This window comes from Oncorhynchus tshawytscha, linkage group LG01 (assembly GCF_018296145.1).
Source record: "Oncorhynchus tshawytscha isolate Ot180627B linkage group LG01, Otsh_v2.0, whole genome shotgun sequence".
Lineage (NCBI taxonomy): Eukaryota > Metazoa > Chordata > Actinopteri > Salmoniformes > Salmonidae > Oncorhynchus > Oncorhynchus tshawytscha.
Genome location: NC_056429.1, coordinates 65612499 through 65673446, shown reverse-complemented (window position 1 = coordinate 65673446; position 60948 = coordinate 65612499). Strand labels below are relative to the sequence as shown.

General features: G+C 43.3%; 1 pseudogene; it reads right to left on the bottom strand.

The window, feature by feature from the left end:
- Positions 1-246: 246 nt before the first annotated feature.
- LOC112260904 lies at positions 247-55234 on the bottom strand (annotated as a pseudogene).
- Between the last annotated feature and the right edge of the window lie 5714 nt (positions 55235-60948).

Sequence of the window (60948 nt, the reverse complement as noted above, 5' to 3'; positions counted from 1 at the left end):
TTTGCTGACGTACTAATTAAGTGACTGTTAGTGACTGGCAACAAGAGAAAAACTTCTGATGCACAACCAAATTTTGAAATTACACTCTCAATATACTTTTTTTTGTCTTCAGAAATGTATCCACGAGCCTATAAAAGGGGGGCCTTGGGCCGCCAGTATCCCATCCCAATTCTAGACCAGTAAACTCAAATGTGTGTGCGTGTTTGTCCAAATTTGGTATGCCTTTGTACTAAGTCGGGGGGGGTCTCTCAATTTTATAGATGGTGGTACACTGTAGGCCAAATAGTTAATGATTACAAATGTGTTTTTATTACTTATCAAGCAAATGAGCAAATACATATCACAATCTAATCTACATCCAGCAGAACAAAACAATTTGCATTTCAAATGCTATCTCTAAACCCATCAAACCACTGGAAGCTAACAGAATCACTCATGTGTTCTTTTTATTGGTGGGGTTAAGAAACCGATCTGGGTCATTTCAACCCTCCTCTCTCTCATCTTATCTATGAATTTGAATGACTCTGATAGGATCTAATAGTGAACATGTGATGCATGCTATTGGAAACTCATGTTTGGGGATCATTCCAACACTGAAGATTCAACACTCATCTATGAGAACTCCTGACTTTCTGCTTGATATTGACCTAACAGGGTTGGTTTAACATTTCAGCGATATGAAGCTGGAATACTTAATTGTGAACCTGACCTATCCGTTTAAGATATTACAACAAATAAGTTACTGCAAACAACAAACACTGTTTTCTTCCCTCTGACATCATTGCACACGCGACAGAACAGCAGAATATGCACTGCAATTTGTTGTTGTTGCAGTACACCTCCACTTCGTCAACAACATAAAACCATAACAATAGCGGTGGGGCGGACAGTGGCGCTGTTTCCCCTACTGTAGATTCCATCTTTAACTTCTATAGGAAGCAAAATGTTAGTTTGTCTTATGCTTCTCCCTGCTACGAAATGATTACATAAAACATATACTGCATACTGGGATTAATGGTGTTCGGTTGCTACAGCATCCGTGGTTGTTACAACACATACCCTTCTCTATTGTTTCAAAGGGAGTTGAAGAGCTCAATGTGCACTACATTTGACCTCAGTCAAGGTGCTTTATTCTACACATTAAGCTGACAGATGACTTCAATTGGCTTGTCAAGGTAATGTGCTTGAAGGTGAATGTGAAACAGTATGTTCATTGTGTTCATGCGCAGAGGGATCTAGTAGTGCAGTAGACATGTCATTTTGACATGTACAGTCATTCTGTGGTAGGTCTGTAGAAGGTCAGAACATACATTGTACAACAATCCCCAAAGAAAGAGTGGCTTTCATTGAATAGGATAGACTCAACACACATGAAAGGACTGCAAAGCGTATTTTACACCAATCCTTACGGTTCCTGTAACATCCGTTTGTTTTCCTTCTTCCAAAGGTCTTTGAAATTAGTGGAGAACTCATGCCACACCGAGAACAGCGTGTTGGGAGACACTTCCTTCTCACCTGACTTAGCCTTGACTGAAAAGAACAAGCTAAACTACAAGAAACTGAGGATAGATAGAACAAAAACATGAAAACAAACCTAAAATACCAAAATTACAACAATAGATTACAGAAAGACTAAGTCATTGTGAAACCTGTATGCTTATAATAATTATGCGAAATGTGGAAGTTAATCTTAAGACCATTTCATGCATTAAACTTGATATGGAAGTATACTAAATAGAGGCGACTGGCCATTTCGTAATAAAACACAGCAAATATTAGAATGTATTAGCTGCCACAATGGCATTCTTTCCTAAGTCGATAACATAAATATTTTCCCTCCACAGATACAATTCTAGGCGTACAGGTTATAAACCCTTAAAAGGAAATGAATCTTGATGTGCTCAAGTCTCAAGAGGGACAAACACATAAAGAAAGGGAGAAAAAGAGAGAGAGACAGAAAGGAGAGAAAGATAAATAGAGGAAGAGAGAGCACATGTGAAAGTGACAAATGCCCTGGCGTTGCGCTTGATCAATGCTCTGGACAGGTTGGGGACCCTTTGTTTGGAGTTTGGAGGGAACACTTTCCTGCCTAGTGTTAACAGAAGCCCGGAGCCAACGCTGTCTACTCTGGCTTTGCTTAGGTAAACAACACAGACACTGGAGGCCTTCAGTCTATCATAGGACCCGCAGTCAAGGCCATCTAGAGGTAGAGGTTCCATGTAGCCTCGGGATCTAAACATCGACACAGGACCTGTACGTACTGGCATGCAGTAGTAGAGAATAGAAGTGAGTGAACTCAGCTCGCTGTATTGAAAATTGTTCTGACACAACATTATCCTTTGAGCCAATGTTATCATACTGCAGCTCGAACATCTTTAAAAAGAAAATCATATCAGGTTTATTCTTACATCTCATGAGTGTTCTCTAGTTGTGTTTCTTGTGCCTCCAGATCAGTTTTTGCTATAAAAAGAAAATATAGTCAGAATATAGGCATACTGTAGATAACAAGCCACTCAACAGGACAACATCAGGAAGTGAAGTAGTAGGCTATGTAAAAGCAAGGAGAGCAGTAATGGATCATTATAGAAACATGTGGCACTCCAACCCATGAGCTAGTTACTAGTTAAGTCATTATGGACAACATAAAGCTACATTGTGGTGATGATAACAATGTGGTTACACGTAAGGCATAGAACAAGGTTTTATTATCAGTACTGAATAGATTAAACCCTTTTTAATAAAGGCAGAATTATTGGTTTTGCATATACAGACAGTTTACACAGGATTTCACACATCAACATTAATAACACTTGCTGTCATTTTCAGGGTTAGTTCATGTAATTGAGTGTTGAAATGATTGTGGTCGCACCACTGATAGATGAACACCATGGTTTTCTGGGCAAGGATTCTTTGTGTACATTTAGTATTATTGAGTTCAGTGAATTATTATGAAATGTCCTCAAACTCGTCAACAGAATAACTTGATATGAGAGAGCAGCATCACGTTGTGCAAAGCCTCAAACAGGCAGAGGAATTCCAGAGGATATCCTTAGCCTTAGGAGGGATTTTTTCATAATTCTCTCTCCTTCCAGATAACTTCATAGAGATATCGAGGAAGTCTGTGCTACTGTAGCCAAGGTGGTCCGGTGAACCAATTTTGTTTGAGACCTGACTTGCATTAGCTCCCAGAGATAATGCCTATAGACCAAGGTTTTAGGTTAGCAGGCTAACACAGTGTTGTAGTGTGCAATGAGCAGAGGAACATTTTAAAGCTAAGGTGAAGTGTAAGAGAGTTGGTTCAGTGAACCACAATGGCGCTTGGGCTAACAACCAAGTATTTTGGTGTGCAGTCGACCCGGGTTCAAACCCAGCCTATCGCATGTGCGTGTCTCTCCAGTTATATTGGTTTTGTTTTCACACACAATTCTAAGAAATGTCTTAGTAGCTTTCAAGAGCATATTCCAAATCCATAGCAGCCTAAAAGCGTTTATTGGTCTGAAATTACCCATAACCTCTTCATAGCTTTCCAAGACATCCACTAAAGCAGACGATCAGGAATCTCTCCTGGCATGGATCTCTGGCCTGCCTTTATTCAGGGAATATCAAATCGCTGTGTGTAATTGAAGCCAGAGCCACATCTAAGGAACCCTGACATGTCCAATGGGACGATCACTTTTGTCCACGGCTCCCCATACTAAATCATCCTATAACTGATCCCCATTTTTACATCTGCTTTCTGTTGCTCATCAATAACCGATCAGAAATCAGAACAGGATGGATGTCATCAGATCAATGCAACAGTCACCAAAGGAGTATGGAATCCATGATGCAGTGAATCAATATAGTGACCCATTTGAGTTTTACAGTGCTAGTCTAGAGGTTTCAAAATACATTTAGGACAACAATGAATAGATCTTATCTGACATGATGTTACGTGTAGATTAGGCCTACTCCTGGAGACAACTCTACTAGCCAAGGCAGTAGTCAGTCCCCTGAAGAGAGCATGCAGCCAGTATAACTAATCGTTATTTACATCAGAAACAGATTATCACATGGCCAATGTTCTGTTCAGAGGAATAGAGGCTCCATCAAAGGCATCGCACGCATGAGAATCTGTGAAACGAGTGGGGAAAATCGAGCTAGACCAAACAGTGCTGTTCCTACGAGTCCGCTTCCACTGTTATTCTGTGGTTAGTTTCATGGTCAGAAAATAAACAAGAGTGGTCGAAACTGTGGAGCCAGAAACTGTTTAACCCCGGGGTCTGAAATTATAGAAATAACACAAATAAGACATTGCTGTTGTTGCTTTTTTTCTGCAGTGGAGGCACCCAGTGAATTTCTTCTGGAGCCTTCCAAGTCACATGTCAGTGTTATATCGAACATTCCTCTCTCTGTGGACAACCTCGTCATTTGCCTCAAGGGAGAACCCAATATTTCTTTCAGAGGGACACTTTCATCCAGGCTTCCTTTAAACTTGGACTCAAGGACAGAGAGCGACATAGTGGAAGAACATGTGTTACAAATGACCAACTCTCATTTGAATACAAAAGCACTTGAGAAAGGGTCAGTGAGCTCAGTCTTACAACAAGAATGGAAACAGTTAGCTAGAAATAACCTGACGCAAAGCCTATGTAAAACTGCCTAGAAAGACATCCCACATGTTTTAATAGACATGACAACCAAACCTTACACTTAAGAGTTGTGAAACATTCATCAATAAAGATTTTAATCTTGGCTTTACACAATACTTTATTATGATGAGAATAGTTCCATTATTTTAGAGTTTTGGAGGCTTTACTTCAGAGTTAAGTTAGTTAAAGGGTCTGATGTGCAGGGGCGAAAGGCACTCTTTCACGGGAGGTTGTTGAATGGGTCTTCGTGGGAAGGTGATAACAAACACACTGTGGTCAAATGAAAACAAACATGGCCGATCGCAGAGGGAAGGTGGATTCATCATCAACCCTCGTTCCACTGCTAATTCATCATCTCTGTTTTAACTGCTCTCAGGGTAAACAGCTCCCTCCAAGTGTTTATTTGATGTCCTGATAGGATAGAGGGAGGAATGGAGATGAACAGAGAGTAAACAAGTGACGGCGAGAGAGGGGCTTCTTCAGTAGGTAGATAGAGAGAGACAGATAGTGCTGAGGAAGGAGGATAAAAAAAGAGGTGAAACTGGGGTAGAGGTCAAGGACCGGATAGGGAATAGTAAGAGCAGAGGGAGTGAAAGAGGTGAAGAATGAACAGGAGGAGGAAAACAAAGATAAACCAGGTTGCCATTATGGTTACACTATCAACCTTGAAAAGTTAAAGGAGAGCCGCACACTCTAGGAGCTCAGATGCAATAATTTAATAACCTAATATCCAACGTTTCGACAGACAAGCTGTCTTCATCGGGGTATAAGAGAGGGGTACAACAATTAAGATTAATACTGCCATTGAGAAAATTCAAAGCAAACCGAGACATTATCTTTTTCAAGGACAGTCTCACAAAAAGAAGCATTCTTGTGTTCTAACTACTCGCTATTCAAAGTGCTCTGAACAAATTAAGGGAATCGTTCACAAACATTGGCACATTCTAATCGGGACCCTTCCTTGGTCATATTTCTCACGGGACAGAAATCTCAGAGATCAATTGATAAACTCTGATCCCTGCCCAACGTCTATTTACACTCCTACTGGATGGAAACTACGAGTGTAATGGATGTGCTCAATGCAATGGCACTTATAAATGTAGATCCTTCAAACACTGCCAAACAGGGAAACAGATCCCAATTAAAGGTGTTATCACGTGCTCCACTAAGGTAGTTATTTATCTAATAACTTGTCCTTGTGATAAAAAATGATGTGGGTAAAACAAAGCATAAATTAAAAGTATTAATCTCGAAGCATCGTAGCATCATTAGGTGCAAAAAATCAACTTATCCAGTTGCGGCCTACTCGATTTTGTACCTAAGTTATATCAGCATCGAACATGTCACCCTCCCTAGGAGAGGGGGTGACCTCAACAATTTATTGTTAAAATGAGAGGCTGCCTGGATCTTTAATTTGAAGACCCTTGCTCACTTCGGCCTCAATGCAGACTTTGATCTGAAATCATTCTTGTGATTATTGTGATATTGCAGTTTGTAAATGTCTGTTGGCCTCTGTAGCCAAATTGTATCTATGATCGTATGCTATCCGTTCATGGTATGTTTTTTTTTTTTTATCTATCAGAGAATTAACCAATGATATCAGGCCACCTCAGGCCATGATTACAGACACCTGTGTGTGTCCTTTGACACTATATACTGTAAACTAGTCACCCTGCGGTGTTTGTCATTATACCCTGATGAAGACAGCTTGTCTGTTGAAACGTTGGATATTAGGTTATTAAATGATTGTATCTGAGCTCCTAGAGTGTGTGGCTCTCCTTTCATTTGTCAAGTGTTCTACTCCGCTAGCTAGCACCTCGCCTAAATAGGTGTTTGTATCTTTCGCCTCCAGATAACACTATCTATCTGAATTTAAGTGCTGTCCTACCTAGTAGCCTACTTAATCATTGCTGTTTGAACTGTCTGATCGCTCATTATTTGTGTCAGTTTCTGTGGACTTAGTTTCAGGCCTATTTGAGTAATCGTCTTGTGTTTTCTGTGTTTTCTTCAACTCTACCAGGCAATCAGCAATTAGTGGCGGGAGCTGCATCTTTCACCTCTGCTGGGTAATACGCGATTAGTGTTAGTGCTTCAGTCTCAAGTGTTTATTCAGTGGCAGCTGGCGGTCTTGTCAAGCGGTGGTGTTGTCGCTGAAACGAAGACTTTCTGCCAAGCGGTTTGAAAGATGAGGAAGGCTCCACATCGCTCTCTCACTTGAGTATCTCACCTAGTTATCTTCTGATGATCCAATTTGGCTCTTTTGCAGCTTTGTCAAGTATGTGTGTGTTTCCTATCCCTGTTCTCTTCTCTCCCTGTAGGTTTTACAGAGGCTCCCCACCCCTTGGCTACATCCCCTTCTAATTTAGTATACCCTGCCCACTCACAAGGCAGGCAATATGCTTGACCTAACCTTTACTAGAAGCTGTTCGCCTACCACCTCCTGCCCCTTGCTCATCCCTCTGCAGAATACTTTGTCGACCAATTTGAAAAAAAGGTTGACGACATCTGTTCCTCGTTCACTTAGCCTACTTACTCCACTGGTCCCACTCTAACAGAACTACCCTACACTTTGACCTCTTTCTCCCCTCTCTCGCCAGATAAAATCCTGTGACTAGTGATGTCTGGCAGCCCGAACACCTACCGACTTATCCACATCCCCTCTTCCCTTCTCTAGACCATCTCTGAAGACCTACCATTCCTTACTTCCCTCATCAACTCATCACTTGCTGCATCCTCTGACTTCAAGATGGCCAGAGTCACTCCCATCCTCAAGAAACCAACACTTGACCCCTCCAAAGTAAAAAACTACAAAACGGTATCCCTTCTATGTTTTAGTTCCAAAACACTTGAGCATGCTGTCTATGACCTACTCTCTCGTTATCACTCTCAGAACGATCTTCTTAACCCTAACCAGTCAGGCTTCAAGGTGGCTCACTCAAATGAGACCGCTATCCTCTTATCACAGAGGCTCTCCACACTGCCAAATCTGACTTTCTCTCTTCTGTTTTCATTCTCCGAGAACTATCTGCTGACTTCAACACTGTGAATCATTAGATCCTCCTCTCCACCCTCTCAGGGCTGGGCAGCTCAGGCTCGGCACATTCCTACCAGCAGGCGTGGAGAGGGGCTGTGTCTGCTCCAACTGCTTCTCACTACTGGTGTCCTTCAGTCCTCGATTATTTACACCAAGTCACTCGGCTCCGTCATATCCTCACATGGTCTCCCCTATCATTGCTATGTGGATGACACTGAACTACCCCCCCCTTCTGACACCCAGCTGGCGACGCACATCTCTGATTGCCTGGCAGACGTCTCAGCTTGGATGTCGGCCCACCACCCCAAGCTTAACCTCGACAAGATGTAGCTGCTCTTTTTCCCGGGGAAGGCCTGCCAGCTCCAAGACCTCTCAATCATGGCTGACAACTCCATGGTGTCCCCTTCCCAGAGAGCAAAGAACCTTGGCGTGACCCTGGATAACACGTCATTCTCTGCAAACATCAAAGCATTGACATCCGTGGAGTATGACCTTTCCTCACACAAGAAGCGCCACAGGTACTAATCCATGCACTTGTCATCTCCCGTCTAGACTACTGCAACTCTGTTGGCTGGGCTCCCTGCTTGTGCCATCAAACCCCTGCAACTTATCCAGTACGCCACAGCACGCCTGGTGTTCAACCTTCCCAAGTTGTTCTATGCTACCTTGCTCCTCTGCACACTACACTGGCTTCCAGTCGAAGCTCACATAATCTTCAATACCTTGGTGCTTGCCTACGGAGCAACAAGGGGAACTGCCCTTCCCTACCTTTAGGCTATGTTCAAACCCTACACCCCAACGCGAGCACTCCGTTCTGCCACCTTTGGTCTTTTGGACCTCCCACCCCTATGGGATGGCAGCTCCTGCTCAGCCCAGTCAAAGCTCTTTTCTTTCCTGGCCCCCAATGGTGGAACAAGCTTCCCCCAAATGTCCGAACAGCAAAGCCCCTGCCCATCTTCTAAAAATATTTGAATCCCTAGCTCTTTAAAGAGTTTCTTAAATACCCCCCACACAAAAAATACTAACATTCACTTGTCTTTTCCTACTAGCACTGACTTTGCAGATAACTACTTTGTTGAGGGAAAATGTACTTTCTAGGATTGGGATACATTGTTGTCTAATGATGAATTCACTAATGTAAGTCACTCTCGATAAGAGCGTCTGCTAAATGACTAAAATGTAGGTCTGCTCTTGAAATAACTTTCAGACAAAGGTCAAAGGCTCAACTACCAAGTGCTGCTGCAACCTATCATAACAGATGGAAAAAGTTGAAACAATAGCCTTGAGTTATTCAATACAGTCTGGGATAAGCAGAGGTCCCCATGGAAACTGCATTGAGTGATGGTCTGTACACATCTTCCTTCCAAACACTGTACATTAACCAGGAGAGCAACTGAGACATCAGTCTTGGCTGGACAGATGCAGTGCAGTCTAACCAAGGGTTAGCATGATGATCAATGGCCCATCTCTACGTTCTATTCTATATACAGTGCCAAGATGGCTTCCTCATTTCAGTTATTCTGACACTGAACATAATCCAGGGAGATATCTGAGCCATTAGTCATTGGCCTTCGTCTTTGGGGCAGCTATAGTTTAGCTAACCAAGGATAAGGGGGATCAATGACCCATCTTGAAGCTTGACTCTCAGTTGAAAAAACAAAATGGCTTTCCTTGTCATTGATCAATGGTCCATTTGCCTCACCCACAACCCCAAATGGCCTCAGTGATTGAGTCATTTGTAAAGTAACCACAGCTGGGACACCTTCCCTCAGAAATTCCTCTATCTTCTCCGTTGCAAGTGCTCTCCAGAAGAGACCTGGTTGACCATCTCTGTCTCGGCCGAGCATACTGGAGTGGAGGAGGAAGAAAGAAAAACATGTTTTGATGAGTTTTTCTGTCCAAAAAAGAATGAGCTTGTAAATCATAAGACCATTTTTGACATTGCAGTATTACATTCTACCTGTTTATGTAATTAGAGCTAACTACCAAACATAATGGAACGGGCTAAGCTAACCAGTCATGATGCATTCCCATTCCCCCTAATACTTTTCTCCAAACAATGAGTGATGCCCTTGGAACCTGCAGACCCCTTAAGCATCCCTTGGAGCACTCCAGAGTCATGGTCCATCAGCGCCCATGATGAATCCAAAAAAGTGCATGTTAGAGTTCCCGAAGCTAATTGTTCGACCACATGGCCCCCTCTGTGGAGGTAGTTAGCTAGCTGTTGTCCTGAGGGCCATCCCAGCCCACTGCTATGGGACGCCTACTCAACCTAACCCCCAGGCAACTGTCATTGAAGCCCACATCTGTTACAGCACTCAGCTGGTCCCTGTATAGTGAACCCTATACAGTTTGTGATGAAGCATTTATGTGCGCCATCATGGTACTCTGCCATGTAGGTTAGTGTATTTTGTCATGAATCTTGTTCTGGAGGCAGCTCTGCAGAGTGGTCACTGGCTGGTACAGGCGTAAAGTCATACAATTTGATTTTAAACCTAACTTTAACCCTAACCACACTGCTAAACCTAATGATTAACCTTAAATGAAGCTATTTTTTGGCAGCTTGCTATCTAAGGAGAAATCACACATTTTTGCCTCCAGGACAAGATTCATGACAATACATGTCAACCTGCCTCTGCTATTGGGAATGAGCAAGCAAGTCAGTATCCCAATGGACCTGGTCAACTCGATCTTCACGCACTACAAATAATGAGATGCTTCACAAGATTGATTGCAGTGCAGTAAAAAACATAGTTGGCAAAATACAAGCCTTGATTGGTTTAACGGTAAGATACGTGATAGAGAACAGAGGAGATTTGGGTGGTTATTCTTGATCGACACATACAAAAAGTTGTACTCCGTTAGCATGAATGTTTCCCCACCTGACCCCTATAATGTGTTAATGAGTTAGAACTGAGTAATGAATGTACGTGTTTCCCCATTCAGTCATTCAATCGGTCTCATAGGGAATTTGTCTAACCATGAACTTGGCTTTAAATGTTTAATCTGATTTCCACACTTCATCATGGATTTTTGTTGTTCCCTAATTCCTACTATTTGACTCATGTTACCCTGGGACAAAACTTGAAAGATTTTCAGCCTAACCCTAGTCTGATCGAGGTAATTCCCTGTAAACCTCTAACATGTTTATAAGTGCTACCTGGACTCATATTATATGCGAAGTGACCTAGTATTTGGTTTGAAGTATTATGAAAAGGATACACAGACTTACAAAAAATATTCTATTCTTGTTCAACTAGATGGCAGTCAAACATTATTGCTACCCATACAGTACACTGATGGCTTTTATTATGGGACCTTCAGATCTTATGGTTTGTAATGTGCGTATGCGGGTGCTGCATAAATAATGCAGCCTCTCCAGGCCCTTGACTCACTCTGAGGGACATGAGCTGGAGCACAGGTAGAAGAAGCACCCTAAACCTTCATTTTTTTTGGAGCTCTGTGTTGTGAGGACAGTAAAAGGGCGCCTAGCAGATTCTGGAGGAGCCTGCTCCGGACTCTCCATCTGGTTCTAGTTTGGGGGTTTGTATGACAAACAGATGCTATCTGTTGACCCTGTTTTGTGATCAAAACATCACTATGTCTCGGGAAACTTTGAAGAATTTTCCGTTATAGAGATACAGGAATGCATTTAAAATAAGTAATACTTTCATAAATCCTACACAACGGTATCATAAACATGATGTGACACCTGTCACAATCAACGTTGATTCAGGTTTACTACCTACCGTTCAACATATATAGCTCAAGGATTATAAATAGAGCTACAAATGGACCAGAATATATTTGTGGGAGTCAGTCTCACCATTAAGATCTTTCCATAGCTTTTGCGTAGGTCTCTCTGAAAGTCGTCAAACTTCATTTGAGAGGCCTGGAAGAGGTCCTGGGGTTCAGGGAGAGGGTAGACACAAGTCTCTCTACCGGCATTCTGAGCACGCACACGCACCAGCATACATCTCAGGTAAGATTGGGATGGATGTCGCTGCCATTCTTATCAGTAGTCCAAACATTTCCAGTAAGATAATGTTGCATGGTGGTAATGGCCATCAGCTAGAGTGGAGCCATTGTAATCAAAGCATACGTTCGTCATGTCCATCAGTATTACTAGGGAGCCATTAGGAGCCCAGAACCACGTTGTGTATGTTGATTTTGGCAATATACTTTTGGCTGAGTTCATCTCATCTGGCTAACCTAATTATTTACAATAGGCCTCCTTTGGATCCTGTGGAAGCTAACATACTACAGGTCCAGGCGAACTGGGAAGGAGACATTCATTTCTTTTGCAAATGAGGAAAAGGAAAATAAATAATTTGATAAGAAAAGCCACGCTATCCTCGGGCGAGAGAGAAGATGAAAAAGTGGTTGGATAGATATCTAAGTAAATCAGAAAGGGATTCAAATAAACAGGAACCAAAACATACCTCATCAAAGTTCCTTAGATAGTAAGCAACGATGTATGACAAAATACTCTGACAGTTATCCTGAAAGAAAGAGGGGGAAAAAGGATCCAAATAAATAAACCATAATTTACTTTTTGTCATTAATCTAATCATTTTAGAGCAGAATGTTTCGATTGGTATGTAGAACATATCTAAAGAGGACTTAAAAGTTCATCACCTCAAAGCAATGGATCAAACACGAGTGAAATCTCTGCTGGGGAGAATGTCATAACTTAGAGCTGGTAACGTGTCTTATGTTCTTTATGGGCATCTCTCTAGGATTCCAATACCGTAAAAACTGAGCACTATGTTCTTACATGACAGCACTGGTCATACATTAAAATCTAATAAACAGTCAGTCACTCACTCATTTGGGGGCAAATAATTGCCTAAGCACCATAATAGGGCAGTTACGGTCAGAGCTCAACACACACTCACACTGCTCTTGATGTCCTTGAGTTTTGGCAGGATGTCCAGAGTGAAGCCGTCAGCCTGCCCACGCGATCGGTTCCCTCCGTTCATGAAGTTCCCAAAAGCTAAGATGAGGACTAGCACCTGCAACACACACTGATCACTCTGCAGAGTCTGATAGACAGCTTGGGGAAAGACATGGAGGTAGAGGAAGGGGAGGGAGAGAAGGAAGAGAAGAGAAGGAGAAAGGAAAGGAGAAAGATGTAGAGAAATGAGGGACATTGCCATTTTCCTGACCTTTCCTATCACCAGCAATTGAGCGAGAAACAGAAACAGGACAGACTTGTCACAGAGGAAAGATTTGCTCTTACTGTTCAGGCTTGTCCAATGGCTTTGCGTCGTTCTTGCTTTTGGATGATTTGATGTGCTGCTCAATCTTCTCCATCTCATCTTGCTGGACTCTCTTAAATAAGTAAGGAGTGTGATATTGGGTAAACAGTAAGTGGCACTCAAAATATACCCTGTACTTGAGATATACCATACATGCACACAAACTCTGTTCCTTCACTTTCAGGGGAACTGAATGTAGGCAAATACAGCATTTGTAGATACTTTATAAACACTATAGGGTGAAACCTACAGTATTGTTTCGATTTCCAACATGTTTTCCACTTTCCAGACACAAAACCACCATTTTATACAAAATTAACCAGGCCAGAGATGCCCTCTCATTTCACAAAGAAAAAGACAATAGAGGTTGACAGACCTGGCGCAGGCTGGAAAAACCACAAAACGTCCGACAAAGAGAAATGTAAACTCTGTAGGTCTCTCATGAGTTCCGGTTCGTCTGAGAAGCAGGTTAGGGGAGCCGACGTAGACTCCAGGGTCTGGCCCAGGCATAACTCAGCAGCAGCACATCAAATATGGGCATCAAACACAGAGGAAATTAGTATTCAACACACTCAGCCTTGGGTCCGCGAGGGCAAGCTCTGGTTCTGGTTTACGACATGTTTAAATACATCTAACACAAAACATATCCTTTTTCAACGTGTGGGTGTACCAATGTGAGCAGTAATTTGGGGACAAGAAGATATGATGGTGAGATCTGTAAATTGGTGCATTTGTCTTTGGCTATGACAACATGAAAGACACATGTCACCGCAGTCCCCACATTTCTGGTCAACAGTTTTTTTCTTAACTTCCCATGTATGGCACTAAACTTCAAGTCAATGTTGTTTTCTGATGAATGACTTTCATGAGAACGTAGCCTGAGGTGCTATTATTGTACCACTGAAATACAGTACCAGTCAAAAGTTTGGACACACCTACTCATTCCATAGTTTTTCTTATTTACAAAAAAAACTATTTTCTACATTGTAGAATAATAGTGAAGACATCAAAACTATGAAATAACACATATGGAATCATATAGTAACAAAAAATATATATTTTGGATTTTTCAAAGTAGCTACCATTAGCCTTGAGCGTGCATTAGCCAAGAGCGTGCAAAGCTGTCATCAAGGCAAAGGGTGGCTACTTTGAAGAATCTCAGATATAAAATATATTTTGATTTGTTTAACACTTTTTTTGGTTACTACATGATTCCATATGTGTTATTTCAAAGTTATGATGTATTCACTATTATACTACAATGTAGAAAATAGTAAAATAAAGAAAAACCCTTGAATGAGTAGCTGTGTCCAATCTTTTGACTGGTGCTGTATGTCACTGTCATCAATTCTGTGTTTATCCATACAAAGTGACAGTGTTGTTATAATGTCCCTCAACCTCTGCAGTCACAGCCTATGAGTATATTTCATGAGTGTAACTGTTGTGGTTTGTCATGTTGTTGCTTATCATGTGCAAAGTGATGTGGTGTTGGGAGTTGTTCCCTGAACTTCTAAGAGTCGTGTCAGAAGGTTCCGACTCCTGATATTTGCGGGGACGGGTACCTCACAGTGACCCCTTCCTGCCTGTGGGTTTGTGTTGTGAGAGCAGAAGTGGTTTTATTGTACGAGCCCACAGACAGGGTGACTCCATTTCTTCCTGTGAAGTGAGGAATGAACTCCTCCATGGCTCTGTGTTTGTGTGTGTGTTCTAGAACTGTGAGGGTGTAACCATTAGAACCCATCATTCCTAAGTCAGGGTGGCTACGCTGCCAACTGTGGTTAGGGTTTAGAGACTGGGAGACAGGATGGAGTCTCACAATACAAAATAGAAACAATTTGGCTCCACAACTCAATAACATAGCCTCAGGCAGGAGAGAGAAGGGCGTGGGGAGCGGGGTGCGAGAGATGAGGATGGGTTAAGCAGCTAAAAGACTCTTTTTGATCCTCCGTTGTGACACATTTCCTAAAAAATACACCATGTCTCAAGTCACAGTAATTTGAACATGATCAATATTATTAATGTGGCTCTAGCAGTCAAAGGACGGGCCTCTTGTGTTGTCCAGCCAAAAGTTTCTCAGGAATGTCATAGCGTCTTAGAACTGTATCACGGTTGAAATGTAAAAAACATGCCCCTTTTCATGCTCTTCTCTTTATTGACATAACAATGCATCGGGCTCTGAATGTTCTGCTGAAAGAGACAGGATTAATGTCATGCAGGGCTTTTGATGACAATGCTTGGCTGTAGCTATTGGAACCTTCACAACCAGCAGGGTGTACTAGGGAGTCTTATTCTAAAGCATTTAAATAATAACAAACTTTATACCATTATCCCGTTATCTCATTGTACTTACTAAAAGTGCCCATTATAACATTGGAGAGGGATACATTAAAATCCAAGAGATAATATGTCTCTACTCCCCTTGTATGATGATGCATGTCTTATAAGAGTGGAGCCAACACCTTTCAACCCATAAACTGGGTGGTTCGAGCCCTGAATTCTTATTGGCTGACAGTTGTGATATATCAGACCGAGGTTCTTCCTTTAAACTGTATACCACATGTATGACAAAACGTTTATTTTTATTGCTCTAATTACATTGGTAACCAGTTTATAATAGCATTAATGCACCTCGGGGGTTTGTGGTGTATGGCCAATATACCACGGCTAATGGCCTTATCTGTGTATAAGTACAGCCCCTTGCCGAGGTATATTGGCCATATACCACACACCCTCATGCCTTATTGCTTAAATAGATGTTTACTTGAGAAATAGTACTGTATATCTCCTTCCAGCAGACATACTGTACACTCGGACTGACTCTGTGGCCAAACATCACACATACCAGTAGGGCTTGGGGTTTCCATGTTTGTTTTGGTATTTAATGCACATTTTCTTTAGTTGGCCTTTCAAGTGGACTCGATGGAACATGAACTCCAGATACAGAGTAATGTTCAGAGCAGACGCTATGGAACTGACAACCAGAACAAATTCCTTAAATTGTTAATAACTAAAGATTAAAAGACTGTTATGAAAAGGCCACCTTCCTACATGTTCCAAGGAAGGACCACTTCATTTATGGGAATTGTGGTTCTGTTTTGTAGTCCAAATAAAATAAAATAAATTACTGACTGATTTTCAACTAGTTGCTAGTACTGGGGCTTGACTATTACATATTTCATTATATAATAAAACCATAGCTTCCTGTAACTACAGTCAGGTCTAAAATGATTGGCTTCCTTGATAAAGATGAGAAGAATTTTTAAAATAAAATAAATCATACAAATACTGAGCTATATTTTATGCTCCCAAAAAAGTATTATTATATTGTACTCAGAAAAATATTTTTTGCCAAGAGTGCACAAAGCGGTCATCAAGGCAACAGGTGGTTAATTTGAAGATATTTTTTATTTAACTGGGCAAGTAAGTTAAGAAAAATTCTTACAGCCTACTGTAGGAACAGTGGGTTACCTGCCTTGTTCAGGGGCAGAAAGACAGATTTTTACCTTCTCAGCTCAGGGATTCAATCTAGAAACCTTTTGGTTACTGGCCTAATGCTCTAACCACTAGGCTACCTGCCGCCCCATGAGATTAAGAAGTAAATATTTATTTTCTCAATGAAAGATACATGTCAAAGTGATTGGCACCCTTAAAGATCCCTCAAAATAAAAACAAACAAAATACAATCTGCATTAACATTCAACTTTTTTTAATGAATCAATTACATTAATTCAAATTTGATTGGTTGTGTACAAATAGTTTGTAGATGTTGTCGCAGGTGCAGCGAAAGGCTTATGTTTCTGTCTCCAACAGGGCAGTAATACCGAACAAAACAAAACAATACACATCACTTCCAAAAATACAAAGAAAGAAATTAAGAAATATCAGATCAGGCAATGTCAGAGTCTGAAATATATGTATATATACAGTACCAGTCAAAAGTTTGGACACACCCACTAATTCCAGTGTTTTTCTATGTTTTTACTATTTTATACATTGTAGAATAATAGTGAAGACATCAAAATTATGAAATAGCAAATAACAAAAATTATAAACAAATCAAAATATATTTTATATTTAAGATTCTTCAAATTAACCACCCGTTGCCTTGATGACCTCTTTGCACACTCTTGGCATTCTCTCAACCAGCTTCATGAGGTAGTCACCTGGAATGCATTTCAATTGACAGGTGTGCCTTGATAAACATGTATTTGTGGAATTTCTTTCCATCTTAATGCGTTTGAGACAATCAGTTGTGTTGTGACAAGGTAAGGATGGTATACAGAAGATAGCCCTATTTGGTAAAAGACCATAAAGTCCATATTATGGGAAGAACAGCTCCAATAAGCAAAGAGAAACGACAGTCCATTATTACTTTAAGACATGAAAGGGAAAGGGAAAGGGGGATACCTAGTCAATTGTACAACTGAATGCTTTCATGTCAATGTGATTCATGTCAATTCAATGTGTCTTCCGCATTTAACCTAACCCCTCTGAATCAGAGAGGTGCGGGGAGCTGCCATAATCAACATCCACCTCTTCGGCGCCCGGGGAACAGTGGGTTAACTGCCTTGCTCAGGGGCAGAACGACAGATTTTTACGTTGTCAGCTCTGGGATTCAAAGGTCATTCAATCCGGAAATATCAGGAACTTTGAAAGTTTCTTCAATTGCAGTCACAAAAATCATCAAGCACTATGATGAAACTGGCTCTCATGAGGACCGGCACAGGAAAGGAAGACCCAGAGTTACCTCTGCAGCAGAGGATAAGTTCATTAGAGGTACCAGTTTCAGAAGTTGTGGCCCAAATAAATTCTTCACAGAGTTCAAGTAACAGACACATCTCAACATCATCTGTTCAGAGGAGACTACGTGAATCAGGCCTTCATGGTCAAATTGCTGCACAGAAAACACAACTACAATGACCCAACACACCTCCAGGCTGTGTAAGGAATATTTGACCAAGAAGGAGAGTGATGGAGTGCTGTATCAGATGACCTGGCCTCCACAATCACCTGAACTCAACCCAATTGAGATGGTTTGGAATGAGTTGGACTACAGGGGGAAGGAAAAGCAGCCAGTAAGTGCTCAGCATATTTGGTAACTCCTTCAGGACTTTTGGAAAAGCATTCCAGGTTAAGCTGGTTGAGAGAATGTCAAGAGTGTTCATTTAAAAAAAAGTGAAAATATGTCAATCATAATTTGAATATGTTGGTAACCCGTTGTATAAAAGTGATAATGCCCTTGAAGCTATCTCGGGCCTAATTAAATCAAGGATTGGAGGGGATGTTTGGCTAGCTAGCTAGTTTATGTCTTAAGGTTACTCTGCAGCACAGAGAGTCGTAGCTAACTATAGTTAAAGCTATCGTAGCTTTCTTGAACGATTTTCAAACCACTTGATGAACTTAGGACTGCCAGAGCATCTAGCTAGCTGACATTATGAGCTGGTACAGCGTTAGCTTACTAGCTACGATTAGTCACTGTAGCTATGTCAATTGTCAGACAATGAAGAGAACGTCCACGGATATCTCTTCTTTCTTTAAGAAGAAAAGTAGTACAGTGGAGACGCAGCCGACAGGGGACCAGCAGCAGAGGAGAGGATGTTAGAGAGGATGCAGTCGGAGATGATGATAACGTCATTGAGCAAGCCAATGAACAGACAGAGGCAGTGAGAGAGTGTGACAGAACAGAGGCAGAACATGACAGCGACGAACAGGCACAGGCAGCATCAGTGACAGAGCACAGTGAAGAACAACAGACAGCAGCATGGCACGAACGTGCGGAACAGGGAGCAGCAGTCACAGAGGTTGACAACCAAGCGAGGCAGGACTCAATGAATAGCTAGAGCTATTCAACCCGTTCCTGGACTAGCAGGTGAAGTTAGAACGGTGTGACAGTGACCCTGATAATGAAATGGATAGCTAGAGAGTAACATTATCTGGATAAATGTATGGTTATAGTGTGTCTACATTGATTTATGAGTCATGACACAATCACATAAAGCCTTCTGATTCATGTTTATTGGTAGTTGAGTTTGAATAGTCTGAATAGAATTGTCTATAGGCTGATATTGCAAATGTAATGGGTAATTACTATGGGAGAGGGGATAGCTACTCATGTTATTATTATTATTACTTGTATTATTTTAAAATCAGAATAACTGATTTTGCCTCTTGTTTCATCCTAGATATATCCCAGTCAAGAGCAGAGGCGTCCCGCCTTCAGGGGGATAGAAGACGGGGCTTTGTGAAAGAGTGGTACAGTACGCATAAATGGCTGGAATACTCTCAGTCTCAGAGTAAAGACTCTGCCTACTGATATGCCTGCCGGCACTTCATTCTTCCCTCCTCAGGTGATTCAGTGTTTACACCTGAAGAGGGATTAAAATAATTGGAAAAAAGCAATTTACAAAGATGGGGGATTTGTAAGCCATGCAAAATCAGAATCACATAATAATGCTATGTTAGCATGGGCAGAATATGAAAAGTCAACTGCAAGCAAATGCTCTCTCTCAGCCTCCTTAAATACAGAATATAATACATTTGTGAGGGAAAATAGAGAGTACATTAAAACTGTTGGAGAAACCCTGCTCCTCACAGCTACACAAAACGTTGCACAGAGAGCACATGAAGAAACGGAAGGTCAGAATAAAGGACATTTCCTCTCAATTATGGAACTGCTAGCCAAGCATGATCACACATTCTAAAGAAAATAACAAGTCAAAGAAATGCAACATACCTTGGGCATAGTACACGAAACAAAATAGTTGATTGCCTGGCTGAAATGATCCACACCTCAATCATTTGTGAAGTTGCACAAAGTGAGGCTTTCAGCGTTATGGTCGACGAGACCAAAGACATTAGCAAGAAGGAACAGATGTCCTTTGTAATTCGATACTATTACAATGGGTCAATATTTCAAAGTTTCCTCACCTTTGAAGCAGCAGCGCGCCTGGATGCTGCAGCACAGAACATTGTACAAATACTGCAGAAGCCTTGACTACAGAAACCACCTAGTAGGGCAAGCATATGATGGTGCATTTGTCATGAGTGGAAAGAACACAGGTGTGCAAGCACACATGAAATCAGAGGCCCAATTAGCTTTTTATGTTCACTGCAATGCACATTGCTTAAATGTAGTATTAGTTGACAGTGTGAAATGCATCCCTGGAGCCTATTGTTTCTTTTCTCTTTTGCAGAAACTCTATGTCGTTGTGTCATGGTCATATGTCAACCAAAGGTGGCTAGAGGTACAAAGGGAGATGTTTCAGCGAGCCCAGAGAGAGTTACAAAGGCTGATGGAGACACGGTGGGCATGTAGGTACAATGCTTGCAAGACAGTGAGGGACAGACTGCCAGCCATCATACATCTACTGAAAGAAATATCTGAAGAGAGAATTGGTGACAGAGCTGTAGAGGCAAGAGGTCTATTAGCCCAAATAGATCTACAGTTTGTTGGCCTCCTTGTAACATTCACCAATGTTTTTGGTGATGTAAAACATCTGTCAGATATTTGACAGTCCCCCACAACTCAGTATGGGCACGACTGATACTGTGACCCTTGCCGAGCAATGCAACATCGGTGTTGCACCTACAGGCCCTCCAGGGCGTCATGTCACACCAAGCTCTAGGCTTGTAGGGTACTACATTTCTACTCCAGTATTTCAAAGACAGGTCATCACAGAAAAGGAGTCATTTTGGGTAGGTTAATTCTTTCCAATTGTTGATGTGCTTCTCTCTGAGGTGAAGAGAAGATTTTCTGAACAAAATTGTGTCAAAATGCAAGGGATACAAGCATGTAACGTAGTGTTTCTATTTGCCTCACAATACAACTGCAGCACTGAGGATCTAGAATATGAGCTCGCTCAGCTTCAGCGAAATCTTGATAGGAAGCAATCTAGTGGCTTGGAAACACCAACCAGTTTAATAGAGCTCACAGTCTTCCTTGAGCCATATAGGGAGGTGTTCCACGAGATGTTTAAACCTTTCAGTATTGCACTTGTATTACCTGTGAGCACTGCAGCATGCGAGTGCAGTTTTTCTGTGCTAAAGTCAAGACTGTCTTGAGAAATACAGTGAGTGACAAGAGATTGAGCAATTCGGGGGTGTTAAGTGTAGAGTCAAGAAGGGCTAGGGCCATAAATGTTGATGATTTTAATGTATGTGTTTGCCAAAAGACACATCAAAAGGCAGGATAAAGCTGTAAAAAGAAAATAATTGAAATGAATGTAGCCTAATAAAGCAGGGATATGAATAGGTTGTGCATTGGCTATAGTAAAATGTACAATGATAATGCTTTGTTTTGTTTTTCATTTTTGGACATATATAATATCATATTTTAGTTTACAAAAAGACACAGCAACAGCCGAATAAAGCTGTTTTGAAAAGAATTGGAGGCCTCTGTGTGGTGTTTTTAAACTTGACTAGGCTTGTTCGCAGTAAATGTTTTGCTCCTTTACAATCAATGTACTCCTTCAAATTAAAGCTGTATATTTGTCTTTTTAAGGAAAAGGACAACTAGCCTATTTGAAGAACAATGAATCGCCTAACACATGCATATACAGATACATAACACATTAAAACAAGATTGTTGTGGAACTCAAAATGTTAACTGTACCAGTATTAGTCTATGCACATCAGATAATTAGTAACATGCACCTGTACTGCCTCCACCTTATAGATGGTAGTAGGGTGAACAGGATGCGGCTCGGGTGGCTGAGGTCCTTAATGATCTTCTTGGCCTTCCTGTGATGCCGGGTGCTGTAGATGTCCTGGAGGGCAGGCAGTGTGCTCCCGGTGATGCATTGGGCTGACTGCACCACCCTCTGGAGAGCCTTGCAGTTGCGAATGGTGCAATTGCCTTACCAGGCAGTGAAACAGCCCGACAGGATGCTCTCAATGGTGCATCTATAGAAGTTCATGAGGGTCTTAAAGGCCAAGCCAAATTTCTTCAGCCTCCTGAGGTTGAAGAGGCACTGTTGCCCCTTTTTTTACCACACTGTCTGTGTGGGTGGACCATTTCAGGTTGTCAGTGATGTGCACGCCGAGGAACTTGAAGCTTTTCACCCTGTTCACTGAGGTCCTGTTGATGTGAATGGGGGCTTGCTCTCTCTGTTTTCTCCGGAAATCCACGATCAGCTCCTTCTTTTTTTTGACGTTGAGGTAGAGGTTAATTTCCTGGCACCACTCCGCCAGGGCACCCTCCTACTCCCTGTAGGCTTTCTCAACGTTGTTGGTTATCAGGCCTACCACTGATGTGTCGTCTGCAAACTTGGTGATTGAGTTGGAGATGTTCGTGGCCACACAGTCATGGGTTAACTGATGGGGGCTGAAGATGGTCCCTTGAGAGGCCCCCGTGTTGAGGATCAGCATTGCGGAGGTGTGTTGCCTACCTTTACCACCTGGGGTCGGCCCTTCAGGAAGTCCATGATCCAGTTGCACAGGGTGGGGTTGAGCTGAGCTGTAGTCGATGAACAGCATTCTTACATAGGGATAGGGCAGTGTGCAGTGCAATTGCGATTGCGTCATCCGTGGATCCGTTAGGGCAGTATGCAAATTGTAATTGGTCTAGGGTGTTGGGTAAGGTGGAGGTGATATCATCCTTAACTATTCTCTCAAAGCACTTCATGATGACAGAAGTGAGTGCTACAGAGTGATAGTAATTTAGTTCAGTTACCTTAGCTTTCTTGGGTACAGGAACAATGTTGGACATCTTGAAGCAAGTGGAGACAGACTGGGATAGGGAGAGATTGAGTATGTCAATAAACACTCCAGCCAGCTGGTCTGCACATGCTCTAAGGACGCAGCTTGGGAATCCATCTGGCTGGCAGCCTTGCGAGGGTTAACAAGCTTAAATGTCTTACTCACGTTGGCAATCTTAAGGAACTGCATTGTGGCCTTCCACGGATTCCTGTTTCATGAGGTGACATGCATTTAAAATCCCTTTGTCATCCATCACCATGGGAAAAGGCAAAGCACAAAGAGAGACACATGGTTGTTGAACTTCATAAATCAGGCAATGGGTATAAAAAACAACTATGAAATGACTATATACCACTTACCACTATTATTGCAACAACTAAGAAGTTTAAAACCACTGGAACAGTGGTTAATTTGCCTGGTACTGGTCACATGCATATATTGTCCCAACACACAGTGAGGAAGATGTTAGGGAGGAAAATAAAAATTTAACGGCCAAAGTTGGAGAATTACATAACCTGGTGGCATATTCGGTTCACCAAATCTACAAATAGACGCCACCCCCATGCCAATAGGCTTTAAGGGAAGGGTTGCCAGGAAGAAAGCCTTTATTGAGTAATACCAACAAATGTATATGTCTGGAATTTGCTAAATGGCACTTGGATTGGAAGCGTTGCTATGGCCAGGTGAGATGAACATATAGCATATAGCTCTTGTATGGCGTCGAAAGACAGATACCTACAGTGCCTTCAGAAAGTTCACACCCATTGACTTTTTCCACATTTAGTTGTCTTACAAAATTGGGCTAAAATTGATTTAATAATTTTTTGTCAACGATCGACACAAAATACTCTGTAATGTCAAAGCGGAGGAAAAGGTTGAGCATTTGTAAAAAATACATGAAAATAAAACACTATATATCTTGATTAGATAAGTATTCAACCCCTGAATGAACACGTTAGAATCACATTTGGCAGTGATTACAGCTGTGAGTCTTTCTTGGCAAATCTCTAAGAGCATTCCACACCTGGATTGTGCAACATTTGCCCATTATTCTTTTCAAATTCTTCAAGCTCTGTCAAATTGGTTGTTTTCAGCCATTCAGGAACATTCAATGTCTTCTTGGTAAGCAAATTCAGTGTGGATTTAGCCTTGTGTTTTAGGTTATTGTCCTGCTTACAGGTGAATTAATCTCCCAATGTCTGGTCGAAAGCCGACTGAAACAGGTTTTCCTCTAGGATTTTGCCTGTGCTTAGCTCCATTCCATTTATATTTTATCCTGAAAACCTCCCCATTCTTTAACGATTACAAGTATACCCATAACATGATGCCGCCACCACTTTGCTTGAAAATATGGAGAGCGGTACTCAGTAATAGTCCTCAATTAATCATGAATAATGATGAGTGACAAAGTTACAGAGGAACAAATATCATCCCCCAAGACATGCGAACCTCTCAACACTACAATAAAAGGTGAGGTTAGCATTTTTGGGGGGGTATGATATTTGTGTGTCTGTAATTTTCTCACTCATCATTATTCACTATTCATTCAATACTATCAGTAATCATTGTAGCATCCACATTAATGTAGAAGTGTGTAGAAACATATGGTGTCAAAAATGGTGTCAATAATTTCAGACCCCACTTTATATGGCATTAAACTTAAAATAATGAATCATGAGCAAACATTTTAACAATGATTGTTTAATACCTAACCGCTTATTAGAAATATAAAGTTCAGTCCAAAAGCTACAAATCTAGTTGATATTTGGCATGGATCCTCAGATCCTCAAAAGATTCTATAGTTGCATCATCGAGAGCACATGGTTGCATCCCTGCCTGGTATGGCAACTGCTCGGCCTCCGACCGCAAGGCACTACAGAGGGTAGTGCGAACGGCCCAATACATCCCTGGGGCCAGGCTTCCTGCAATCCAGGACCTCTATACCAGGCGGTGTCAGAGGAAGGCACCCCCTGTATATCGTCTTGCTATTGTTGTTTTACTGCTGCTCTTTAATTACTTGTCACTTTAATTTCTTATTCTTATCCATATTTTTTTAAACTGCATTGTTGGTTAGGGGGCTCATATGTAAGCATTTCACTGTAAGGTCTACACCTGTTGTATCCGGCGCATGTAACTAATAAAATTTGATTTCATATTATTGTGCATCCATGTAATTGATGCATCTTACCTGACTTGTGGTAATGTAGACATGTTTCCTTGTCCATTGATCGATCTTTCATATTCCACATGTCATAAACACTGCCAAAAACTATTTTCACTCAGTGAAAGTTCTTGTCATTAAACACTTACAACAAAAAAAGCATAGTATATAATCATGAATACATTACAAACAACTTACCTTGCTATACAGCGATTGCAAGGTCTCAAGGTCCACTACAGTGTTGTCCATGTTCAGAATGGCTGTAAAGTAAGGGAAAGAATATATCACGTTTAAAGATAAGCTATACCAAGTTCCTATTGGACAAATTATTTTGGTCCCATCTCACGAAGAACTCTTAACCAGTCATGACAAGTAAAACAACTTAATGTATTTCAACCTTGGCAGATCTGCCATAAACTCATACCTTTAGCCCCCTGAGTTATCATTCATGCTGGACTGAAAGATAACTCATGTCAAGATATCTGAACTGATAACAGTCCCATTTCCCTACTAAATACTGATATTAAAATGTGTGGAGAAATTGATCCTGGATTTTCTCCATGACGAATATGAGAAACAGACGTTGGCCTGTTGCTGTAAACACAGTGACTTCAACACATGAATAATCTACAGTACAAAAACAAATACCCATATCTGAAGTACATTCGGTTTAAGGTTGTTTGTACCAGGGCCGTTCTTGCTGACCATCTGATGAGCTGGTGACACCAGTGATAATAAAACGTTATTTAAAAAATATATATTTTGAAAAGCCACAATTATATAAAGAATGGTCAATCTTTTTTGTTATCTAATGTTTTTTCCTCAATGATTCTGGTGTTTTTTATTCTCCAAATCTATTTGCTAAAACTGAATACAAAACCTCAGGACAGGTGTAAGAGTATGCATGCCTTCATTCCCATCCATTCAAACCGTTGACGTCTGTTACTGACTCCAGTCACTGTTGATGAACAGGATCAGCATGGGCCTCGCTGCTTGGCCTAGCTTCATTTGTTGCATTGAGCCGATTTCATATTTTGCGCACACAAATTGCCAAAACATGTTGTGTAGGTAAGCCTGGGGTAAGCTCTGCACATTTGGGCGTGTCTACATCGTTTGGTAATCGCATATTGCGGGTTCAATGAACATGAGAATAGACAACATCCCTTTGATGCATTTGATTTATCAAGATAGAATTTAGTTTTGATTAGACACTTTCTTTACGTTTTGATCTGCATTTTCAATCATTTTGATTGTTGATATGGACCTTTCGTTAGAACATTATTTATTATATATGTGCTCGTAATAATATTTAACATAATAATATTATTGTGTGTGTGTGTGTGTATGTTTGTGCAGTGAATTGGAAGAATTGTAAATCCATTGTGAAAGGCTACGGAGTTTGCGTTGCAAACTATTCAGAGGGAATGTTGACATATATTGTTCTTTTAGTGCCACCTATTGGTTGTAACTGTCCATGCTACATCGGTCTATGACAGCTGAGGTGAACTGAGTTGTCATTTTTTCGGATGATATGAAATATGCGGCCATCGAAGGCTATCGTTTGTTTATCTTGGCTACGTTGTTATCTACCGCACGTCACTGTCTCACACACTGCAGTACAGACTACTTTCTCACACCGCAGGTACTATTGGTTCTGAGTCTCAAAGTTTTCAGCAATCCCCTGTAACACTGGAAGTCGTAAACTAAAATATAAATATGAGTTCTGTCAAGGTACACCTGTAAGTACAATACTTTGAAAGTTTAAAGACGAACAGACCCTGTGAGTCCATCTTGTTTAATCTGAGGTGTTGAGTTATGCACTGGAATTGAGCACAGTGAGACCATGTACGCATAGCGGCTTTTCACACTGTTTTGATCTACAGTGGGGAGATCAAGTATTTGATACACTGCCGATATTGCAGGTTTCCCTACTTACAAAGCATGTAAAGGTCTGTCATTTTTATCACTTCAACTGTGAGAGACATAATCTAAAACAAAAATCCAGAAAATCACATTGTATGATTTTTAAGTAATTAATTTGCATTTTATTGCATGACATAAGTATTTGATACATCAGAAAAGCAGAACTTAATATTTGGTACAGAAACCTTTGTTTGCAATTACAGAGATCATACGTTTCCTGTAGTTCTTGACCAGGTTTGCACACACTGCAGCAGAGATTTTGGCACCAGTATAGACTAGCGAGCCTTCAGTGATGACAGTTACAATGCAGTAATTATTTAAATTAGGTAAGAGAATAAGATGTGTTGGATTTGTCCCTAATGTAAGGATTTGCATTTAGGCCAAAACATTTATTCATTTTGTGAAGAATTAGTTTAGTGCCTTGTTGCATACATATGCATGTTTTGGAAAATATTTTGAAAAACTCCCTGGTTTTTGTAGTTGATTCTGTGCTTGAAATTCAATACTTGACTGAAGTATCTTACAGATGTTGTATGTATGGGTACAGAGCAAGGGGTAGTCATGTCAACCCCTATTATTTCCAACAGAGTGAGTCTATATAACTTAAACAAAGGGGGTGAATACTTACGAAATTACTATTTAATGTAAAAAAACATATTAATTTGTAAAAATGTGTTGAGTTTTCTTTTTACTTTGACATTGCGTAGTATTTTGTGTAGATCCATGACAAAAAAAATACAATTGAATTTATTTCAAACCCACTTTGTAACGCAACAAAAGATGATAGGCTATTATAAAAAATATATATATATAGGTTCATTATCTTTTCTACATAGTTTCTATTTGATTTTGGTCGTTTAAGTTTACACTGAAAGCATTTTTTCATCCTCTAAATTTATTTCAACACATTCTCCCATTGAGATAAGCCTATAGAGAGGACTTATACGATAGACAGACCGTCCCCAGTGTAGATCCTGTAAGCAGTGTTTAGACACACGGATGAGGGATGAATGGCGAGGCAATCAGAGGACTATAACAGGAGGAGAATCCATTCTCATTAAAGTCTGGAGTAGTTCCGCTTTAACAAGGTCTTTTAGACTAAGGAGCAGAGTGATAATAGATTAGAGAAAGAAAGAGCGAGAGCAGGATTAAGGAGAATATAGTAAACTAAATGAAAGATGGAAACACAGAGACAAAGATAATCATACATAATTTATACTTCAAAGTCTAGTGATAACCCAATAATGAGGCCTCTCATTTGAGGGTAACACATCAAAATTAAAGTTTTATGCTTGAATATTAGCTTTTATTTTTATTCATTTTAAGATGATGATTATTTTTAATTAAGTTTAGTTTCAGTTTGTTTTCAGATCTGATTTACTAGTTGTTATTTTAATTAAATTTGTATTTATTTTTCTATTTTGTTTTAGATTTCTATTTCGTTTCAGTTTTAGGTGTTAGGGACAGAATGTAGCCTGTGCGTGGGAGGCTTGGAGCCATTTATGATGTGTAGTTTTTGCGATGTACCTTCTTGCCACTGTGGGGCAGCAATGCATAAGGTGATGGGTCAGGTCATAGGTTAGGTTTAAAGGCCCAGTGCTGTCAAAAATGTGATTTTTCTGTGTTTTTTCTATATTTACACACTTAAAAGAGCGTTCCCGTGTAGCGCAGCGGTCTAAGGCATTGCATCTCAGTGCAAGAGTTGTCATCACAGTCCCTGGTTCAAATCCAGGCTGTATCACATCCGGCTGTGATTTGGAGTCCCATAGGGCGGTGCACAATTGGCCCAGCATCGTCTGGGTTTGGCCAGGGTAGGCCGTCAATGAACATAAGAATTTGTTCTTAACTGACCTGCCTAGTTAAATAAAACATGTAGAAGCTGGAATTTCAACCTGTTTTGGTGGAATGGAGTTTTGGCCTGCCAGGAAACATCACCGGGCGAGACCAATAATAAAAAGATAGTTCCAAACATCTCTGCAAATAACAGATAGTTTTCTGTTTTCCACACCCCACTCAGACCACTCCCAGACAGTCTTAGCAAAATTCTAGCTTCAGAAATTGCACTTTGCTAAGAAGCAATTAAAAAAAATTTTTTTTACCATTTTATTTGAAAACAATGACAGTAATGTACTTAATTGCCACCCAGATGCACAAAGTATACAGTAGTAGTGGGTCAATTTCCTCAACAACTTTGAACTTCAAGGCTAAACTTCTCAGCTGTTTTGGTCTGTAGCTACCAAGTTGTAGCAGCATGAAATGCACCAGTGCACATGCGTAGATACTCTGTGTGACTGTGTGAGTGCTAATTCAGAGAGGAAGAGGCAAAGCGAGAGGATTTACCTCACCCAAAAATCTGTCTACGTGAGATAAGCAGACCAAGTGGGGATTGAATGGGTTTTTTTCACTTTCATTTCGTTCTGCCTGTAGCTTTAGAATCGGTTCCTGTTTAGATGTATTTGGTCACGTTCGCATGGGTCAACCAAAAACTCCCTAAACATTTTTTGACAAATAGTGCCTCCCCCTGTGCCGCAGCCGGCTGCGAGCTGGAGACCCTCGAGGCTGCGCACAATTGGCCCAGCATCGTCCGGGTTAGGGGACGACGCTGGGCGGGGCGGACTAGGGACTCCTGTGGCGGGATGGGCGCATGCACGCTGACTCCTGTCGACAGTTGTACAGTGTTTCATCTGTCACATTGGTGCAGCTGGCTTCTGGGTAAAGCGAGAAGTGTGTCAAGAAGCAGTGCGGCTTGGTAGGGTATGTTTTCGGTAGTTGCAGCGAAGAGACAAGACTGTAATTACCAATTGGATATCACTAAATTGGGGGTAAAAAGTACCACAAAACAAATGGTGAAGTCGATGACCATTACTGGTCATCACCTTTCAAAGTGTGTTGCATTATGGGGATAAATATTGGCTGACTTGCACCTACAGTTGAAGTCGGAAATTTACATACACTTAGTTTGGGGTCATTCAAATGAGTTTTTCAATCACTCCACAAATTTCTTGTAAACAAACTAGTTTTGGCAAGTCGGTTAGGACATCTACATTGTGCATGACACAAGTCATTTTTACAACAATTGTTTACAGACAGATTATTTCACTTATAATTCACAGTATCACAATTCCAGTGGGTCAGAAGTTTACCTACACTAAGTTGACTGTGCCTTTAAACAGCTTGGAAAATTCCAGAAAATTATGTTATGGCTTTAGAATCTTCTGATAGGCTAATTGACATCATTTGAGTCAATTGGAGGTGTACCTGTGGATGTATTTCAAGGCCTACCTTCAAACTCAGTGCCTCTTTGCTTGACATCATGGGAAAATCAAAAGAAATCAGCCAAGACCTCAGAATCAAAATTGTAGACCTCCACAAGTCTGGTTCATCCTTGGGAGAAATTTCCAACCGCCTGAAGGTAGCACGTTCATCTGTACAAACAATAGTAAGCAAGTACAAACACCATGGGACCACGCAGCCGTCATCCCACTCAGGAAGGAGATGCATTCTGTCTCCTAGAGATGAATGTACTTTTGGGTGAAAAGACTTGTCCTGAAGCCACTCCTGCGTTGTCTTGGCTGTGCGCTTAGGGTCATTGTTCTGTTGGAAGGTGAACCTTCGCCCCATTCTGAGGTCCTGAGCACTCTGGAGCAGGTTTTTCCTCAAGGATCTCTCTGTACTTTGCTCCGTTCATCTTTCCCTCAATCTTGACTAGTCTCCCAGTCCCTGCTGCTGAAAAATATCCCCACAGCATGATGCTGCCACCACCATGCTTCACCGTAGGGATGGTAGGGCCAGGTTTCCTCCAGACATGACGCTTGGTATTCAGGCCAAAGAGTTCAATCTTGGTTTCATTAGACAAGAGAATCTTGTTTCTCAAGGTCTGAGAGTCCTTTATGTGCCTTTTTTCAAACTCCAAGCGGGCTGTCATGTGAATTTTACTGAGGAGTGGCTTCAACTTGGCCACTGTACCATAAAGGCCTAATTGGTGGCGTGCTGCAGAGATGATTGTCCTTCTCGAATGTTCTCCCATCTTCACAGAGGAACTCTGGAGCTCTGTCAGAGTGACCATCGGGTTCTTGGTCACCTCCCTGACCAAGGCCCTTGGTGGTTCCAAACGTCTTCCATTTAAGAATGATGGTGGCTCCTGTGTTCTTGGGGACCTTCAATGCTGCAGAAATGTTTTGGTACCCTTCCCCCGATCTGTGCTTCACAATCCTATCTCGGAGCTCTACGGACAATTCCTTCAACATCATGGCTTGGTTTTTGCTCTGACATGCACTGTCAACTGTGGGAACTTATACAGACAGGTGTGTGCCTTTCCAAATCATGTCCAATGAATTAAATTTAGCACAGGTGGACTCCAAGTTGTAGCAAAGGGTCTGAAAACTTATGTATACTGTATAAGATATTTCTGTACAATTTGCAATTTGCAAAAATGTCTAAAATGGGTTAATTTTTGAGTATTGTCTGTAGATTGAATAAGACTGTAACATAACAAAATGTGGGAAAAGTCAGCAGGTCTGAATACTTTCCTAATGCACTGTATGCATCAAAAGTGTAGAGAGGTTGGGGCCTCCCGAGTGGCGCAGCAGTCTAATGCTTCACAGCAGATCCAGGTTCGATCCCAGGCTGTGTCGCAGCCGGTCGCGACTGGGAGACTCATGAGGGGGCACTCAATTGTCCCAGTGTCGTTCAGGTTAGGCCGGGCGCAATGCCAAAACCTGAGAGGTCAATGCATTGTCAGAGAAACTTGAGTTGAGGAAACTACATGGGCAAAACTGCTTGCAATCATTTCATGATGCTGTGTTGAGTGAAGTGGGTTGAGGTGGAGCATCACCACTCACCATTCTGGATGTCCTTCATGTCCAAGTGGATGCTAGACATGAGGATCCCCACGTTCTGTGATCGCTTGGTGTTCAACAGCTTCACCACCTGAGAGAGAGAGCGAGAATAGAGAGCAGAGAGAGAGAACAGAGAAGGGAAAGAGGATCAAGCTTTAGAATTAGTCCAAAACAGGCCATAACAATCTCTATCCCCTTTATCTTTTCATTTTATTGGAAATGAATTGTTGCCACTTATCCCACAAACATTATGCAAATTATAAACTTGTCTAGTCGAATTAATGTGATTGTCAGTTTTCCCTTCCAGTTCAGTTCTCCACATATATCATATATTCGATGAGGGGGATCTAGAATTTGTAGATCTTAGAGACATCTCGACTTATTTATCACTTGAACCCGTCACACTGACAATGCAGTTCATATGGAGATAAGTAGGAAAGCATTTCCAAATATTGCCCACTAAATATACAGTAGTATACGTTCATTGTGCTCTTTTTTCCTCCTGTGATTAGATGTTCATCAAATTACATTTTCCACAAACCACAACTTGCAGGCTGGGTATCAATGGCAAGACATTTTAGTATTTAAAAGTCAAATGTCACAACAACAATGTGAGAAAAGATTGGCAGATCACAAATATATTAAGTTTAACTGCTTAAGATTGTGGAGTCTCAAAATATTGTTTATCTTGTACAATAATTATCCATCATCACTCTCTTTTACTATTGTCACACCCTGGCCATAGAGAGGCTTTTGTTCTCTATTTTGGTTAGGCCAGGGTGTGACTAGGGTGGGCATTCTAGTTTCTTTTGGGCATTCTAACATCTTTCTATGTTTTCTGTTTCTATGTTTTGGCCGGGTATGGTTCTCAATCAGGGACAGCTGTCTATCGTTGTCTCTGATTGGGAATCATACTTAGGCAGCCTGTTCTTTCACCGTAGTTGTGGGAAGCTGTCTGTGTTAGTGGCCTGTATAGTCCTAGTCAGCGTCACAGTCGTTTTTGTTGTTTCTTGTTTTGTTGGCGACATTTATAACAATTAAAGAAAATGTACGCTTACCACGCTGCAGTCATATCCCTGGTCCAGTAATTTCCCTGATGACGTTCGTGACAACTATATGTCACTATATTGTGCCTAGTAAATCATACATACATTTACAACTGCTGATGAAGTTTTAATATATATTTAAATATATTGTCACGCCCTGACCTTAGAGATTCTTTTTATATCTCTATTTGGTTTGGTCAGGGTGTGATTTGGGGTGGGTATTCAATGTTCTATTATTTGTATTTCTTTTTTATTTCTTTTAATTTCGTGGTATCCAATTGTTAGTAGTTACTATCTTGTCTCATCGCTACAACTCCCGTACGGGCTCAGGAGAGATGAAGGTCGAAAGCCATGCGTCCTCTGAAACACAACCCAACCAAGCCGCACTGCTTCTTAACACAGCGCGCATCCAACCCGACAGCAAGCCGCACCTGGTGACAGCTTGCACCTGGCGACCTGGTTAGCGTGCACTATGCCCGGCCCGCCACAGGAGTCGCTAGTGCGCAATGAGACAAGGATATCCCTACCGGCCAAACCCTCCCTAACCTGGATGACGCTATGCCAATTGTGCATCGCCCCACAGACCTCCCAGTCGCGGCCGGCTGCGAAAGAGACTGGGCGCGAACCCAGAGTCTCTGGTGGCACAGCTAGCACTGTGCAGTGCCCTAGACCACTGCGCCACCCGGGAGGCCCTATTATTTGTATTTCTATGTTTGGCCGGGTAGGGTTCTCAAACAGGGACAGCTGTCTATCGTTGTCTCTGATTGAGAACCATACTTAGGTTGCCCTTTTCCCACCTGTCTTTGTGGGAGGTTGACTTTGTTTATGGCACATAGCCTTTAGCTTCACGGTTTGTTTTGTAGTGTTTATTGTTTTGTTCGGCGTCTTTTCTAATAAAAATAATATGTACGCTCACCACGCTGCATCTTGGTCTCCTCCTTTTGACGGCCGTGACATATACTGTATATTAATAAGCCAACAGCCATGGGCAGTATCATATACAGTACAGATGTTCGATCTTAATTTGACCAGTTCATCATAACATGAAAATAATCCTGCCGCAACAGGACATGTGCATCTGAATTAAAATGTGGATTATAATTCATGGACATTTTTGTAGGGGTTGATTTTTAGTTAGGAGATTTTTAGTTAGCACAAATCAAGTCTGACATTTTAAAGTGGAAATTACAAACTTTAGAAGCCTTTATAACCTAGAATACACTACAAGTGTGCATTTCCTGCTGTTCAGGGCAATTGTCAGTGACAACAGTGATTACATTAAGATAGTACACCTGTATGGTTTACAGTAGATTTTCCCTGTGACAACAGTCAGCCTGAGTATGCAGAGTGACTGCTGGGTAATAAGGTTGTGTGGTGAGTGTAGATAGTAAACCCCAGCCTCAGGCATACCACTTTGATGTGCTCCAGATCACACAACTCAGAGTGGAGATAAAAATATAATAATTGAACATGGAGTCAGTTACATCACTGAACTCCTGCATATATATCTAGCTAAATGGTTTCCAAACACACTGTGGACATGATATAATTTAATTTCAATGCCAAAAGAAACACAGCATGAGCAATTATGGGTGCATAATGGTGGTACTACACTGCAGATAATATTGTCTGATGTGTTCATAGTGAAGATATATCCCATTGTATATAATTTTTTACAGGATCTACAGAATAACTATTCCCCTGGAGAATATAATAACACTTTAATCATAAACTGTTTTATTAATTTACAGTAAATTGACCATTCAAAACATTTTCCTGATGTGAATTGCTGCGGGAGTTTCACCATCGCAGTTCAGGATCCAAAACATCTGCAACCAGAACCCAGCACCTCTCCTCCGGTTCATACCCCTCCCAGTCCACGAGGTACTGAAGGCCCCCCACCCGATGCCTCGAATCCAGGATGGAACGAAAGATGTACGCCGGTGTTACGGTTTTCTAGGTGTGAAGGATAGTCGGACCAAAATGCAGCGTGTAGATTGTGATCCATGTTTAATGAACAACGTGAAACACGAATAAACACAAAACACTACAAAACAAAGAACGTAACGAAAACCGAAACAGCCTATACTTGTGTAAATAAATAAAGAGATAGGAACAATGACACTAAGGACAATCACCCACGACAAACTCAAAGAATATGGCTGCCTAAATATGGTTCCCAATCAGAGACAACGATAAACACCTGCCTCTGATTGAGAACCACTCCAGACAGCCATAGACTTTGCTAGATAACCCCACTAGCTACAATCCCAATACATACACACCAAAACCCCAAGACATAACACACCACAATACAAAAACCCCATGCCACACCCTGGCCTGACCCAATACATGAAGAAAAACACAAAATACTTAGACCAGGGCGTGACAGAACCCTCCCCCCCTAAGGTGCGGACTCCCGAACGCACCTCAAAACAATAGGGAGGGTCCGGGTGGGCGTCTGTCCATGGTGGCAGCTCCGGTGCGGGATGTGGAACCCACTCAGTCAATGTCTTAGTCCCCTCTCCTCGCGTCCCTGGATAGTCCACCCTCGCCGCTGACCATGGCCTAGTAGTCCTCACCCAGAAACTCACTGGACTGAGGAGCAGATCGGGACTGAAGGACAGCTCGGGACTGAGGCAGCTCGGGACTGAGGGGAAGCTCGGGAGTGAGAGAAAGCTCGGGAGTGAGAGAAAGCTCGGGAGTGAGTGAAAGCTCGGGAGTGAGTCGAAGCTCAGGAGTGAGAGGAAGCTCAGGCAGGTAGGTAGATCTACCAGATCCTGGCTGGCTGGTGGTTTCAGCAGATCCTGGCTGACTGTCAGATCCTGGCTGACTGGCAGATCCTGGCTGACTGGCGGATCTGGCGGATCCTGGCTGACTGGCGGATCCTGGCCGACTGGCGGATCCTGGCCGACTGGCGGATCCTGGCCGACTGGCAGATCCTGGCCGACTGGCAGATCCTTGCCGACTGGCAGATCCTGGCCGACTGGCAGTTCTGGCAGATCCCGGCTGACTGGCGGATCTGGAAGAGTCTGGTTGACTGGCAGATCTGGAAGAGTCTGGTTGACTGGCAGATCTGGAAGAGTCTGGCTGACTGGCAGATCTGGAAGAGTCTGGCTGACTGGCAGATCTGGAAGAGTCTGGCTGACTGGCAGATCTGGAAGAGTCTGGCTGACTGGCAGATCTGGAAGAGTCTGGCTGACTGGCAGATCTGGAAGAGTCTGGCTGACTGGCAGATCTGGAAGAGTCTGGCCGACTGGCGGATCCTGGCAGACTGAAAGATCTGGCTGCTCCATGCTGACTGGCGGCTCTGGCTACTCCACGCTGACTGGCGGCTCTGGCTGCTCCATGTAGGCTGACAGCTCTGGCGGCTTCTTACAGACTGGCAGCTCTGGCGGCTCCGTGCAGACTGGCAGCTCCTTGCAGACTGGCAGCTCCTTACAGACTGGCAGCTCCTTGCAGACTGACAGCTCCTTGCAGACTGACAGCTCCGTGCAGACTGGCAGCTCCTTGCAGACTGGCAGCTCCTTACAGACTGGCAGCTCCTTGCAGACTGACAGCTCCTTGCAGACTGACAGCTCCGTGCAGACTGACAGCTCCGTGCAGACTGGCAGCTCCTTGCAGACTGACATCTCTGGCTGCTCCATGCAGACTGACAGCTCTGGCTGCTCCATGCAGGCTGGCAGCTCTGGCTGCTCCATGCAGACTGACAGCTCTGGCTGCTCTATGCAGACTGACAGCTCTGGCTGCTCCATGCCGGCTGGCAGCTCTGGCTTCTCCATGCAGGCTGACAGCTCTGGCTGCTCCATGCAGGCTGGCAGCTCTGGCTGCTCCATGCAGACTGACAGCTCTGGCTGCTCTATGCAGACTGACAGCTCTGGCTGCTCCATGCCGGCTGGCAGCTCTGGCTTCTCCATGCAGGCTGGCAGCTCTGGCTGCTCCATGCAGGCTGGCAGCTCTGGCTGCGCTGAACAGGCGGGAGACTCCGGCAGCGCAGGAGAGGAGAGAGGCTCTGGCTGCGCTGAACAGGCGGGAGACTCCAGCAGCGCTGTAGAGGAGAAAGGCTCTGGCTGCGCTGAACAGGCGGGAGACTCCAGCAGCGCTGTAGAGGAGAAAGGCTCCGGCAGCGCTGAACAGACGGGAGACTCCGGCAGCGCAGGAGAGGAGAAAGGCTCCGGCAGTGCTGGAGAGGCGAGGCACACTGTAGGCCTGATGCGTGGTGCTGGTACTGGTGGTACTGAACCGAGAACACGCACAGGAAGCCTGGTGCGGGGAGCTGCTACCGGAGGGCTGGAGTGTGGAGGTGGCACAGGATGGGCTAGACCGTGAAGGCGTACTGGAGATCTTGAGAGCAGTGCTGGCACAGGACGTGCAGGGCTAGGGATGTGCACAGGAGGCCTGGTGCGTGAGGCTGGCACCAACTTTACCAGCCGACTAACACGCACCTCAGGACGAGTATGGAGCGCTAACCCAGGTGCCATCAAATCCCCGACACGTTCCATTGGGCGAATTCCATGCAAAAAGCACCAACACAGCAACTCCCTCATTTCTCTCTCCTCCAATTTCCCCATTAACTCCTTCACAGTCTCTGTTTCGCTCACCTCCAACACCTCCTTGGCTCCTCACGATAAACAGGGAGAGTTGGCTCAGGTCTGACTCCTGACTCTGCCACACTCTCCCTGAGCCCCCCCCCCCAAGAAATCTTTGGGGCTGACTCTCAGGCTTCCTTCCGAGTCACCGTGCTGCCTCCTCATACCGGCGCCTCTCCGCTTTCGCCACCTCCAGTTCTTCTTTGGGGCGGCGATATTCTCCAGGCTGAGCCCAGGGTCCTTCTCCATTTAGGATTTCCTCCCATGTCCAGAAATCCTTATAGCGCATCTCCTCTTTGGGCTGCTCCTGCCTGTTGACACACTGCTTGGTCCGTTGGTGGTGGGTGATACTGTAACGGTTTTCTAGGTGTGAAGGATAGTCGGACCAAAATGCAGCGTGTAGATTGCGATCCATGTTTAATGAACAACGTGAAACACGAATAAACACAAAAAACTACAAAACAAAGAACGTAACGAAAACCGAAACAGCCTATACTTGTGTAAATAAATAAAGAGATAGGAACAATGACACTAAGGACAATCACCCACCACAAACTCAAAGAATATGGCTGCCTAAATATGGTTCCCAATCAGAGACAACGATAAACACCTGCCTCTGATTGAGAACCACTCCAGACAGCCATAGACTTTGCTAGATAACCCCACTAGCTACAATCCCAATACATACACACCAAAACCCCAAGACAAAACACACCACAATACAAAAACCCCATGCCACACCCTGGCCTGACCCAATTCATGAAGAAAAACACAAAATACTTAGACCAGGGCGTGACAGCCGGGGCCCCCTCGATGTCCAAAGGGGGTGGAGGGACAGATTTCTGGAGCGGACCAGCCACCACCGGCTTGAGGAGAGACACATGGAACGAGGGGTTAATATGATAATCAGAGGGAAGCTGTAATCTATAACATACATCGTTCACCCTTTCTGGCGACGCGCGGCTCGCTGGAGATGGAAACGGGGGGCCTCCCATGTCTCCTCTGCGCGCCTAAACCAGTCTTCCAACGCAGGAGTCTCGGTCTGATGTCGATGCCACGGTGCCAGAACCGGCTGGTACCCCAATACGCACTGAAAGGGGGAGAGGTTAGTGGAGGAGTGGCGAAGCGAGTTCTGTGCCATCTCGGCCCAGGGCACAAATGCTGCACACTCCCCCGGCCGGTCCTGGCAATAGGACCGCAGAAACCTGCCCACATCCTGGTTGACTCTCTCTACCTGCCCGTTACTCTAGGGGTGAAAACCTGAGGTAAGGCTAATCGAGACACCCAGACGTTCCATAAACACCTTCCACACTCTCAATGTGAACTGGGGACCCCGATCCGACACTATATCCTCAGGCATCCCGTTGTGCCGGAAGACGTGTGTAAACAGGGTCTCCGCAGTCTATAGGGCCGTAGGGAGACCAGGCAGCGGGAGGAGACGACAGGACTTAGAAAAACAATCCACAACGACCAGGATCGTGTTATTTCCCTGTGAGGGAGGAAGATCTGTTAGGAAAGACGCGTCCACTTCCACTATGAATGCCAAAGAGGGATACGGATGGGCCTGCACTAGAGCTGAAGTAAACAGAGCTCTTAGTTGCCAAAAAGCCCTGTCCGCCTCAACCGACCACTGCAACCTTACAGGACCCCTCTTCAGCAGGGAGGTAATGGGCGCAGCAACCTGGCCAAAAGCCCGGATGAATCTCCGGTAGTAATTGGCAAACCCTAAAAATCATTGCACCTCCTTTACCGTGGTGGGAGTCGGCCAATTACAGACGGCTGCAAGGTGGTCACTCTCCATCTCCGCCCCTGATGTGGAAATGCCATACCCTAGGAAGGAGACGGCCTACTGAAAGAACAGACATTTCTCAGCCTTGACGAACAGGTCATGCTCCAACAGTGGTCCATGTACCTTGCGCACCAAGGACACATGCTCGGTGCATGTAGCGGAGTAAATCAGAATGTTAGCAATATACACCACTACACCCTGCCCGTGCAGGTCCCTGAAAATCTCTTCTACAAAGGACTGGAAAACTGATGGAGCATTCATCAACCCATATGGCATGACGAGGTACTCATAATGCCCTGTGGTGGTACTGAATGCTGTCTTCCGCTCGTCTCCTTCCCGGATACGCACCGGGTTATACGCACTCCTGAGATCCAGTTTCGTGACGAAGTGCGCCCCATGCATTGACTCAATCGCCGTGGCGGTAAGAGGTAACTGTACCTCACCGTGATTTGATTGAGACCTCTATAGTCAATTGCACGGGCGTAAACCTCCATCCTTCTTCTTCACAAAAAATAAACTTGAGGAGGCGGGTGAAGTAGAGGGCCGAATGTACCCCTGACGCAGGGATTCAGAGACATATGTATCCATAGTCACTGTCTCCGCTTGCGACAGGGGATACACATGACTCCTGGAAAGCGCAGCGTCTGCCAGTTGATTTATCGCACAATCCCCCCGTCGATGAGGTGGTAATTGAGTTGCCTTCTTTTTGAAGGCAAGAGCCAAATCGGCATATTCTGGGGGGGGTCTGGACTTTCCACCGTGGTAGCACCAACGGAAACCCATACACACCTCCCTGAGCACTCTCACGACCACCCCGTGAGAGCCCTCTGTTGTCGGGAAATTGTGGGGTTATGCAGAGCCAACCAAGGAAGGCGTAGTACCACAGGAATCGCAAGAGAGTCAATGAGAAAGAGACTGATTCTCTCCTCATGATTGCCCTGCATAACCATGGCCAAGGAGATGGTGTCCTCCTTGATTAGCCCGGATACTAATGGTCGACTATCTAGAGCATGTACCGGGAAGGGTCTAGCTATAGGAAAAATGGGGATCCCTAACCTAATGGCTAATGCTCTGTCGATAAAATTCCCAGCTGCGCCTGAATCGACGAGCGCCTTATGCTGGGAATGTGGGGAAAACTCTGGAGGACTCTGGAGGAGTGTGGTGGAAACTCACCTGGTGTGACGCCAGAGTGCCCTGCCTGTTGCCTCAACCCCCAGAGGAACCTACACAGCACCGACCGGCAGTGTGTCCTCTGCGGCCACAGATGGTGCACGTGATGGCTCCTCCTACAGTCTCCTTATGAGCAGCCCCTCCTAACTCCATGGGCACCGGAGTGGGGGGTGCTGGACAATGGAACCGACAGAGCCCCCTCTGGACGTCCGCGGGTGACCAGCAGATTATCCAACCGGATGGACAAATCTACCAGTTGGTCAAAGGAAATAGTGGCATCCCTGTAGGCCAGCTCACGTCGGACATCCTCTCGTAGGCTGCATCGATAATGGTCGATGAGGGCCCTGTCGTTCCAGCCTGCTTCGGCGGCCAAGGTCCGGAATTCCAGGGTGAAGTCCTGGGCGCTCCTCGTCCCCTGTCTCAAATGGAAGAGGCTCTCCCCAGCCGATCTGCCCTCAGGTGGATGATCGAAGATGGCCCTGAAGCGACGGGTGAACTCCTCGAAGTGGTCTGGCACTGTGTCTCCTTCTCTCCACACGGCGTTTGCCCACTCCAGCGCTCTTCCTGTGAGGCAGGAGAAGAGGGCGGTCACTCTCTCCCCTCCTGAGGGAGTTGGGTGCACAGTGGCCAGGTAGAGGTCCAGTTGTAACAAGAATCCCTGGCACTGTGCTGACGTTCCATCATACTCCCTGGGAAGGGAAGACGTATCCCACTGGAATTCTCTCCGGATGGAACGGGTGGAGACAACCCCGGTTTGTGCTGGTCGAGGCACTGGAGAGACTTCCTGTCTCTCCCAGCGGTCCATGGTCTGGACAACGTGATCTATCATGGCAACAAGATGATGTAACATGGCCGAATGTTCCTGGACGCACTCCTCTAACCGGGGTACCTGCTCCTGCTGACTCCATTGGAGGTGTGTCATTCTGTCAATGGTGTGTCAATGGAGGCGAAGTCAGGTGCAGGAGAGCAAAGCATAATGAACAGGCTCACTTTTATTATAGTTCCAAAAAACGAGATCACAACATCAATCAAACGCGCTCAAAAAACAGAACATAAAAAAATAAAGCGCGTAAACTAACACCACATGACATGAAACAATTACACACAAAACATGATGGGAAACAGAGGGTTAAATACAAGTAGATTGATTGGGGAAATGAAAACCAGGTGTGTATGGAAACAAGGCAAGACAAATGGATATATGAAAAATGGAGCGGTGATGGCTAGAAAGCCTGTGATATCGATCGCCAAACGCCACCCGAACAAGGAGAGGAGCCGACTTCGGTGGAAGTCGTGACAGTGGACCTCGCTATGTCATGCTGAAAACAGGGAAGGGCCTTCTCCGAACTGTTGCCACAAAGTTGGAAGGACAGAATCATCTAGAATGTCATTGTATGCTATGTTAAAATTACCATTCACTGGAACTAAGGGGCCTAGCCCGAACCATGAAAAAACAGCCCCAGACCCTTATTCCTCCTCCACCAAACTTTACAGTTGGCACTATGCATTCGGGCAGGTAAAGTTCCCCTGGCTTCTGCCAAACTCAAATTTGTCCATCGGACTGCCAGATATTGAAGCGTGATTCTTCACTCCAGAGAACATGTTTCAACTGCTTTAGAGTCCAATGGCGGTGAGCTTTACACCACTCCAGCCGACGTTTGGCATTGCGCATGGTGATTTTAGGCTTGTGTGTAGCTGCAAGGCCATGGAAACCCATTTGATGAATTGTGCTGACGTTGCTTCCAGAGGCAGTTTGGAACTAAATAGTGAGTGTTGCAACAGAGGACAGAATATTGTTACGCGCTTCAGCACTTGGCAGTCCCGTTCTGTGAGCTTGTGTGGCATACCACTTCATGGCTGCTCCTAGACATTCCACTTCACAATAACAGCACTTAATAACAGTTGACCGGGGATGCTCAAGCTGGGCAGAATTTTTGGGGAAAACTGGCTTCCTATGTGTCACATTGAAAGTCACTGACTTCTTCAGTAAGGCCCTTCTACTGCCAATGATTGTCTATGGAGATTAAATGGCTGTGTGCTTGATTTTATACACCTGTCAGCAACGGGTGTGGCTGAAATACTTTGAATGGGTGTACACATACACTACCGGTCAAAAGTTTTTGAACACCTACTCATTCAAGAGTTTTTCCTTATCTTTACTGTTTTCACATTGTAGAATAATAGTGAAGACATCAAAACTACGAAATAACACATATGGAATCATCTAGCAACCAAAAATGTGTAAAACAAATCAACATATTTTATAGTTGAGATTCTTCAAAGTAGCCACTTTGCCTTGATGACAGCTTTGCACATTCTTGGCATTCTCTCATCCAGCTTCATGAGGTAGTCAACTGGAATGCATTTCAATTAACAGGTGTGCCTCGTTAAAAGTTAATTAGTGGAGTTTCTTGCTTTCTTATTGCGTTTGAGCCAAGGACAGAAGATAGCCCAATTTGGTAAAAGGCTAAGTTCATACTTTGGCAAGAAAAGCTCAAATAAGCAAAGAGAAACGACAGTCCATCATCACTTTAAGACATGAAGGTCAGTCAATCTGGAAAATTTCAAGAATTTTGAACGTTTCTTCAAGTGCAGTCGCAAAATCCATATAGAGCTATGATGAAACTGGCTCTAATGACCGCCACAGGAATGGAAGACCCAGAGTTACTTCTACTTCAGAGGATAAGTTCATTAGAGTTAACTGCACATCAGAAATTGCAGCCCAAATAAATGCTTCACAGAGTTCAAGTAACAGATACTTCACAACATCAACTTTTCAGAGGAGACTGTGAATCGGGCCTTCGTGGTCGAATTGTTGCAAAGAAACCACTACTAAAGGACACCAACAAAAATAAGAGACTTGCTTGGGCCAAGAAACAGGAGCAATGAACATTAGACTGATAGAAATTTGTCCTTTGGTCTGGAGTCCAAATTGAAGATTTTTCGTTCCAACCGCCGTGTCCTTGTGAGATGTGGTGTGGGTGAATGGATGATCTCCGCATGTGTATTTTCCACCGTAAAGCATGGAGGAGGAAGTTTTATGGTGTGGGGGTGCTTTACTGGTCCCACTGTCTGTGATTTATTTAGAATTCAAGGCATTATTAACCAGCATGGCTACCACAGCATTCTGCAGCGATATGCCATCCCATCTGGTTTGGGCTTAGTGGGACTGTAATTTGTTTTTCAATTGGACAATGACGCAACACACCTCCAGGCTGTGTAAGGTCTATTTTATCAAAAAGGATAGTGGTGGAGTGCTGCATCAGATGACTTGGCCTCCACAATTCCCAAATTGAGATGGTTTGGGATGAGTCAGACCACAGAGTGAAGGAAAAGTAGCCAACAAGTGCTCAGCATATGTGGGAACTCCTTCAAAGCTGTTGGAAAAGCATTGCAGGTTGAGAGTGCTAAGAGCTTGCAAAGTTGTCATCAAGGCAAAGGGTGGCTATTTGAAGAATCTGAAATATAAAATATATTTTGATTTGTTTTACACATTTTTGGTTACTACATGATTCCATATGTGTTATTTCATAGTTTTGATGTCTTCACTATTATTCAACAATGTAGAAAATAGTCAAAATAAAGAAAAGTCTTGAATGAGTAGGTGTTCTAAAACTTTTGACCGGTAGTGTAGTTTGTATATATAGTGTATGCTCTTCACTGCAGCTCTGACTGAGAGAGTATGAAAAGTGAATCAGCATGGGGTTCTGCTCTTCGCCATTCATTCAAGTTGTCTGTATGCCTCTGAATACACAGAGGTAGTCCCTCTAGAGGGAAGAGCACACACAAGGCTCTGTCCCAATACTCTACTAACCCCTCTTTAATATCCTCCCTTCCTCAGTGACCACTTAGAGCTGAAATACTCGGCTAGTGCTCTACCATGGTACTTAAATCTATCAAATTATTTTCGATCAGTGGCTGACAGAAAAGGACAGTAGAAACTTAGGATGGGAAGCTATGTAAGACTATTAGGTCAGAGCCACAGAGCAGCAGTCTCAGGGGAGGAACCACATGACCGACTGGCCTGCCACAGCGTCTCCCAGTCATCAGTGTGGGTTTATTCGCCACACGCCACTCACTGGCTCTGCACCTCACTAGGCCTAGAAGCCAGGGGGAGCCAGACCCCACACCACATAATCACTGTCTGGCTACAGTACATCACTTCCTCATGTCATTCACAGGCAAGGGACTAGAGTGACGGAGAGAGGGACAGCAAGAGACAGAGACAGGGATGGGACCAAAGACAGGCAAGGGACAGACAGACAAACGTATGCACACACAATGTACAGTACCTGTTTGGCCTTGGACTTGGTGATGGTGTCTGATATTGGTGTCTTCTCCTTCATAGAACTTTTGGAGAATAACTCGACAAACTCATCGAAGTCCACTGATGGCTCCTCGATCTTCTCCCAGACCAAAGAACCACTCGCATCCCTAAAGTAGAAGACAGAAAGATCTGCATTACATTTCTATCATTGGATCTTTATCAAATCAAATCAAATCAAATTTATTTATATAGCCCTTCGTACATCAGCTGATATCTCAAAGTGCTGTACAGAAACCCAGCCTAAAACCCCAAACAGCAAGCAATGCAGGTGTAGAAGCACGGTGGCTAGGAAAAACTCCCTAGAAAGGCCAAAACCTAGGAAGAAACCTAGAGAGGAACCAGGCTATGTGGGGTGGCCAGTCCTCTTCTGGCTGTGCCGGGTGGAGATTATAACAGAACATGGCCAAGATGTTCAAATGTTCATAAATGACCAGCATGGTCAAATAATAATAAGGCAGAACAGTTGAAACTGGAGCAGCAGCACAGTCAGGTGGAAGTTGAAACTGGAGCAGCAGCATGGCCAGGTGGACTGGGGACAGCAAGGAGTCATCATGTCAGGTAGTCCTGGGGCATGGTCCTAGGGCTCAGGTCAGTTGAAACTGGAACAGCAGCATGGCCAGGTGGACTGGGGACAGCAAGGAGTCATCATGTCAGGTAGTCCTGGAGCTCAGGTCCTAGGGCTCGGGTCCTCCGAGAGAGAGAAAGAAAGAGAGAAGGAGAGAATTAGAGAACGCACACTTAGATTCACACAGGACACCGAATAGGACAGGAGAAGTTCTCCAGATATAACAAACTGACCCCAGCCCCCCGACACATAAACTACTGCAGCATAAATACTGGAGGCTGAGACAGGAGGGGTCAGGAGACACTGTGGCCCCATCCGAGGTCACCCCGGACAGGGCCAAACAGGAAGGATATAACCCCACCCACTTTGCCAAAGCACAGCCCCCACACCACTAGAGGGATATCTTCAACCACCAACTTACCATCCTGAGACAAGGCTGAGTATAGCCCACAAAGATCTCCGCCACGGCACAACCCAAGGGGGGGGGCGCCAACCCAGACAGGATGACCACAACAGTGAATCAACCCACTCAGGTGACGCACCCCCTCCAGGGACGGCATGAGAGAGCCCCAGTAAGCCAGTGACCCAGCCCCTGTAATAGGGTTAGAGGCAGAGAATCCCATTATCCTGTTGATGTATGCACTCTTAGAGAAAAAGGTGCTATCTAGAACCTAAAAGGGTTCTTCAGCTGTCCCCATAAGAGAACCCTTTGAAGAACCCTGCTTGGTTCCAGGTAGAACAGTTTTGGCTTCCATATAAAACCCTTTCCACAGAGGGTTCTACATGGAACCCAAAATGGTTCTACCTGGAACCAAAATGGGTTCTCCAATGGGGAAAGCCAAAGAATAATTTTGGATCCCTTTTTTCTAAGAGTGTATCTCAAACTTACAATTCAAAATGTGTGACATGTTGTGCTTTACCGAGCCCCTGAATACAGAGAGCAGTACCACAGTACCTCTTCAGACAACTACTGTACAGTACATTACATTTCCAATAACTTCATATAAACCCACCACTATGTCCACTGGTTATTATAAGGTGGACTTATTTTCTGACATGTCACAGTACTACAGTATTATAGCATGCATGACATCTTTATGTGTGAAGTCAAGTACATCAGTACCAAAGCACATCACAACACCCGTTTCAACTCAAACACCATCTCATCACACTCTTTTCCCACATCTTTCTCTCATTTTACACTGGGTTCCCATCTCTATAACATGGCTGATCTTTATCTTCAGCAGAAAACCCCTTCTATAGTTTGGTAAGGAAAGCCTCCATAAATGTCAATGATCCATCTCTACCTTTTGCATTCTCATTCATGAGTTATGTTGATGGTTTTCTCATATAGCTAAACAGGTAACTATGGATAAACATATACACTGGCTATACAAAACATTAAGAACACCTCCTCTTTCCTTGACTAGGTGAATCCAGGTGAAAGCTATGATCCCTTATAGATGACACTTGTTAAATCCACTTCAATCAGTGTAAATGAAGCAGAGGAGACAGGTTAAAGAAGGATTTTTAAGCCTTGAGACAATTGAGACATGGATTGTGTACTATATCTGTGCCATTCAGAGGGTGAATAGGAAAGATAAATGATTTAAGTGCCTTTGAACTTCAATGGTAGTAGGTGCTAGGTGCACCGGTTTGTGTCAAGAACTGCAACGTTGCTGGGTTTTTGACGCCTAGGAGTTTCCTGTGTGTATCAAGAATGGCCCACCACCCAAAGGACATCCAGTCAACTTGACACAACTGTGGGAAGCATTGGAGTCAACATGGGCCAGCATTCCTGTGGAATGCCATTCCCTGACGAATTGAGGCTATTCTGAAGGCAAATGTAATGTTTGGCAATGTAACGTTTTGTACACTCAGTGTATATCTAAAGTGATTGGACTAAAGTGGACTAGTAATTACTTTTTAGAATGCAGCTGGATCCTGGTCCAGTAGAGAGGCTTCATGGGCTCGATGGGGGGCTTCTGAGGGCCAGCCTCCTGGGCCATGGAGACCTTGAAACCTCCGGGAGGGGGAGGAGGGCCAAAGCCTGGGGTAGATGGAGGTCCACTGCTGGGGGTGTGGGCGGAGGAGGGGGCCCTTACCTGGTAGGAGGGGGCCCTTACCTGGGGGTGGAGGTCCAAAGCTCTGCAGGGAGGGGGTGGAGGTGGGGGACAGGGTCTGCACATACCAGGTAAAGGAGGAGGAAGGGGTGGAGGAGGAGGACCAGCCCCACCAGAGAGAGGGGGTGGTGGTGGCCCTCCAGAGAGCTGAGGTAGAGGATGAGGGGGAGGAGGAAGAAGAGGAGGGGGTATATCTGGGGTGGGGGAGGGTGGTGGCTGGGTACCACTCTGCTGCTGCTGTTGGCAGATACAGACAAAGCCAGGGTTAGGGAGGGAGGAGGAGGAGATCAGTGGGACAGAGGCTGACGAATCCAATGCTTCCCACAGTTGTGTCAAGACCCTCCCTTGAAAGGCACTTCAAATCTAAATCCCTCCTTCACAGGTGATGTCTATACGGAAACCTCCATCCTCTTCTTCCATGTGTGGTTGACACCCCCTAAGGCCACAGTATTGTCCCTATCCCCACTCTCCTTAGAGTGGACCTCCATCTCCAGAGATGCATGCTGGATTTCCAGTGCTGCAATCTTTATCCTCAAGTCATTGATGATCCGCTCCAGCCCTGGAATATCACTGCCATTATCTTCTTGTGACAGATTCCCTGACTTTGATGAATTCTGTCAGGAAAACAATAATTTCAGACCCACTCTTCCAGCAGCAGCAATAAAAAATACAAAACATTGTACATATTAATATTACATGAAGTGATGTTTTGAAGCCCTTCTTGAAGGATGTAAACTGTCAAGCAGGATTACATTAACACTTTTCAAGGAATGTGCTTTCTAGGCCTAGTATACCACATGCTATATTTTGAATAATTTCTCAGACTTAAAACCTAGTGGATGTGACACGCCACACCCTGAGTGAAAAGGGTAAACACCCACAACTGAGCGTGTTTGGTTGCAGGGGTTTGGACCATTGTAAGTTGAGGGTAAGGTCAGGATCAGGGAAGGCCACATGTCTAGACTCCATTCTTGTAGCTCCTGGGTAGATAGAACAGAGATGGGGAGACTCTTCGAAGATTTAACCCGCAAGACGATCAAAGTCTCAATGAGCTCCAAAGAGGCCTTGTGAAGAGTGCAGAGCCCAGAGTTAGATGCACATATTCCAACCATGTCTATAGTTACTCTACAGTTTGTGTTGAGCTTACAGTTCAAATATTTTTAAGTGAAGTTCAGGATACCATTACAAGCTAAAAAGCTCAACAGCATATCAAGAATTGACCTTCTTCTGACAATGACCTTCCTATCATGGAATTCTTCACATTTTACTGTGTTACTAAATGGGATTAATATATATCTATATATCTATTATCTATCTATTTTATCTATCTATCTATCTATCTAATCTATCTATCTATCTATCTATCTATCTATCTATCTATCTATCTATCTATATCTATCTATCTATCTATCTATCTATCTATCTATCTATCTATCTATATATATATATATATATATATATATATATATATATATTGTCAACGGTCTACACAAAAAATGAATAAAACACTAATATACTTTCATTAGATAGTCATATTCTTTTCAAAGTTCTTCAAGCTCTGTCACAGTGTTGGGGTTCATGGCTAGATAGCTTGGCCACTCAAGAACATTCACTGTCTTCTTGGTACACAACTCCAGTATAGATTTGGCTTTGTGTTGTAGGTTATTGTCCTGCTGAAAGGTGAATTCCTCTCCCTGTGTCTGGTGTAAAGCAGACTGAAGCAGGTTTTACTCTAGGATTTTACTTGTGCTTAACTCCATTCCATTTATTTTTATCCTGAAAAACTCCTGTCTATGCCAATGTCAAGCATACCCATAACATGATGCAGCCACCACCATGCTTGGAAATAAGGAGGCAGTTAGTAAGTGAAGTGTTGTGTTGGATTGCCCCAAACATAAGGCTTTGCATTTAGGACATTAATACGTGTATTTCTTTGCAGTATTTTCTTGCAGTATAACTTTAGTGCCTACAAGACACTTTTCATTTAGGTCATTATTGTGGAGTAACTACAATGTTGTTGATGCATTCTCAGTTTTCTTCTATCACAGCCATTGAACTCTGTCACCATGGCCTCATGGTATTTATTATGGATCCCCATTAGCTGCTGCTAAGGCAAACAGCCCCACAATCGTTTTATTATCTATTTCTATCAGTCAATCAACAGTCATAGTGCTGTGCTTTTTCACAATGTCCTTCCCTATAACGCGTGCTGAAAGTTTGTCGTCAATTTGTTTACTGTAAAATATTATTATATTGTAACGTGTGCGCTGGGAGTCAGGAAGCAAGTTCAGGGAGTGAATAAATTAATCAATAAACAAAACATAATACAAAACAAGAAACCCGAACAACACACAGACACGAAACAGAAACAATGACGCCTGGGGAAGAAACCAAAGGGGTAGGTAAATCAAGGAGGTGATGGAGTCCAGGTAAGTGTCAGTGTCAGTGTCATCCTAGTGGTCAGAGCATTGGACTAGTAACCGAAAGGTTGCAAGATCAAATCCCCAAGCTGACAAGGTACAAATCTGTTATTCTGCCCTGAACAAGGCAGTTAACCCACTGTTCCTAGGCTGTCATTGAAAATAAGAATTTGTTCTTAACTGACTTGCCTAGTTAAATAATGGTAAAAACATTTTTGATAACCTGGACCAGGTTGGTGGCACTAGTTTGAAGCTTTCTCTTGAGTGGACAGCCTGATGAAAGCCAGTCAATATTTAAAATCACCCAGAAAATATACCTCTATTTATATAACATACATTTTCAAGCATTTCATACATGTTATCCAGATACTGACTGTTAGCACTTGGTGGTCTAATACAGCTTCCCACCAGAATGGGCTTTAGATGAGGCAGATTAACCCATATTACTTTAACAGTATTTAATGAGATCCGGTCTAAGCTTTACAGGAATGTGGTTCTGAATATAAACAGCCACACCTCCACCTTTGGCATTTCTGTATTTTCTGTAGATCGTATAACCATGTATTGCTACCACTGTATCATCAAAGGTATTATCTAAGTGAATTTCAGAGATTGCCAGAATATGAATTGCTGTTACTAGCAAATGAATGATTTCATGAACCCCTGATCAGTGTCCTTCCTATCCTGCAGCTCAGTTCACAAGGACAACTGTATCTTTGTTGTGTCTGGGTGGTTTCATCCACAGCATAATTATTAACTTGAACGTGTATATTAAAGAGATATTCAATGTCTGATTTGTTATTGTTACCCATCTACCAATCACTGCCCGTCTTTATATGAGGCTTTCGAAAAGCTCCCCTTACTTTGTAGTTGAATCTGTGCTTGAAATTCAATACATGACTGAGGGACCTTACAGATGTAAGTATGGAGGACAGAGGATTGGGTAGTCATTAAAAAATTATGTCGATCCCTATGATTTCACACAGAGTGAGTCCATGTAACTTATTATGTGATTTGTTCCGACATATTTTACTCCTGAACTAATTTAGGCTTACCTAAACAAAGGGGGTGAATACTTATGCAACAACTATATTTTAGTTATTTAATTTACATTAATTGATAAACATTTGTAGAACTTTCTTTTTACTTTGACATCATGGATTATTTTGTGTAGAATAATTGCAAAAAGAAAACACAATTAAATCTATAGCAATCCCATTTTGTAATTACACAAAATTTTGAGTGGGTGTTCAAAGTGGGTGAATACTTATGAAACCTGTATAGTTATTATAGGACAAGCCTGACCTCTGTTGGAAGAACAGGAGTGATATCTACATGCTCTGTCATTATACAAAATATATCAAATATAACCACAAGAGGACAGTATTGTATCAAAACCTGTCTGGGACTGGGTATTAGTTAACTTAAGAGCAAATAAAAGACTACAAAGATCTGTTATCCTCCTGAGGCACTCACAGTAATTTTCATTCAGTTGAATGTGGCCAAACATTTTCAATGTCATCCTGTTTGAACAAACGTTCTTCGCTGGAGCTCTGCTTGAGGTGGTACACAACAAAAACAGTGTTGATAACATACCTGAGCTGGCTGTGGAGGGGGCCTCAAGGCCTTGATGCGGCCTGCGGTATGCCCTTCATGGGGCACCCAGAGGTGGGAGGGCAGGCCGAAAGTAGCCCAGAAATATAGCTGGTCCTCCTGGGGAGAGAAGGCAATGAACATGCATTTTTCAGTATCTACTTTTAAATCTTTTAAATCACAGTAACACAGTACCATATACTGTAGTAACACCGTATAATAACCAGGGGGATACTACAGGTGATCATAACCGGAACATTTTACCAACATTATTTACATTGATTTGGTTTACTTATACACACAAATAAAGAAAATTGTCCAAAAGAGGACAGCGGACAGACAAAAGGGCAGATATCTATTTAATGTACAGTCCAATTGCTGACAGACAAACAGGAAATCATATTTAGTTATCTTCAAGGAATAAATCCTATGTCTGTTGATTCCAGTTCAGATGACATTCACCAACAATGCCAAATAGAGAGGGCTTTTACTTTCCGAATTGAACAAATACAAATGTCTACTTTTCAAAAGTGAGGTAAGGTACAGTGTTTGCTAAGCACAGGGCTCCCTATAGCAGAATGCAACCTCTGGCAAATTGCGAGAAGCTAAAAGTTAACACCACCTTCAAAGCCAATCTCATTCATCTGAGGTATGAAAAGTCTTCTTGTTACTGTGTATATTCTATTAGTTCCGCTTAATGCACGAGAGTGTATTCCTTACTGAACAAATTATTTTCCTGTGAAATGGCTGTGAATGGTTTCCACTGTAGAAAGCAGTTTCAGCACGGCACAGTAATATGATATTGACTACATAACCAGATAGAATTGGACAATTCTCAGGGCCCAATTTAGTATGAATCTGAACGTATTGCAAATCATAATTCAGAGACCATTACATAATGACTATCCATCTATGTAAGAATCTCAAGCCATTCCAATACTGCGCATGTCAAGTGCGTGTGTGTTTATGAGTGTGTGTCTACACTTTAGGGACAAATACGCAATACGCAAGAGCTGACCTTAGGTATCGCTCTCTCTGTGCAGTTAATGCCAGAACAAAACACTAACTAGAATCACAACTACAGCACAGACCCAGAGGAAAACATGATCAAAACCTGTTATAGCATCCTACTCTGTAACATCAACCTTAATAAAAGGTAGCATTACAAAAATGGGAGAAAGGAAAGAAAAAAGGGCAAGAGATTGAGTGAGAGAGAGAGACAAAAGAGAGAGAAGGGAGAACAATGGGTGAGAGAGAGCAGCATTGTCAAAAGACATGGGGAGATGTTGACTCTGGTCAAGTTGAATAATGCAGAGCTGGGGGTCCAATCCCAGGACCAGGTAGGGACAGTGAGAGGGGACAAAATGCTCTTACCAACCCAGGCACAGTGAGCATTCTGCTGGGTAAGAGCAGCCTGAGCCCTGGGAACATGGGGCTCTTATGCAAAGCGGTCAGCAGATGCTCTACGCAAGCAGTGTGTGTGTGTGTGTGTCACAGAATGACAGTTTTTTAAGGCATGCATGCGTGTGTGTGTAGGTACTGAATGAAAACATGTGTGAATATGTGTGTGCCTGTTTGTTAGTGTGCATACGTTGCATGGAAGTTCTGCATTTCTATGTGAGTTCGTGTGCATGTTATGTCTGAGTGTTTGTGACAATGTGTTTACGTACAGCGCCAGTCAAAAGTTTGGAAACACCTACTCATTCCAGGGTTTTTCTTTATTTGTACTATTTTCTACATTGTAAAATAATAGTGAAGACATCAAAACTATGAACATACAATTATATTTTATATTTGAGATTCTTCAAAGTAGCCACTATTTGTCTTGGTGACAGCTTTGCACATCTGGAATGCATTTCAATTAACAGGTGTGCCTTGTTAAAAGTTCATTTGTGGAATTTCTTTCCTTCTTAATGCATTTGAGCCAATCAGTTGTGTTGTGACCAGGTAGGGGTGGTATACAGAAGATAGCCCTATTTGGTAAAAGACCAAGTCTATATTATGTCAAGGACAGCTCAAATAAGCAAAGAGTAATACAACGGTCCGTCAATGTAGAACATTTAAATAACTTTAACAACTAAGTTTCTTCAAGATCAGTTGCAAAAACCATCAAGCGCTATGATGACACTAGCTTTCATGAGGACCGTCACAGGAAAGGAAGACCCATAGTTACGTCTGCTGCGGAGGACAAGTTCAGTAGAGTTAACTGCACCTCAGATTGCAGCGCAAATAAATGTAACAGACACATCTCATCGTCAACTGTTCAGAGGAGACTGCGTGAATCAGGCTTTCATGGTCTAATTGCTGCAAAGAAACCACTACTAAAGGACAACAATAATAATAAGAGACTTGCTTGGGTCAAAAAACACAAGCAATGAACATTAGACCGGTGGGAGTCTGTCCGTTGGTCTGATGAGTGCGAATGTGAGATTTTTGGATCCAACCGCCGTGTCTTTGTGAGATGCAGAGTAGGTCAACGGATGATCTCTGCATGTGTGGTTCCCACCGTGAAGAATGGAGGAGGAGGTGTGATGTGTGGGGGTGTTTTGCTGGTGACATTGTTGTGGGAATCATTTATTATTCAAGGCGCACTTATTCAGCATGGCTACCACAGCATTCTGCAGTGATACAACATCCCATCTGGTTTGCGCTTAGTGGGACTATCATTTGTTTTTCAAAAGCACAATGACCCAAAACACACCTCCAGGCTGTGTAAGGGCTATTTCACCGAGAAGGAGAGTGATGGAGTGCTGCATCAGATGACCTGGCCTCCACATTCACCCTACCTCAACCCAATTGAGATGGTTTGGGATGAGTTGGATTGCAGAGTGAAGGAAAAGCAGCCAACAAGTGCTCAGCATATGTGGGAAATCCTTCAAGACTGTTGGAAAAGCATTTGATATGAAGCTGGTAGAGAGAATGCCAAGACTGTGCAAAGCTGTCATCAAGGCAAACGGTTGCTGGAATGAGTAGGTGTGTCCAAACTTTTGACTGGCACTGTACATAAACACATTGTCACAAACACTCAGACAAATATCATGCACACAAACTCACATAGAAATACAGAACGTCCCTGAAATGTATGCTCAAGCACCAACATAGTACCATATAAACAGGCACAAATTGACACACGCTTTCATTCAAGACACACACACACACACATACATACACATGCATGCCTTACAAACAGTCATTCTGTGACACACACACACACAGTGCAGCCAGAGACAAATGCTCAACTGTTCAGATACAAATTCTGCTTTGGTGGCTGAGCAAGAGAAAAGCAGCTCTGACAACATGTCACACCAATGAAGGAAACATGACAACCCATTGCCGCACGACACAAAGTTCAGTTCCTATTAAGATACTGCAACAGGGAGCACACACACACACCCATACACACTTCTGCACGCGTGCATACACGTACACATGCATGCTAACAGAAAATATATGAAATCTATTTCTAGTCATGAAAAAATACTAAGTTGCGAAATCTATATTTGAATCCTCATTCTAAGAACCTTTCATCTGAGTGGATTCAGCTGCCACGGGCATGTGATAAAAATGGCACCGACAGCGTGCGTGCCTGACGAACTATGTGCGATATATTATAATCACACACATGAGATTACATCTGTGAACTGTTACTTGGAAAATAATTTGTACATTTATGAAATCAGCTTTCATATGGTAAGCCTGTCCATAAGAACAGTTCTCAACATAATGGAATGCTAAAAGATTAAAAGGTAGAGTAGATAGGGAGGTAGATGGTCGATAATGAAGTTGATACATAACCCAGAATACATTTGTTAGAATTACTTTTTTCATGTACTCTCATTCAGTGAACAATACTAACAATGATCAATGTGATATTTGTTGAAATGGCAGCAGTGAAACAATTTGCTGAAGTAAAGAGTTGGTTTTCACATTAAAGGTGGCTGTGACTGGACTGACAATGTCTTCATGCTGCTCTCTGAAAAAGCCACTAAGGGGCTGCAGCAGCCCCAGGCCCATCATACGACAACACAATCTCTCCGCCTCACCGTTCGCTCCCCCTCCTGCAGACATAGACGCTCCAACAGGGCGAGACCTAGAGAGAGAGAGAGAGAGAGAGAGAGAGAGAGAGCGATTCAGACAATAGATATCTAGGGATGACACGCACTGTTATGAAGATAGAGATACTGTAGATAAAGACATGAATATTGATGATAGAGCAGAGGGCTTTTTTAGGGGATATGTCAGATATCAGATTCAGCCTCGAGCTTTTGATCTGCATCATTACATGGGGAGAGAGGAGGACATGTGCTAATTATCCTACAGAATGCTGAAACAAAACCAGATCCACATTGTATGGATAGTTTTAGCTCCCGCTAAGTACCTGATGTATCACTGTGTGTTATTTTATCTCGTGCCTAACAACACTCGTGCCAATATATCCTCCAAACACTGGCTTCTCTGGCATTAACACTTAAATATAGTATTGTAAAACAGTATTAGTACTATTATTTTATATATACTGTGATTTCAACTGCTCTGCACAACATGTATTGGTCCTGAGGAGGCCAAAAGAGGGCACCTTCTTAGAAATCACATGATGAAAATGTCTTTCTGCAAATACCACAGTTTAACCTTCACATTAACAGCTGGCATTTAAACAGTACTGTACAAACCATCAAAATAACAGTATTTATCAGGGCCATCCTGGTCAATCCGCCTTAGGAGGAGGGGAGGAATAGTCATACCACATTGCTCAGCTGTGTGTGGTATGAAAGTGATGGAGAAAGTTGTAGATGATGGGATTATTATAGAGTCGCAGATGGTGGAATTATTATAGAAATCACTGTGATATTCTGAAAATCTGTGAACAGGCCTAGACAGAGACAGGGAAGAGACAGGGAAGGCCTGATTTTGTAATCCAAAGGCTCCTCTGGTCACAATGCCATGACTTGGGCCTTGCAAGTCATGGCATTGTGACCAGAGGAGCCTTTGGTGAGGAGAAGAACTCCCCTACTGATCCATGTTCTACTTGCAGGTGATTCATTTAAAACAGTCATACTATAAATCCTCTATAATGCTATTATAAACATGTTATAATGTGAATTAGCGCTAAATTAGCACTAAAACATGTGAGCCACAGAGAAAAATGTGGTTTAAATGTTTAAATGTCACATTTACTCATGAAAATATTGGCAAATTTCAATTACATACCACTAACAATGAAGGAATGAAGGAATATAAAAGTTTTATCCGTCGTGACGCTGCAAACTAGGTTTTAACCGCGCTGTGAATGCGATTGGATCTTCTTCGCGAGGCAGCAAAAAAACATTTAGCAATGTAAAACTAATTCTGGTCCTTGCAGCGGATGTTTGTTGGATTTTGATCAGGTAAAAATGAAAAGCTATTTTAGCAATCTAACAGTGTGATTAAAAGGAAATTAAGAAATTGAAATGATTACTAAAATACGATGTTGCTCCGATTTCATGCAATAGCCACCACTCTTTCAGATACACGTACAGTATTATGATGAACAACCTTATCCAAAGGAATAAAAGTGACACACATGAACAAAGAACAACAACAGCACCAGCAAAACAGTTGACAGGCTAGTGACCTCTGTCCAATTTAAACTCTGCTATTGATGTCCTCTGAAACAGATCCATGTCACATGACTGATTACTCCAATAGCTGAGGTAAACCAGGGCCAGACTGGATATCAAAATAGTCTGGCTGACCCGGATAGAGTGATAAACTAATCATCAAGCTTGACAGCTCAAATCTTGGGCAAGACATAGCAACTTACCACTGTATCAAGGAATGATCTGAATAGCTAGCTATAGTTGTGCTGTGCATATGTGAAGGAGTGTGATTGTGGGTGTGTGTATCCCTCCCAGACAGTCAGGCAAAGAATGGCATTGCCATGGGCGAGTGATCATTTTCACACTCCCTGCTCTGCTGCAGAAGCTGAGAGCCAAAAACGGCTGAGCCACAGACCATCAGCATTATGTAGCCTAATAATACTGAGATAGGAGGATATTCATGTCAACATACTGCATAATAAGGAACAGCACAGTATGTTCTTACAGGGGTCGATCTTCAAATTCAGTACACTGTATCATTACATTACATGACGTGATGTTTAATGTTTAAATCTAAATATTTATTAATGGTTATTGTAGTTTTACATGATGATAATTATCATTACACAATCCCATAATCCCTGTTGGGCAAAAAGGCATCTAGCCGCAATATTTACCTCCTTTCCACCAATGTTACTCTATAACTCATGAAGCAACTCTACGCTCAGTCACTTACCAGAGAAGACATCTTGATAGGGTCCTGTGGTAGTGGTCTGGACACCTGAGAGGCATTGTCTGGTGCATGGGGTCAGACTCGCCCCTGGAAAGCCTCTCTCTGAACCCCCACGCTCCTGGAGGTCAGTGGCGGCCTCATGCCTCAATCTGAGGCCTTCCATATCCTTGGTCCAGTCTGCAGAATGACTGAAAGGCCCGGCGATACTGCAGGACCTCTGCCTGGGGGTTCTCCATCCCTGGGGCTTGTGGCCCCCAAATCCTGCCCTACGAGGGCTCTGGCTTGGTGAGCCTATGGGTCAGCTGCCTGGTGGTGATCTTCACGTAGGTAGGGTGGATGGGAGGACAGGGCTTGATAGTGGAGCTAGTGGAGGACGTCCTTCTGGAAAGAGATATTTTGGAACTGTAACTCTTCAACAGAGAGACAGAATAGCTACTCTTCCTCCTGCTCAGAGACCGGAAGACTCTCCCCATGTCCTGCTCCCTCTCCACATTATGTTCTATGTTACTCACACTTCTGGATGAACCTGAGTCCGGTCCCAACCTGAACCCCTCAATGGCGCTACCTGCCCCATCAAAGCTCTGGCTCTGAGTCAGCTGGGAGGTCAGCACCGGGTTCTCCAGGTCGTCCTGGGTCTCCTCAGCGCTCTCATAGGACGTGGTGGTGGAGTTGGTGTCTGGGAAGCTGTAGGTGCTGGTGGTTTTGGGCAGGGGGCTGTTGCTGCTCCCCTCCATATCTGCCGAGGAGGGGCCACTGTCGCTTAGTGAACCTAAATCTGACTCCCCCCAGATGCAACCCTTTCCTCTGCCTCTCTCTGATTGTCTATGCTCAGCACTTTGGTCTGGTCCTGCAGTATCAGTACCGACAGGTGTCTCATCAACCTGTCCCTTGTCCAGGTCAGGCCCCAGAGTGGAGCCTACCTCCTGTGGGTCAGAGGGGTCAAGGGCCAGGGGTTTAAAATCACCACCTGTGGTGGGGAAGGTGACCCCCTCAGCCAAAGGGACAGTGACTCTATCCAGGACCACATCAGTTTTCCCATGATTCTCCCTGATACCTTGCTGGATGTCAGAGAGCAGATCCACATGAATCACATGCTCATCCGTAGCAGAGTGGAAGCTGTAGAGGTTCCCGTCTGATTCTGAGCTCGTTCTCTGGCCCTCATCCGACATTGTCAAGTGGCCATGCTCTGGCTCACCATCCGACATCATACCCAGCTCGTCTGCAGAGAGGCTAAGGTTGACCCCACCAGCTCCCTCCAACTGGGACCCCTTGCCAACCAGGATATCCTCCTTGGACAGCCCCTTTGCCTTTGACAGACTCTTCCTGATTTGCATGCCCAAAAACAAGAGGTTTTGGCTTCCGATTGAGATTTTTTCTTGCCACCATCTCCCCCTTTGGACTTGCCTTTGTTGGAGCTCTCAGGTTCCCTGTCCTCAACTCCCCCATCACAGGGGACATCTTCCCTTGCTGCCTTCCTCTGCTTGGCCTCCTGGTTCACCATCTTCCTAAACAGGCGGACCCCCGTGACAATCATGCCATGCTGCAGGGGCTGGGGCTGCTGCTCCTGGGTTGTTGAACTGGCTCTTTGGGAGCTCAGCACGAATCCCTGCCTGCTCAGCGGTGTTGCGAGCAGCTATGAGGATTCTGTTGCTGAGAGGAGGCTGACAGGCTCACTCTCTCCCTCCCCCTACCTCCTATCTGCTCTCTTGCATAATGGCTGCTGGATGAGCGACCCACCCAAGCATGTTCAATGCGAGGCTCCTCCCCGTCAAAGAGAAGGCAGAAGCGTCCGGTGAGGATGATGTTGTTGTTGCTGCTGTCTGCGGAACATCTTGGTCGCACTAATCTTCACCCTGTCTTTAAAGGCTCTGGCGAAGAAGATCTCCGTCAGGAAAAGCACCTAGGTCTCTGAGGACTGTATGGTCTGCATTCTGTCTGCAGGAGGGTAAAAGCTGGACAGTCGAAATGAACCCACAGAGAGAGTGGAAGTATTCAGTAGCCATTCATTCAGTTTATATTTAAACATCTTTACAATCAGATGAGATGCATTTTGTTTTCAATGGAGCCTGTGTGTGTGTGTCTTGAATGAAAGCGTGTGTCAATTTGTGCCTGTTTATATGGTACTATATTGGTGCTTGTGCATACATTTCAGGGACGTTCTGTATTTCTATGTGAGTTTGTGTGCATGATATTTGTCTGAGTGTTTGTGACAATGTGTTTATGTACAGTGCCAGTCAAAAGTTTGGACATGCTTACTCATTCCAGTAACCGTTTGCCTTGATGACAGCTTTGCACAGTCTTGGCATTCTCTCTACCAGCTTCATATCAAATGCTTTTCCAACAGTCTTGAAGGATTTCCCACATATGCTGAGCACTTGTTGGCTGCTTTTCCTTCACTCTGCAGTCCAACTCATCCCAAACCATCTCAATTGGGTTGAGGTAGGGTAAATGTGGAGGCCAGGTCATCTGATGCAGCACTCCATCACTCTCCTTCTTTGTCAAATAGCCCTTACACAGCCTGGAGGTGTGTTGTGGGTCATTGTGCTTTTGAAAAACAAATGATAGTCCCACTAAGCGCAAACCAGCTGGGATAGATAAGACACTAAACAAACCGCAATGGAACATTCCTGTTCAAACTCCCTATCACTTTCTGTCACATAATGTAGTCGGACCATAATGTATGCTTTCAAAGGGTCTGCTATTGCCATTATCATTAATCCATCGTCTGGAAAAATAATACAATATAATAATAGCTCTCTGGTTTGTGCATCATAAACATTTCAAATATCCATTGTGGTTATTAACCCTGCCTTGTTCATTCTCACGTTTTATTATCTTGCGTATTCCGTGTACTGTAACATATGTCAGCAGTTGTTTGTGTCATGCCTATAGTCTGAGTGACAATATGATTCACATAATTCAATTTCCACAGCCTGCATATCTATTAATAGCTGTGGTGTTTAGTCCAGCCTGTCTGTCTTTGCTCTAGTACAAACCCAGTGAGCTTGATATTACTTTGATCCTGAACTAACACATACCACAGTGCCATCTTCAGTACAGTAGGTTGAACTGGGAGGAAACACATCACTTGTGTTTTATCTAAGTAGTAGTTAAGTAGTTACCGTTTACACCTGCAAGATATTTATACACGGGCATTCTGTTGACTCTTGTCAGACACACTAGGTTCACTGTTATCAATACATCTAGTTCATTCAAACAATGATAACTAATTGAACATTGGGTGTTGCTCATTGGTAGATCATTGATGAAGATCGCTTCGCCAGAAAATGTCCACTATGATACAACTATCAATGGTTAGCATTGCACTCAGATGTAAAATGCATATTCAATTACCTGAGAATGATCACTTTGATTATGAAAATAATTACTTCAAGTTTCACTTTTCTGATCATGGATATTAATTGTTTTCTACATAGTAATAAACCAAAACTACATTAGGTCTACTGTATACT